The sequence below is a fragment of the Micromys minutus genome (genome assembly GCF_963924665.1).
Source record: "Micromys minutus genome assembly, chromosome: 13".
In the NCBI taxonomy this organism is placed as follows: domain Eukaryota; kingdom Metazoa; phylum Chordata; class Mammalia; order Rodentia; family Muridae; genus Micromys; species Micromys minutus.
This window is the reverse complement of record NC_137982.1, coordinates 38,162,777-38,234,865: the sequence shown is the minus strand read 5'-3', so window position 1 is coordinate 38,234,865 and position 72,089 is coordinate 38,162,777.

Here is a 72,089-nt window from a genome sequence, read left to right as displayed (position 1 = left end):
CACATTACAGCTTCCACGATGATTGATGTATTCTATGCTTTGTTTATTTTAACTTTTTTTCCCCCGACGGGTGGAGAATAGATACCAGGGAATTGGGAAATGAAGAATGTTTAAAAAAAAAGAAAGAAAAAAGAAAAGTTATAATGGAAGCAACAAGAATAATTATTATTTTTATAATTTTCCAACTTTCAGACTTTGTTGAAGATTTGGAACTAGCTAGGCAAATATGAGAGAGAGAGAGAAACAAAGTAATAATGTATATGGTCAAGAGTATCATCTTAGCCTATTAAAGAGTTGATAGGTTATTAAACATAATCTTGGTGACAACAATAAATACTGAGGTATTGGAATGACTTGTAGATTATGCTTTGAAAATTATTTTTTATAGAAAGTATAGTAATCCTCTGTAAAGAATATTTGGTTGAAGAATACATTAAAACCCATATTCAGTCATACACAGTGGCCATAGTCAACTCAGAAAACAAAAGTTTTTTTTTAATGTCCTGAAAATTACACTTTCTTGTTTTTCTAGATACTTATACTAAATGCAGGGAGGAGATGCCTATTTCGAAGAGCAAGTCTAGCATCTTTTAGTGTCCAATTCATTAGCTTTAGCAGACATTGTCCTTTTCAGAGTAGGAAAGACAGGGGCATTACATACACATCCCATGGTACTCTGGAAGTAAAATAGTCACATCTGGTCTGTTAGTTTCTCAAGGTAAGATGATCAGTAGTCCTTGGAGAAAGACAGTTTTACATAGCACCTTTGATTTTGCAGTTTTGAACTGCTCATCTGTAAAGCACTTTTGTTGACTGAAGGATCTCTGAGTCAGAGGGAACAAAGACATATTCACATTATAACAGAGACATGGACACACACTTCAGTCTAAGTGTCAAAGCTCAGTGGATATTTTTATAAAAGGACTATCTCACTTGCCAAGAGTGACACTTAAAAAATAGCTTCACTTAGCATCTCGGGTCTCATGAAGAATACACAGCAGTCCAAATGCTTCAAAGGCATAACACGGAATAAACAAGAACCTTAACCACTTAGTAACTTCACCTTGTTTTCCTTCTGAATGATGGAATGCATTCAAATTCCATATGGCATCAGCTAGGCATCTATTAATTAACCTGCATTTTGTTTGCAAAAAGAGTAATTGGCATCTGTGTCTATCAATCTATTTTTACTGATAACTGCTGTATGAGACTTCCTATATATCTAATAGAGAGGAAATGATGAAGTAGAGCCAAATCATCCAAGAGATTTTGTCAAGTATTTCTTATGCTTTAGAGGACCTTCTGAATTTATGCTTGCTGAAAGAATGGTTAGCAACCCCTCAGAAACAACTTGTAATTGCAATGTCTGCCCAAGTCTTTCCTTAGCTAGTTACTTTCTGTTTTTGTTTCCAGAGTAAAATGAAGCTGGATCTCACCTTCTGAAGCTTGATTTTGACCCCTGCTTGATGCTTGTCTCAAGAAATAAGTATCACAGCATATTTGAAGTTCCTCGGTTAGGAAAAGGCTGGAGATGGACTGGAATTGTGCTGAGTCCCTCAGTGTGTAGTGCATATTTATGAGGGATCAAGGTATAGTACAAGACCAGAAAGGTCTAGAAACCAAATCTTAAACACCCCAGATCTTAACAATTCCTTAGGCTTTCTCATCATCCTCTGAAGTGTTACATCTGCTTTGTACAGACTTAGACATCTACACAGTTTGTGAACGCTTACTTGCTTCTCCTTTAAATACCTGAACAAGTCACATGACCTGATAAGCAAGACTCAGGGAGAGAGGAAGAAATAGCATATTGCTCCCCCTCCCCCCCGTAGCTGCTTGTCTCTACTGATCACGTTATATCTCCGTGGGTCTGTCTCTGTTTCTTAGAGAAAATAACAGTGGTCAAGCACTTTTATTGTTACTTCTATATCACAAACATTTCTAAATGATACACACACACACACAAACACACACACACACACAAACACACACACACAAACACACACACACACACACACACACACACACACACACACACACAAGTTTAGAAATCAAAACGGCCTATGAATTGATTGAGCTAAATTGGATCTAAACTTTTTCCTAGTCCCAGTGGAAGACCAGCTGAGAGCCGCTAGCCTGGAACTTGGCTCGGCTTAACCTTCTCCACTTCCCCACAGTGACCAGTTCTGCTTCTTACAGTGTTGAAAGCCGATGAGGGAAGAGCGGTAAAGGGTGGCAAAGACTGGCTACGAATGGAACCCAGATACTTTGGTATCACTTTCATCTAAGAGAGTAGACTCTTTAAAATGGAGCCCTTTGCTTCTGGTTTTGTTGTATTCAAAGGTTCCTCAGTGCAGCCTTCAGCTCTGGAGAACCGACCTGTTTCATCGCTCTACTTTAGTTAAATATGCCCCTATAGTCCCTGCTTCCTTCTAATTCTTTCTATGTGACCTCTCTCCTTCTCTCTCTGTCTCCTTCCCTTGCACATCCCCAGTGCTGCACTTGGAAAAGGTACATTTCAATTGAGGTCTGACTGTCCCTAGTCTTCAGTGCTCATGCGCTAGTTGGGAAGCAGCAAGCTAACCATGTATTGCAGATATACCTGCAGAACTATCATGCCATGACCTCTTGCTTCAGAGAAGTCATCTACTCAGGAGTGTCTCTATAGGGAGTGTGTTCATTGGTGGTCTAGAAACATAAGCTAGGTTCCCTGAAAACAAAGCAAATGACAAGGACAACAACAACGCAACCCCCCAAGGTTCTTGAAAACATTTGACTAAACCCAAGAAAAAGCAGAAACCCTTTTCTTCCAAAAACTTTCTTCCAGAGTTCAGCTTTATTTTCCCACATGTTTACCATTGTTTCAAACCAGAAATAGGAATTCAGTGGATGGTGACCATTGCAATCTAGAACCAGTTTCTTCATAGCTCCTGCTTCACAATCTCCCCTTCACGGTGAGAGGGAGCTATGAATGGCATCTTCTGAGGGTCCTCGACCAGAATTGAGAAAAACAATGCTCTCTTTCATCATCTTATTACATTGAAAAGCAAGATCTAATTCTATTCCTACCAGGATTTAACAGCTTTCTGCACTCAATTTTCTAGATGTAAGATAATTTTCCATAGCTGCAAGAGCATACTTACCCACTGTTCTTTAAGGATTTTCCATGATAGGCTGCTCCTAACCCTGCTGTGTTGTTCAACTCAGTTGACAGATCATCCTGTCTCTATAGACCTCAGCTGAGCCTTTTCAATAAAGGTATACATATGTGTAAATATTTTCTGAACTCTTTTGATATTGCTGCTCTGGCGTATGAGAGGAAGGAAATATATGACTCAACCCTTTTCCTCTGTTGTAAAGAAAGACTATGCAGGTTTGAATACTTCTTCATATGTTTGAGTACTATGTCTGTTTCCCATGACTCTGGTCAGATCCAGCTATTCGAAGCAGAAGCTGAGAAGAAATGTGTGAGTTGGAAATATGGGCATTATCTTTTTCTTAGCACTGTCAAGATTATAATATGTACAATAAACAGTTCTGTAAGTGGTGAGGATTTATTACATTCTAGGTCCAGTTTCTATTAACATTATTAAATTAAGTGTCATGTTGTTCTTCACATTAGCATCCTGAGATGGAAGCATTCTCTAGACTCCCATTGGTAAAAGTATGCTGGGATGGTTGACTGAATGAAGGCTTCTTTAGCAGTGCCTTGCTATCTCAGGACAACCTTCCTGAAAACAGATTTTATGCAAATCCTTCTAGACTTTGCTTTGTGGAGGTGTCATTTGTCTTTCTTATTCATTGTTGTGTGTCCATGTCTGACATATGTTCTTCCATGCTCTAAATGTATTAAATGTAAATATTTTGAATTAATAGGAGGCATGTTTAGACATCTCTTCTTTAAATCAGTAACAGACATTTGGCAGAGAAGAGCAAGTTAACTGGAGAATCATCATTGTTGATTCCCTGTTGCTATGTTTCAAAACTTGTGAAACAGTCAAATTTACTTAAAAATTAAAATGCTAAATTAAAAACTTATTTGAATAAAACTCCTGGTGATAAGCTTCCCAAATTCTTTTCCTTGTTTTCAGGAAATCAATATGTAAAATTAATTATCTCTCATAAGTTCATGTATTCATACACATTAATAAATGATGTTGTCTCTCTTATGTTTTCAAATATGTAGATGTTGTAATGTGAATGGCTGGTATTCTTTTCTAACTTGCTTATTTGGAGCCACATTACAATTTTTAATTTTCATCAAAAGGATTCATGTGTATATAGTCATTCATTTGAACAATCATAGAATTCATTATGTGAGTAAAAGAAAGAACACTTATCAATTTTCTAGCTAATGCATATCTAAGTAATTTGCAAATTTACTTTCATCGGTGGTGCTGCAACAAATATGCCTTAAATAGTCACTTGTATAAGGAGACAGTTTCTCTCTGGTGTGGGACAACAGGTGTAACAGCTGAATCAGCAATGGGGCTAGACGCTGTCAGGGGGTCTCAGAACTGCCTGTGTCAGCATACTCCCTAGTAGTGGATAAGCAATCTCAGTTTCTCAAGCCTCATCAGCACATGATGCCTTTTGACTTAAACTGTTTGCCTCTGAACCTGGGCTTTTGCTGTAGTACTGTGGTTTTCCGAGGTTGCTCTTTCCATGAATTCATGTGTACATTTCCATTCGAAAGCGAGACTTAGTATGTTAATTGACCATCCAATGACCTGTTTTCTAAATAGACTTTAAGGATGTTTTTTTGTGTGCTTGCTTTTACAACGTTTAGTAATTTCTCTTATAGATTTGATTTTTATCATCCCCAATCCCTGAATAGTTTTCTTCTTTCATATCTACTATCCAATTAAAGTTTCCTAATCATCTCCATGTTTTTATTTCTTTTAAAAATACTACATAAATTCAAAGTAAAGAAAGTAGACATCTTTAATCTAAGCACTCATGAAATAGAAGTAGGTGGATCTCTATGAGTTCAAAGCCAACCTGGTCTACACAAGATTTATGCTAGACAATGTAGTGAGAATTTTGCTTATTTTTTTAAAATATTTTTATGTGAATATGTTTTTGTTTTAATCCCTGGTATGGGGTATGAGGCTGCTTCAGATTGTCCACAGCAGCTAACTATGATTTGTCTTGTGCTCTGGCAGGGGCATGATCCTGCCAGCTGAAGAGAGTTTATATATGGAATTCTGGGGACTCTTGAAAGGGTATTAAAATGCCAGAGCCCCAAGAGAAGCAGCAGTTGTTGCTCCCCCTGTTGCTGTTCCTGCTGTTGTTTCTGTTCTTGCTGCTCTTGCTGTTTGCCGGATTGATGGGTGGAGATACCCTGACAATTGAGATCAGGTTTACCCCAAGGAATTTGACACCACTAATTAGCAGGAAGTAATCTAATGAGATTGATGCCCCCTTTGCCCTCTTAACCTTTCTCTCCTACCTACTTTTAGGTGATGGAAGGGTTGGGGTGGAGAAGTGTAGTAGGTAGAAGAATCCAATAAAGCAGCCAAAAAGTACAATTACAAGATGGGACCACACAAGGTGATCTTGTCTCAGAACAAACACACAAACAAACAACCAAAAACAAACTAGCCCAAAACAAAAACCACACATACATTAAACCTAACAAACATGCAAAACCAAGACAAAGAAAAAAAAAAAAACCACATAAGCCACAGACAACAAACAAACAAAAACGGTACTACATGCAATCCTTTTATTTTTGCATTTTCACATATACATTAACATTTTTCAAGAATTTTAAACTATCAATAATTTCAAACTCTGTAATAGAGTTTAGAGTTCAACATACTTCATCAATTACATATCTAAGAGTCCAATCTCTTATTTCAGAATTTGATTCTATCTTTAATAGATCCTCATAGTGAGTATTTACAGGAACCTATATACCCTGGGTTTTATGCTCAACCCTTCACATATCTTCTGATTTCTTTTTGGTTGTATTTTCAATAATTTTCTTCTTTAACCTTTTAGCCTTCTGTTTTAGTAAACATTTCACTGAGATTACATGAGTGGTAAGCACATTGTGTTTGTGAAATTAAATTTTGTACTCATTACTTACATTTTTATTACTTACTTTTTTAATGCATGCGAGTGATATATTATACACACACACATATATATGTATACATATATATGTATATATGCTCTATGTATATGTACTGAATTTAGCGACCTGAAAAGGGAGTCAGAACACTAGAGGTAGAGTTACAGGTGGTTGTCAATTGTTTTGTGTGTGCCAGAAACTGCATCCCATGCAAGAGCCACTTAATAATGATTGCACTATTGCTGCAACATGCACACATGCAATTTTATGAGGAGATAATTGTGAGCCATTATGAATCTGGTACATCAGAGAAAAGGAGCTAGCTAGCCTTGTTGGAGAAGCTAGGTTTTATGTGGGTTTTGTTATTATTGTTGTTGTTGCTTTGTTTTTTCTTTCTTTTCTTTTCTTTCCTTTTCTTTTCTTTTCTTTCTTTTTTTCTTTCTTTTTCTAATTTGTTTTCTTTGTGTGGAAGGCCCAAGCCCTGTTTTCCTGTGAAGTTGGCAGATACACTTAAGAGTGAGGAAGAAATCTTAAAACTCAGACTAGAAAATTGGCATGGGCAATCTGTCATTTCTCCCTCTGTGGTACAAGGCAAGACACACACTGTGTCCAGAATCAAAGGTAAAGGATCAATACTCAACTGCCTCACCGAGTCAGATGGCAAAGTCATATGTTATATATAACATAGTTACAGAAATAGAACTGGAAATAAAAATCTACCCTCTCCAATAAGTATCAGCGGTTACCAGTTAGGTTATCAGTTACCATGAGAGCTGAGTCTGCTGTCCTCTGGGTCCAAGATGCAGAGGCAGGTGATTGTTCCTATTTACATGTACACCTTTTACCTTGGAAGTTTTTAAGATTGTGTCTTTAAGACTAATAATCTGAAAATCAAATGTAGTGTTTCTGGGGATGTAGCGACGGCTGCTCTGAGTACTTGCTGCTCTTGTAGAGAACTTGAGTTAGATTTCTGAGACGCACATAGTGACTCATAGGTAGGTAATACATGTACATACTGCCATGTAAAACAACCATGCTGACATAATAAACATTAAAAATAAAATGGTGAGTAACTCTTTTTTTCTTATTGTGGCTGAATGTAAATTGGGTATTTAATATCTCTTCTTTATAGCTCAACTTTTGAAATAAAAGCTTAAAAATAAACTTTACTCTTTATGAAAAAAAACACTTTGAAAACAATTTTTCTTTTTTCTTCCCTTCTTTTTCTCCCCATTCTGCACAAATACATTATAGCAAAAATTTTACTTTGCTGGCTTTCATCTCCCATAGCTAAACCCAGTGCATATGAGCTGTTGGTGGTTTGTAGCAATAATAACTGTTTATGTTTAAATCTTCTTTTCATATACAACATACCATAGAACAATTCTGCCCTTTTTGTGCCTTTTCCTTTCTTGTTTGCTTTATTTATTATTTATTTATTATGTAGGTGCTATGAATTGAATCCAGGGACATCATATGTTAAACACACATTGTGCTGCTGAGGCTAATGCTGCAATCACATTTGCTCTTTAAAATGAGTTTCCTTCGTGATCTCTCAACCTGAAGCAGATTTCTGTCGAAGTGTTTGCAGTAGAGTTTTCCTAAAAGTGTTGTAAAACTTGTCTCCTGATATTCATATTAAACTGTGGGTGAAAGTTTAGTAGGCCTGAACATAAGGCTTGCAGTCTGTACATCTCACAAGCTCCATGTCAGTGCTGAGGTTTTAGGTCTAAGGGTCCCAGACTGAAAATATTATGAAATGATTAGTCTTTTAAAATGGCTTTTCCTTGCTTGGCTTGTTTGATGTCAGACTCATTTTGAGTGGAAATCATTTGGTTAACTTTGTTTTCATTCTCAACATTTTTTCTTTATCTCCCATACCCACCTTCCTTACTAATGACTTTTGGTAGTTGACCCCACATAATTCCCAAGCCTCCTGGTCTTAAACCATGTTTTTCCCTCACCTTGACATATTCCTTTGCTGGCACTTTGAGGAGACATTGGATCCATTCAAAGTCCAAATGGTTTGCTCATTCCTGATAGTGTGTTCCTTTCTCGACCTCTTCCTATAAGAAGTCAGTATTTTGAAAGAAAGAAGGAAGAAAAGATAAAAGAAGGAAAAAAATTTAGCTGTATTTTATAAGTGGAATTCTAGTTCTTTCAGAATGGCTAGTCTAAAATAGTGAATTTAGTTTCTTCTCCTGTTTTATCATCTGAGATGACATTTAATTCACACATTTACCAGTAATTAAACTCCTGGGTTCAGTAAACTTTTGTTTTTGATTATACAGAAAAATCTGTACATATAAACTGTAGTGTCCACAGATATATAGATCTTCCTCACAAGGACACATGTGTGAGAACATATATTTTCTCTCCTCTGTCTAAATTCCAACATTTATCATTATGTATTTTCAAAGTGAAGAGTGAATCAGAGTGTAAACCCAAAGATACCACAATCACTCTCTCCTGTCTTTTCATGAAGCAAAGACAAGAATCTCTATTCTTGAAATATAATGGAAGATCTGACAATAAATTACAATTTTAAACACTTATAGTTACATTGTTGTTTTTGTCATTTTGTTTACCATTTATAATATTTCTACAAGTTTGTTTTTTAAATGAATATTTGTCAAAATGAAGTTATAGAACTATATTCATATGTAAAGATAAGTTTTAAATTCATACAAGACTTTAGGAAGAAATACCACATATACAATGGCATCTCTGCAGCACAAGAAAAGATCTAAAATATTAAGAGTTATTTGGTTGGTAATGATTCTCTGTAAACACTCAGCAAATAACTGAGTACCACTTAATATATTGGGCGGTTACCCTCGTACAGATAACCTGGGTTTCCATAGCTTCTCTCTGATGCTAAAGGCATACATACCATCCCTGTTCTGCAGACTAGTAACCTGTTTCAGTAGAACTATTTAGCTCGTGTTTATTGAAACAAATGTGATAAGAGGCACCTTTGAATTTTTCCTGTAACCTATTCTGAGGATTTTACAAGGCTAGTGATTTGAGAAGAGGATAACAGTGTGCTATAGCCTGACAAGAATCTCCGACGGCTCTAATTCTGTAGCTAACAACAGGCAAGACTTTAAGGTAACTTATTTTGACTCTGTGAGCCTCGGTTTCATGTGTAGAAACACAAGGAGACCTTTGCTTCACGTAACAAATTATCATGAGGCCAAAATATGGTAACAGATACAAGGGATTTTGTTCTTTTTCTTACTTATAAGAAAGATAATGGATTCAAATTAGGTAATGTTCTTCAACACAGTACTATCGAGGATGATAGTTATCTCTTTCAGAAATGACAAAGGCAGAACAAATAAATGAAGAGTGTCCCTTTGTTGGTGACATCACACTGCGTAGCCAATTGGCACAAGTAAGATCCATTCGTTTCATACCATACTGCGACTTTCCCAGAAGCCACTAGTGAAACACTTCTTTCTCTATATTGCTCCTTCGTCTTTGAACTTCTTTTTGTTTTGACTCTTTCATTTTATCACATCCTTCTTGCCTTTTGGTTAGTAGGTCATAGCTCTGAATGAGTACGGGAGCAAAACTACATTTCAGCAATTAGCACTCTGGAAACTCAAGCTGCTTTTTGGCAATATTCTAAAGAGATGATTTCAGCACCTTTCATCCCAGCTTGTCTGATAACTTGTATTCCCGTGTCTTTGGACTTGGCAGACTCTTTGGTACTGGAGGCACATTCTTAGGCTGCTAAGGAGACAGAGAGCGACTTAAAGATGCTAAATAGGGACATTAGCTGCATCTGAACTAGATAGACTGAGTTAGTGGGGTTTTGTTCCTGTCCTGCTCTATTTTTAAATGTGATTGTACTCAGAACTATTCTGAACACTTTAGTTAACTCCCTGCAGTCCACCTACCTATCTTATTATTAGCCACCCTCTTCAGAAATATTTTTTTAAAGAAGTTAAAAAAACGACATGAAACAAAATGTCTTCCAAACTGCCCCTGGCTTCAGAGGAAAACGCAGACTCCGGGTAGCTTTTATTCCTCCTCTCTGGGAGACAGGAATGAACACATGCTAGGAAATTTGCCCTAACATAGAAAGTGCTTTATATTTTAAGGAATATTCCATACTCAGACTGAGGTATGACTTATCCACACTGAGGAATAGATGTCTAGTTCCCTATTAGCTCAAAAAAATTGGCCTTATAAACATTATCATAATTTTAATTAGATATTTTTGAAAGGGTAAGTAATCATTTCCTCTCTACTTCCTCATTCCATCAGTGCTCAGGAACTCATTAAGCTCATGTCTTATCTCTTTCTGATTTGGGTTTATATAAAGGCTCAGGAATGAGGGAAAGATAGCAGAAGCCTATGGGAAACCCGTGTTGTTTCAATGCCGTGAACTAGATCATTCTATGTGTGTTGCTCAATTGTTTCTTTCTATCATTTTTAAATATTAAAATGCATTTATTTATGTGTGTTTGGATGTACATCTGGGGAGTGTATTACCACAGCATGTGTATGGAAGCCAGAGGCCAACTGTGGGAATTGCCTTTTCTATCCTTGGGAATTAGGACTGTTATCAGTTTTGGCTGCAGGGGATCCTGCCCATCCCTTATCTTCATTTTTATCACACTTACTCCAATAACTGATGTCATAGTTATCAAGACTCTCAAGTCTTGATAGTTAAAAGATTCTCAAGGAAATTACAATGTGGATATTTGGGCCAAAGCGATAAAACCTATACAATCAGAAGGATAAGTCTCTGGCCTTAACTTGGCTGCTTCCAATGTTCCTGAAAGACAAGGATCTCAGTTTTGAGAGTGTGAAAGGGACAGACTTTCCTAGTAATCACTATTTACACTGAGAGATGAAATGAGTCTTTGAGAGCAAAGCTCAGCTGTGTAGTCTTAAATTGTGATGGGCTTTCTGTGCAGAGTACCCTTGTCTGAGGTTAAGGTTGTGTCACGACTCAAGCAAATTGTTGCACAGAAGATGAGGACACCACTGCCATGGTTGCCATGGAATTTTAAAGACATGTGGGTAGCTTAGCTGATGCAGGGAATTCTGATAGGTGCTCATGAAATATCAACTAGTTGAAAACCTCTGATATTGAATATCGAATTGTATATCAGAAGACAATGCCACCTATGGTAAGGAGATTTCCTGAGCCAACAAATATTCATCTCTCATGTTTCAAGCCATGTCACTGAGTTCAATCACTCTTCCTGGACATGCTTAGTGGACATTTTATTTCCCACAGTTTTCCTTCAGCACTTTGCTTCTATTAAACAGAGGGCAATTATATTAAGGGGCATTACACACTGCTTCACTGCAACTCTGCCTATCTATGTGGCAGTTCTGCTGAATAATCATTTCACAATTTAGAATGATTTCCTCAGGCTGACTCCTCCCTATTCTGGTGCTAAGAACCTTTCTTCTCCTCAGAGTAATCTTTCTTAGGCTCTCAGTTAGAGAGACTCCTCCACCACAGTGATATTACCTACTGTCTTGGATCATCATAATTATCAACTATACCCCAAATAACAAAGTCTATCTATTATTTATTTGCTTGCATACTTATTATTCAGGTAATAGAACTTGTCATTTTCATAGTGAAAATACCTTCCTACAGAGTTAAATTATAATAAATGTTTCTCAGACTAATAGCTGAAACTGTAATTTTTTTATTTCATCATTTACTAAGTATAAACATTCTAAATATTAGGAAACAGCCATAAAATATTTGACAAATATTACTTGGTATATAAACTTAGGCCTTTCAGGAATAGAAACAATAAAGAACACAGTAAGAATGTGTCATATGTTCAGTGTATTAGGGACATGAAAGGCAAATGTTTATAGTATATGTTCTATTGCTATTAGGAAGCCACTGTTTGTTCCTGGTGTCACTTCATAGAGAACTTCCTCCAGGTTCAGAAAGTCTGGATTTTAATCATTTTACAAATGACTGAAAGTCAAGGTCCACAGGGGACTCTTTGGATCATGTGTTCATGTGAATGTGGGTCAAGTTAAGCCTATACAAGGCAGCCAACTCTAAGAGAAAAGCTGTAAACACCCTGTCCCTGCAGATGTCCTTTGATTATTGTTTTTGAATGTTTTCTCCTGTCGAAGTATACTTAATTTCCAAATGACAACTCAATCTTAGTTCTGTATTTCCACTGGCAGAAATGATCTGAATATCCTGTCCTGAGTGATTTCGCAGTCAAGCAAACTTATAGAAACATGATAACTGTGCACTCATGAGGACACTACCCTGAAAGAGTGAGGATCCAGAAGGAACCCACATCAGGCATACATACCCTATCTGGTCAACTATAGCTGCATAGATCCTTCTAAGGGGGCTGGCAGAATCTGTATAGATATGCGTCTAATGATATAGGAAACCATGAGGGAGAAGTAGGGTATTTTCTACGTGAATTTATGCTCTTGGTAAAAGAAATGTTATGACTATCCACTAAGAATTTTAAAAAAGTCACTAAAATTATGGTGGCTGCTATAGTGAAGTAATTATTTACACGTTCTTCATCCTTCCAAATTATCATTATTTGGACAAAGTAAAGCATATGATCAGCCCCACATAAAAGCCTATGCCAATATGTTTTAGGCATATATCTAACTATCATGCTTCTAGAAGTTTTTCCATTCACATGAAGGGATTCAAGAAAAGTTTCTCTTCCATGCAGGCTCAGAAGGGGTGTATAATTCTATTATTCACTTGGCTAGAGAGCTTTATGTCAACTAGACACAAGCTAGAATTATTTTGGAAAAGGCAACCTCAATTAAGAAAATGATGCCAATAGACTGGCCTGTTGACAAACCTGGGGTACATTCTCTTGATTGATTTGGGAGGATGCAGGTCACTATGGGTTGTGCCATCATTGTGAGGATAATCCTGGATGCTGTAAGGAACCAGGCTGAGCTTGAATGATGAGCAAGCCAAGCTACAGTCAATTCCTGAACTATTTGCATTTATTACCATAAATAATGAATACCACAGCATAGACCAGCGAAGAGGCAGACATTACATGATGATTAAAAGAGGAATTCTCTAAAGTAACAGCTATCCTAAGTATTTGTGCACCTGACAGCAAAGCTTCATAATATACAAGCAAAATAACAAACAGAACTCAAGAGAAAAACAGAAACCATATAGACTGGGGAAGGTAGCTTATAGGTAGCATGCTTTCCTAGTGTCCATGTAAATCTGAGATCAAGCCCCAGTCCTCCAATAGAACACAAAGGCACAGTTCAGTTTGAGATTGCGTAATCGACAGAAGTATGCCCAATAGAGCAAGGATGATGGACAACTCAGGCCAACAACAGCCATCTATGAAGAACTGTCAGTGACTGACCTCATCTAAGAATTATACTACATACAACCCTTCCACTACACATGGAGAAAGTTCACCAAAATAGAAGTCAGCCTGGGATGTAAATGAAATTTAATTGGAGACAAAATATTACTGATATTGCTAAGCTGTCTGGTCATGACAGAATGAAACAGAAATGAGTAATGAAGGGTTAATAGTGACCTACTAGTTATGGAAAAATTAAGTAATTATTTGTAACTAAAGATTAAGTCTCAAGGGAAGTTGGTCTCTCTCTCTCTCTCTCTCTCTCTCTCTCTCTCTCTCTGTGTGTGTGTGTGTGTGTGTGTGTGTGTGTGCGCACACACACGTATGCATATATGAAGGTTTTTATGTACTGAAAATATATTTCTATTACATAATGCATTGCGATTACAATTTTTCCATCTTAACTCTGCCCAGATCTACCTCATTTCTCAATCCACTTCCATCCACATCCTTTGTTTTACTCTCCCATTAGAAAACTAATATCATCTAAAAATAATAAGTAAGTAAAATTAAATAAGTCAAGATAAAGACAAACAAACTAGGAAAAAGATAAAGAGGCAAATAAAAACCACAAGAAACACACACAGATGCAGAAACACATACATTCACACAGATAGAATACCCATAAAAATTGGAAACCAAATGCATAAGCTAAAAGTCTATAAGGTAAAAAAGAAAATGAAAAAGAACAGTGTGAGATAATATCCCCTAATGTTTTTGTGTTGGCCGTTTACTTCTGAAAATCTATTGGGGAAAATAAGTTTTTCCTTTGTAGGTAGTTATCAACTGGCAGTAACTTCTCGGTTAGGGCTTGTGTTCATTTTCCCTCTCAGCAATGGGACCCTATCTGGCTTATACCTGTGAAGAACTTGTGAAACTGCCATGGTCTTTGTGAAGTTATGCATGATTTAGTCTGGCTGTGCTGAGAAGGCCTTGTTTTCTATGTTTCTTCCATCCTTACTGGTTCTAAGAATCTTTCTGCCTCCTCTTCCTCAGAGAACCCTGAGATCCCAGGGGAAGGATTTTATGGAAACATCCCATTTAGTACTGAGTGCTCCAATATGTTTTCATACACTGTACACTGTTCTTTTGTGGGTTTCTATATCAATTCTCATCTTCTGCAGAAGGAAACTTTTCTGGCGATTGCTGGACAAGACACTGGTCTGTGGGTATAGTAGGGTATTATTAGGAATCATTTTGTTGCTATGATTTTAAGCAGAACAATAGTGTTTGGCTTTCACATGTGGCTTTGCCTTATCTTGTCTCAGGCTCTTAGCCACTTGTGCAGTGTTAAAGATGAGTTCCAGTTCATGGAGTTGATCTTAATTCCGATCAGGTGGTTGTTGCTTACTCTGAGAACATTGTATTACTATTGTACCAGTGTATCTACAGGCAGGAAATCAGGAGTTGTTTTTAACTTAATAGGAATGAAATCATATCTCAATGTAAAGAATATGTGGAGGATAACTTTTAGTAATAAATACTTATCTATCTTTTAAAGTATTCAATTACTGAACTCTAATTTTGAATGTAGTAAAATATGAATAATAAAATAATGTACATATGTATGATGGAACAATACTCAGCCATAAAGAATGTCATCTGAGAAAACATGTATTAAAGATCCATATGTAAAGTAAATATATCAGGCTCAGGAACACTACAGGATCACACTTGTATGTAGAGTATAAGCATGTTGGAACCATGGAAATAGGAAGTAGAATTCTGGCTATGGAAAGTATTAGGTATGGAAGGGTGGGCAGTGGGGGAAGGGGTTGATAAGTTGGTCCTAAGTTACAGTTAGGTTGGAGAAGAAGTTCTTCTGTGCTACTGAAGACAGTATAGATAATTGTGCAATACACACATATATAAATATACATATATACACAGATCATATATATATATATATATATGTATATATATATATATATATATATATATATATAGGGAGAGAGAGAGAGGGGGGGGTGGGGAGGGAGTGAGCAGTACAAATGAAACCATGTTGTAAACCATTATTGTGAGTAATTAGGGAGATGGCTCTGTGAGTAAGCATGTCTGCTCTAAAATCATGCAGAACAGAAATGAAATCTCCAGCACTCCTCTGAGTAGCTGGGCATGGCTGCAAGTGCTGGAAACCCCAGTACTAGGACGTGGAAACCAGTAGATCCTGAGGGCCCTCAGGCCAGCCAACCTAACTGAAATGGGAACTACTGGTTCAGTGAAAGACCCTGTTTCAAAGAAATGAGGCAGAAAGAAACAGAATACACTACACATCCTACACTGGCCTCCAAATATATATACAAGGGCTATTCACTTTCACAATCATGTGCACGCACTGTGTACATTAATAACAGACATACAAAATATACACCCATGATGATGATGATAAAAATGATAACCCCCAACAACCACAGTCAAAACTGTTAAGATAAAACATGGTGATTTTTCAGAATGTTATAAATTTATCTATGTCAGGATTAAGCTATACAACTCCTGAGCATGTGCATAAAGGACCCGTAATTCTACCACAAGGACACTTGCCCAACCATGTTAATTGCAGACTTATTTATAATAGCCAGACATTGCAAAGAACCTAGATGTCCTTCAACATAGGAATGTATAAGGAAAATTTGGTACATTTACACAAGGAATATCACACCATGAAATTTGCAATGGCTGGAACAAAAACAGCAAAAATTTGGTATCTTTTGGGTACCTGAACGGGGTAACCCAAACTTAGATATAATGGTATGGATTGTCTTATTAGTGAACACTACCCATTAAGTAAATAATAACCAAACTACAATCCATAGACCCAGAGTAGTTAGGTAAAAAGGAAGGGTCTCCTCTTCTCTTCTCTTCTCTCCTCTCCTCTCCTCTCCTCTCCTCTCCTCTCCTCTCCTCTCCTCTCCTCTCCTCTCCTCTCCTCTCCTCTCCTCTCCTCTCCTCTCCTCTCCTCTCCTCTCCTCTCCTCTCCTCTTCTCCTCTCTCTCTCTCTCTTTCTCTCTCTCTCTCTCTCTCTCTCTCTCTCTCTCTCTCTCTCTCTCTCTCTCTCTCTCTCTCTGTGTGTGTGTATGTGTGTTTGGGGTGGTACATGGTTCTCCCTGGGGAGAAGAAATAGAATAAATTTTATGTCTGGAATGGGGAATAGATAAGGATAGAAGCATGGAGCTCAAGTGTGGGGAAAGATAGGGATGAAAGAGAGAATGTGGAGAGACCGTTTGAATTGGGTACCTTTGGGGAGGTAGTGTAAAATCATATGTGAATGGAAACTTTCTAGGATGCATAAAGGTGATACAAGTGAGGAGTTCTAGTAATGGACAGAGCAGAAAATCTCACCTGGCCAAACATTGTCACCAGACAAGTCTTCCCGTGGTGTGACTGGGTTCTATTCAACTAGAATGTTGGCTAAGGTGGTCTCATGGAAATCCACAAATATCCCAGGCTGATGCTAAAATGAAGAGTTGCCCAAAAGCTGAGAGTGGGGCCCCACTGCTGAGGACAACACCCACAGAGCTCACTAACATGGAGAAGTTGCACTAGTGTCTGCATGGAACCTCACCCTTATGTTCTGGTCTCTTTGCTTTAGGAAGGCATTCTGTATGCTATCAAAAGAGAAACATGGACAGCACTCCAGCTACAAAATCTTTCACCTACAGTCTGTTCTGCATGGATGCTAGGGCATTGGTGGAACAGAATTTGTGGGAGCAGTTAATCAATATCTGATTTAACCTAAGGTCCACCCCATGAAAAGGAACCCACGCCAGAAACGTTTTGGGTAACCAAGAACCAGAGACTAGACAGCCCACAGACCCAGAATAGAACCAAACAAAACTCATGGTCAAAGAATTCCCAATGATTTTCTGCTTTACCTGGCTATTGTCAGAGTAATTTCTTCTAACAGCAAATGGGAACAGATTCAGAGACCCACAGTCAGACATTATGTGGAGAGGATCTAAATGTGAGTTTTCTGTCAAATCTACCTCATCAGAGCTCATGGATCCCAGCACAGATTGTAAGACCCATAGAGAATGGAGGACACCAGGAGAACATGGCAATGAGTCAACTATGCAAGGCACATATGACTTCACAAGACTGACACAGCAAGCACAGGACATAAGTGGGTCTACAGTAGATCCTCTGCATACTGCATATATATGTAAAATACTGATATGAGAACAATAATGATTCAAAAACATATGTAAATACTAATGTTTTTCAATAACAAATGATAGCCAAAAACATTTTCAGAGAAAAATGCCCTACTGCCAAGTTTGGTTTATTTAGGACTTTTAAGGCTAATATACGCTTTAAAGATCAGTCAATTAATCAGTGAATTAATCAATTAACGCAACATCCTATATTAACAATAGGTTTAGGGAGAAAAGCCACATAGTTATGTAGTATAATACAACAAATACATACCAAATGTCATTTTATGTCTTTAAAAAAGGAAAACTCTTAACCAACTATGAAAAAAATAAATATAGCTACAACATGATAAAATTTATTTGTCAAAACTAAACTGTAGGACTAACTCAAGCAGTTAAGAATGGGAAGATCCCAGTTCAGCTTTCACTTCCCATGTCCAAACACCTCCTGATCCAGAAATCTGATGATGTCATCTGGACTCTGAATAGGACCTGCTCTCATACATGTATACTGGCACACACAGATAGAAAAATTGTACCAGAATGAATCTTTAAAACTTTTTAAAATATGTAAGTCAGTATGATCTTTAATGTTGAGAGTTTTAATGCAATCTCTAAACTATAGGAATATTTAAGGATATCATTCTTATATTTCTACTCAGAATCCCACTGAACATTATGAACAGCAATATTCAAAATTACTGTGGGAATAATAATATATATATATATTATGGATGGATATATTATATATATATAATTATATATATATGGATGGATGGATAGATAGATAACATGACTGAAAACTCTCTTAAGGAAAGTCAAAAACAAATTCATAAATAAATAAGTAATGTAACAAAGTCTTAGGAAAGATGTCACCACACGGCAATCAGTCACATCACTATATGACAGTGATGACAAATTCAGATGCTCATATTTATAGTACCCATCTGTAGTGGTCCAAAGGTTGAACAGAAGTTCCTGACTTGCAAGACCTGGGTTTCTGTAAACTTGATCACTATTTTTATGAGAAAATTATAAAATTCTGGTGAAGGAAAATCTGAGGAAGAGAAATGCATGGACATATATAAGAAAGATTCAATGTAGTGAAGGTGTAAGTAGTCTCTGAATCTGACCAACAGAGAGCTGGCTATTTCCTATTAACCCTGTTCTACATGTAAGCTTGTTTTAAAATTCACATGGGAAGTACAAAAAAAAAAAAAAAAAAAAAGAAAGAAAGAAAGAAAAACCCAAAAGAGATTAAGCTTTTATTTATTTATTTGCTTACTTTCTTACTTACTTACTTATGTTTTTTCAAGACAAAGTTTCTTCTTTGGTATCTTTCAACTTACTCTGTAGACCAGGTTCAAAGTTCCATCTGTCTCTGCCTCCCTAATGCTGATACTAAAGAGTGCATCATCACTGACCAGCAATATTTAAGGATACTTTTTATTCTATCTATGTATCTACGCAACTATACATCTACACATGTGTGTGTGTGTGTATATCATCTATCTCTCAACTACTGATTATTTTTTTGAGACAGAATTTTTCCATATAGATTTGACTTTTCTTCTGACTGCGGGTCAGAAGTCCCAGCTGGCCTTGAACTCGGCGATTCATCTGCCTCTTCCTCCTCAGTGCTGGGATTAAAGTTGTGTACCACCATGCCTGGCTGAGATAAAATTTATTTTAAAGATTATCATATAATCTGAAAAAAAATATCAAACCACATACTTTTAAGGCTTACTCTAGAACTATACCCATCCAGACAGTGAAGTATTGATAAAATTAGAGATGTAGGTAAAAGGAAGAGAATAGAGTTTAGAGAACATCTGTGCAAAAATTGTATAATGGCTGTTGACTAAAATGTAAATTTATCTAAGTAAGTATTGTTTTTCAAAAAAGAACTGTACATTCATAAGCAAAGCAGTCAAAGATAACATACTTGACTAAATGTATGAGTGTCACACAGAAATACAAATATAAAACTAGTAAGTTATTAGAAGAAAACATAAACAAATCCCATAATCCAATATTAGTCAAAATATGATTTTATAACAGTCCACAGAGCCATGCAGAAAAACAGAAAACTGATATTCTTCTTTTCTGAAATTTAAACTTTTATTTTGTTAAGACTATTGGTAAGTATTTGAAAGGACAATTACAACTCAGAGAAAATATTTGTAAGTCAAATATTGATAAAAAGAACTTTACTGTCAAATAATGAAAAATAACTGTATATATGTTCAACATGCCAAAAAATGCAAATGACTCAGATGGTGGCTCAGTGGCTTGCTGTGGAAGCATCCACAACTCAATTTTGAGCCTCAACACTTGCATATGAGGCAGGTGCAGTGGTCAGTAACCTCAGCAGTGAGTGCTGAGCAATTACAGGCTCTGTGGCCAGCCAGAATAGATAAAATGTGAAGTTCCAGAGTCAGTGGAGCTGAATTCTGAAATCTGGGTCAAAACATACTTGAACATACTTGAAATTGACCTCTGACCTCTGGAGATGCTCACAAAGGAGAGCAAACTGCATACACACTTGAATGATTTACCACAGGCATATGGAAAGAACAAATAAAGATTCCAGTTCTATCCTGGGTTATTAATGCAAGTGGGGAAATGTACAGGAAAGCCAAGATAAGATATCATGTTCCATTAATGAGAAAGCCTCAAATGAAACATGGTGGTGGTGACTCAGACTCTGGATGGAATATAGAGAATCAGGAGATGTCATTCATTGTTGCTGGATATAGAAATTACTAAGGACATCATAGAAGGGGAGCCATTTCTTTTAAAGTTAAACATGAATCACAGTAATCCTACTGTGTACCTGTAATCCTACTGTGTACCTGTAATCCTACGGTGTACCTGTAATCTTACTGTGTAGCAGTCAACCCACTGTGTCATAATAATCCCCCTGTTTTTCAGAAATCCCTCTCAACTTACCTAAGAAACCATAAAAGATCCTTAGATAAAACCTGTTCACAGATACTTTAGCATCTTTATTTACAATAGGAACACTTACAAACAATCCGGATGTCCTTTAATGGATTAATGGAGAACTGAACTGTGTTATGTTTTCATAGAAGAATACTAGTAGTAAAAAATAAATATAAATGATTGACACCTACAACAAGGTAGATTGATTTCTAAGGCATGGTTTTTAGTAGCCAGCATCAAATGATTAAAACCTGTTTGGTACTACTGACATGGTCCTCTCAAATCAAAAATGGCAGCAATAAAGAAAGAATCACTGCTTGCTATGAGGTCAGAAGAAGCTGCTGTGATCCAAGCAGAATTATGAAGGAGTTTTAAGGGATCATGCAATTGTTCTATATTGTGGGTGTGTTGGCTAAACAATATGTGTGCATATGTTAAAGATGTCACAATGTTATTTGTATAACATTATGCATCTGTGAGAATGCTTAAAATTTAAAATCACTGATTTGACATGCTGCAAAGGATTTGGAAGTACAGAAATTTCATGTGTTTCTAGTGGGTGTAAGATGGTGTAGATGCATCGGAGGACAATCTGTTAGTTTTTTACAAAGCTAAATGTAATCTACCTCTAACGCCAGACATTTTATTTTAGATGCCCAAATGAGTTGGAAATATACCCATGAAGGATCCTGCTCACAAGGCTTTGAAGAAGCCCCATTCATGATTTGCAAAAAATTCAAGGGAATCATGATATACTTCATTGTGTGAATTTATACACAGTTACTGGACACAATTCATTGATAGAAAGCCATCAGAACTCGTAATAAATCAAGGGCAGTGCTGTGCACCTGTAACCACAGAAACTTTGAAGAAGAGGCAGGAGGAAACTCAAGGCCATCTGCAGCTCTGTAGGGAGTTTGACATCACCCTGGCAAGCCTAAGACTCTTTCTGTAATTAAACAAATAAATTTTGAAATGTTGTTCAGGAGGCCCAATGAATAAACATTTTCCAGGGAAAGAAACCACCCTACAAGGGCTAAATATTATGTGTTCAATGTACATAACTTCATGAAAAAGGCAAAACTAGATGTCATAAAGGCTACGAGGGGACTAGGTTAATGACAGGCGAGATAAAGTGGTGGAATACAGGGGATCTTGAAGGCAGTGACATTTTCGAGTATAAAATACCCATGGCAGACTCATGACATTAACTATTTGGCAAAATGTATAGAATACTACAAGTGGAGAACTGCAATGTGCACTGCAGACTACAGCTAATAACCGTGCGTCACCGTCGCCTCGATTGCGCCACACTAATGAAAAGCAATAATAGGGAAGCAGTCTGTGTATGTGTGTCTGAAGAGGCCAAGGGGCAAGGGGGAATAAATGAGAATTCTCCAAACTTCTCACCCAATTTTTCTACCATAGCAAACACTGCTGCAAGGAAAATAATCTATTAATGGAATAAGTCAAATTCACCATGTTTTAATCTCAAAAATATAAGAAAATAAAGAGATACAGAAACTGTAATGGTTCTTGGCATTAAAAATTAGAACTGGCAAGGCAACCTTGTGAGAAAAGACACAGAAAGTACAGCCTTTAAGCTTTATATCTGAGAGGCATGGATTTAATTGATTTTTTTTTTTACTCCAATGGGCAGTAAGAGTGAATTTTATTTTATGTACAAAGAAAATGAAAGTGCTTTTTAGTATTTGTTAATAGTTCAAGTAGGCATAATGGTAGGTATTTACGCAACAGGCTGAACCATAGTGCCATCCTTCTTCCCCGGGAACTTCTTTAAGATGGTGTATACTATTTGTAAATTGCTGCTGCCCTTCGATGGTGGTTGGGGCATGTTGAGATAGTCCTCGACAACTTTTGTGATCTTCCACATCTTCCTTGGTAACATTTCACTGGTATGACAATATATCTACACTAATATATAATAAACACCTTTAAAGCCCTGCCCAGTCATTTCTTTGATTTGGCTTGGCTACACTATTATGATAAATTACTTTAAACAAGTTCAACCCGGTAACTGTGGAAAAGGTTACATTTTCTTCAATTATGCTTTTCATCAATCTCCCAGGATAATCATTCTGCCTAAAAATATGTTTCTCGATACTAATTTCATTACCCAGGTGATTCTCATCACCAGTCATTAAAGTATAATTCTCCAGATTCTTAACAACTCTTACTTGAACTTAAATGGGTGATTAGATTCAATATGCAGGATATTACCTGCATGGTGGTCTTGATAATATATTCTCTATTGGAACTATCTTTTCTCCATCAGACTAATGGATGTTAAAAAGGAACAAAGCTCTCTATTAAACTCTCCTCAGTAAATCACATACATAAATGAAGATCGTGTTGGAAAAAGAGATAATAAAAGACACTTTTGTCTTCATGCCAAGAAAACCCAGTTGATACTGAATGTTACTCCCCTTTTCAGAATCACAGACAGCATCTTCTCAAAACACTGGCAAGGCACCAGCTATCTCATGTGGCAGTTGCTGGGGAGGCTTGTATGCTTGTTTAAAGATGTAGCAATAGCATGCTTTATAGAAGCCAGAAGAGTGCTATGGTTTTCCTGGTTTTCTACTATTTATCACTAGGACTTATCAAACTTAGTCTTCAGTGATTTCTAGGTCAGAACATATACTGCCTACTGGTAACTGAATATAGATCTTTGTGAGGTACTGCTAAAATACACAAACCCTACAGACATGTTTTTTTAAAACCCCAATGTTTACATTGCAATGAGACCTAAAGTGTTAAGAGTCTGTTTCCCTCTCAAAAATAATGCTTTCTCGAACTTGTTTTGATGCCAAGTCTGTATTTAAAACCATCAGTAGACATTGCTTGAGTTTTGGGAGACTGTCATCTACTTGAGCTTATTGATACACAAATCTTAATTTATGTTAAACAGCAATTTCAGAACTAGTTCTCAGGATAAAAATTGAATCAAAACTGCATCTTGAAACTTTCATGTGTTCATTGACTAGGGTCCCAAATTTAATTGCCTGACTATTGTTGTCAGTATTATTGTTACTTATGTTCTAGATTTTTTCAATTGCACTAAAGTTTTTCTCAATAAGAAAACATTTTCAAAATTACTTGCATTTGTTTCTTTTTTTTTCTTTCCTAGTTTAACCTATATCAAATGATATATAAAATTTATGTGTGTTATAGACATTTATGGGGTATATGCGATATTTCTGTAGCACATACATTGTACAGTGTTAATATCGGGGTAAGCATGTGTATCTCCTCAAACAGCTGTCTTTTTAAAGCTTACAATGAAATTCAGTGTTTATGGGATTTAGCGCTCTGATTTTTGACAGTCTTGCACCCACCACTAAAACTGAAATTAAGTTCATTTTTTAAAAAAAAATCTTTTTGTTGGATATTTTATGTATTTACATTTCAAATGTTATCTCCTATCTACCTGCTTCCCTCTCCTTGCTTCCGTGAAGATGGTCCCACCCAAACCACCCACTCCCACCTCATCACTCTGGGACTAAAGGAGCTGAAAGGGTTTGAAACAGAGCTCTTCAGTCACCTACCAGGCTCTCTTTTTGCTGCTTCTTTGCAGTCAGCTCCATCCCCACCCACATCCTGTCTTAAAATTATTTTGAAAAAGTTTAAAATAGCAAGTGTTTGAGGAAACCACTATTTGATGAATTTCTTCACCAAAATGAATGTTTCCAGATATCACCCATCCTTACATTCAAAAAAATAGATAAATAAATGACTCCATGTGGTTGACACTATCACAAAATAAACATAGGGCATCTACAAATAGAAAGAGAAGAGAACAGAATGTGAAATATTGCTTCTCATTTTAATGTTATATTTGATTATCAGGAACCTCTCCTACATTTTCTGTTCCAACTGGAGGGTAAGCAGGTTATTATTTTGAGAGCCAGATCCTATCTAATTGTTAGTCAGTGATCATATCATGGTGGTAATAGCAAAGAAAAAAAAATCCCACCTCTCTTTGTCACAGTGACTTACGTGAGTTTTAGCAGTAGACTTCCTGAACCAAGACTTGTTACTTCAGGGTTATTTCCATGTGACCTGTGGAGAACAGTCGTGAATAGAAGGAAAAGGCATGTGGCTGTCTCTGCTGTAGGGCTGGGCTGAACTCTTCTGTGCCAGACTAGAAGGCAGTCAGAATGTTGTGAAGTAATCATGAAGTTACACGCTTGTCATTTCTTGTACACTCACTCAGAACTAATGCACATCACTTTTTCCAATTATAATCATTCCACCACTTAACAAGCACAAAAGGCCTTAGATTCCAATTTGCCACTGACGCCTCTCTCTCAACTTGCTTATCTCTTGGCATTTCAGTTGTGCGGGGGTTCTGTATGGCTCCAATGATAGAGTTTTCCCTTTTTCTAAAGCATACTTGTAAAAACCCATAAACAAATAAACAAAACTAGAACAAACAAATAAAAAGGTTACAGAGGGAGTCTACTCAAAATTGGTCTTATATTATAGGCCGTCTGTTTCCACTGCCCTGGTATGTTTTCATGTCTTGTGAGTCTTTTCTGCTGCAGTAAATGTCTGTGATATGTTTATTTGTGTGTAGCTGGTCATATCAAGCTTTTTCAGTCTTTGTTTTCTTATGATGAGTTTGCAGGCCAGTGTCAGCCTCTGCTAGTCTGGATACACAAACAAGCCATCAGTGGCTCCAGCACCATCATTGTCTTTCACACTTTGTTAGCCTGCTGCTTCCTTCAGTGGGTATTAATATGCTGGAACGAGCCATGAGACAGGCCGGCTTCGGATACGCAGCCTTGAACATGAGCTACATATGAGAGGAAATTGGTATTTTCATTTGCTGCACATGCTTTAATGACATTAAGCAATCTAATATGGTGCGTACGGTGGATTTCGGTAATGTTTCTCTTGAGAATTTCCGACAGTAATGGCAATTTGAAATGACAGTCTTACATTTATATAGCTCCTTTCATCTCTGAGCCTTTCCACTTTATAAAGTTAGATGAAGCAATCACTCGACCTACCCACCACAGAAATTCTACCACCTCCAGGGCAAACCTGAGCTTATTCTCAAAATTGACTCAACATTACATATAATTATGACAAGAGGCAAAAGCAGCACAATGAATGAAGAACTAATAAGGAACCCAGAAAGATAACATCATTTCCAAAGGATTTTTTTCCCATAAAGGCTAAGAATCAGTAAACAAACATTTCCCTGGGGCTACTTAATAAGCAGTAGTGCATAGGACTGTGAACTCTCAAGACAGCCACTAGAGAGCATTTTAGGGTTACAGATTTAAGGCTGACTCCCTGAAGGTTGAATTTAGATCACTGAAAGTAAAAATTCAGAAATCAGAATTTAACAAAACTAGGACAAGAGAAAATGCTCATAGGATAAGGATTATTCTCCTGAATAGAATATTCCTCTAGATATGTTCTTCTCCTGGATGAAACAAAAACCCAGATCTCTCTGCCTCTATCTCTGCCTATTCAGCCAGATAAAGTACACAGACATATTCAGGGAGAGGTAGGGGAAACATGCAAACCTTGTGAAAATCATTTTCAACACAAAGCAATTACAGGTATTCTTAAAGTTTCTGTGTGCAACTATAATCACTTTTCCTTGATCCATCACTTTTAGGAATTACATAGGAAGAGGAATAAATTAATAGTTAGGGATGGTTACCAGGATACACACTTTGCCTGCTCTAAAATTTCTTAACCCATGTCCTGCTGAGCATAAATCTTGGCTCTAAATAAACCTGGCTGCCAAAAGGAGTCAAAGAAGCTACCAAATTTAGAACTAAAGTGATCCAAATGACCGTGTCTGTTGTGTCTCTACTACCTTCTTCCACATGATGTTGTTTCTGTTGCTGTTATCTACAACTCCCCAAATCAATAAACCCGGCTAATTTCCACTGGCTGTTTGGTTAACTAAAACTACTGCATTTATGGATGTTGTAGAAATTAATCTCAACTGGTGGTTTCTACCCCACTTTTGATCAATCAGTTCCCAGATAAAAGACACAAAGCTTTTGATATTTATAATAAGTCTCATTCAGTAGTAGAGCAAGTCTCATTCAGTAGTAGAGCTGGACAGATATCTACTCTCTAAGCTATTGGTGTCTACTTTCTAACCATTGGCCCTGAGATATGACTTGCTATGTTCTGTTTGGCCCTCCCTTACTCTCACTGGCTAGCCCTTATGTCTGTGTTTCAAGATCCCTTACTGCATGATGTCTGCTCCTCTGTCCACTCTTTTTCCTTTCTCCTCTCCTCAGGGCTCTTGCCTAGATGCTGAGACTGGGAGCTGAAACTCCATGTACCTCTCTTTTGCCCAGTTACAGGATGTAAGCACTTTTATTGACAACTAAGGAATAACTTGGGGGGCAAGGTTACAGAGCATCAGGCAAGCAGGGACAAGAGTTACATATCAATACATAGCAACAAGTCAACCCTCAATATGGAGACTTCTTAAACTCTATCATAAGAGCCCCGAGTGTTGTAGAGAGATAATACTTTATATGCCTTTTTATCTCCTCACACCTACCTATCAATGTTCTAAACATTACTGAAAAACTCAGAGAGCTATGATTAAAAGTGAATTCCTCAAATGATTTCCTCAGTAAGTTTTAGCTGCTAAGTCTTAGGAATTCTCAAGAATCTAATTGTCCTTGAGACGTTTATAAATATAGAAATAACACAGAGGTGAAGAAATTCTTTTTAATAACTTTGCCCTATGGGAGTACTTTTAATTTAAATATAATTGCATTAATTTAAGAAACCACAAAAGCGATATATCTATTAAAATAAATCTACATTAAAAATGCTTGAATAAACTATAAGTACATCACAAAGTTTAAAGAGAAAAGCTGACTGAGTTGGAGTTCTGGCAACAGGAATCTCTCTTGCTCCAACAGAGGGAATCTAGACATTGTATCACAGTACACAGATGGCATTTGTGAAGATACACATCACAAACACTGACACTGCACGCAGCCTATTTGTCTCCTGTTCATTAAAGGCACCCATGTGGTATGCCCAAGAAGGGCTATCAAGACACCATTGTTCCTGAGTTAGTCACTGTAAGAAAACTATCCTATTATTACTTCATCTGTTTCTCAACAATTCCAGAAATATTTCTTGAGATTAATTCTCAATGTTAGTTTCCAAAGTCATACTAGAATCAACAGAACATAGAAGGGAAGTAAACAAGAGTTGATTGACGTTTTTATTAACATTAGTGCGGGAGTTGACTTTTTCCAATGGTACTGGTATGTTTGAATAGACTACCAGGTATTTATATCCACATAGCTTCTTATTTAGTTTTCGATTATTGATATGTAATGTACACTGTCAATCCAGGTAGTAAAACAATCAGACTGGTTATATTGTGCTACCCAGAGGTGTTTTCTACCTAGTGTTCCCATGGTAAGAAGAAGAGAATTCTTGCTCCTTTATTGTGTGGAAAAAAAAATGGATGAAGAAAATTCATGTTCTACACCCTTACATTATGTTAATTTTCAGCATGATAGGCAGACCCTTGGGTAAAAAGAAGTCTCTTTAAGTAGTTTGTATGACCTATTAAATTTATAATATGATTCATCCAACTTGAATAACATGCTGTAACTGTCTTGCTATAAAATGACTTGCTCACTTTTCTGTGAACACAAAACCTTATGAAAGTAACAGCAATAATAAAACATATTGATATAACATATTAAAATAACAGAGACATTTGAAACTACAGAGAAGCACCCAGCCTCTTTCACACTTCATAGACTAATGCCAATACTTAAGTGAATTATCCTGTGTAAAAATTTCTTTGGGATAAACTTTCTGAAATTGGTTAATTTTTATGATAAATTGCAATAGATCAATCTCAAGGGAGGCCACTTCAAATTTGAGACAAAGGGCTATGCTATTATCATTTTAATTTTTCCCCAATTCTAAAAGCAAAACATTTTTAATCAGTTCAAATCTGGCAAGATCCTTTAAGCAGACATTCAGTTTAGAAACCTGACTTTTTTTTGCATCTCCCATCAGTTGTCTGCAAAGATTTCTAGATTAGTTTCTTGCACAATAAAACAGTGCTATGGTTTGAACTTGAAATGTCACCCAAAAACTGAGGTACTTAAGACTTAGATTGGCAGTTGATGGGCTTCTTTGAAGGTGATTGGATCTTTCGAGCAAGGATCCCAACCACTGATGAATCTATTGATGAAGTCCTAATTTTATACCATTAATGGAAGCCAGGGGTGTATTAAGGAAGTAGAAAGCAATTAGAGAAGTAAGTCTCTGTATTTGAGAAGTAGGGGGATTGTGTTTGAAGGGTATTTTTTTCTTGTACTTTCCTTTCTCTCTCTGGACTCTACAGCTGACACAGCAGTCTTCCTGCTAGTGTATTCCACTGCCTCAGCACAGGCCAAAACCCATAGAACTAAGGAAACAGTCTGATGAACCCTCTGAGAACATAAGCAAAAATCCATTCTTATACTGTTTCTCCCTAGTTATTTGTTACAGCATAAACCACAGCCAGTCAATATCCATAGGAGGCATTTAGGTCTTCAATTCCTTTATATTTCCAAGCCAGTTTGGATATGAATACTAGAGTAAGAAGGACAGGGGAAAGCTCACAAGGAAGGGGAATTTAGAATAACTCACAACTTTGTTCTAAACCTGTGGAGGAAGGGTTGACAGAACTGGTCAGAAGTTGAAGGTGTGGCAGTGTAGATGGAGCATGCAAAGCTGCATGCAACTGATGAGCCCCAAAGGCAGCTCATCACTGCCCATCCACTTAGCTGGCAATGTGTAAGATTATGAATTCTCTAAATGAAACTGGTCAGGCTCCTAAAAGGCTGAATGGGCCTCAAACCTTTTAAATATCCTGTATTTGAATTCTATTTTTATTGTTGTCCCAGTCTCAGCTTTTATAGCATATAAGAATGGATACAGACTTACTCAAATTGTTTTTAAATTTCGAATTGATAAATCTGAATGACACTAATAAAAGAAAGTCTTGGAAATGAACTCCTAGGTGTCCAGTGCTATAAATAATGGGTAAGGGTGGGAAAGTTCACCTTGGACAAGGAAAACCAAAAACTTTGCACAAATGTGAACATGAAGACACCAAGAAGAATAAGAATAGAGAGACACTCCATAGAGGCACAGAATTGGCTTTTGTCTTCCATGCCTTTGTAGAGCTCCACCACATGACATCTCAATTTAGCCATTTGACTGTCTTTGGTAATCAAAAAAATCAGCCAATACATCTCATGCAACTAACTAAGAAGCATTTTGTACTGAATTCTCACATTCCAGTGATTTCTGAGAACATGACTCTGTGACCGAACCTTGCAGTTAGCACCTTTACTATTGTCCTCAAACCACATACTGAAAAGTTGCAGCCTGGCCTTGCACCATATTGAAGCTCCACTATATACTGAGCTCAATTATGTAGTGGCAAGTGGATGAAATATGTAAGACTGGACTTACAAGGTGGAAAATCTGTCACTGTAGAAAACGAGTGATTAGCCAAGAGGTAAGAAAAAAAAATGTAAGGAATATGCTTAGAGATTGCCTTCTATCATTAATTAAAAACTGATAATAGAAAACCAAAGGCATAGCATTAACAAAGTGTTGTAGTAAATATTAAAAAGTAAAACAAACAAACAAACAAAAAAAACACAGTTTATCTTTTTACCAGCGCTGAGGTCTCACTCTTCAGACCTGGAACCACACATGACTCTGGAGCCTGGTCTGAGCCAACACGGCCATACTTGTCCTAGCAACTCCCTTCCCTTGGTGGTTTACTAACTCCTGTTCTCTGCCTGTGTCCTGGGGTGTTTCTCTACTCTAAAATTCCAAAAAAACAACTCTACAGCCTGATAGCTTTTCATACAGGTTTATACATTCAATTCTCAATCCACAAACTCTTTACACAACATTGCATCAAATAGATAAAGATATAAATTTCCCTTCTATATGAAATATTAGATCTGTAAAATCCTTAATGTTCATAGCTTTTTAACACCAATCAATATCACCTGGGTATAGTTGGTTCTTGGAAAACTCCATGTTGCCATGACCTTTCCCCTCTGTCTTCTGAACTCCTCAGACCATATAGCCCTCTCTACCTCCCTCGCCCCACCCAGTCACTGTCTTTCCTTTATTTTACTAATAAAATGGGAAGGTTCAGTTGGAGTCATGTGACTAGGCAGTCCTTTTTGGGGAAGTGGAATTAACAGTAAAATACGAACAGCTTCAGGACAATCTATAACAAAGACCTGCATTTAATTAAGAAATGAGATCTGCCACACGGACCGCCAGCTCCTAAGGTTGAAAAACTGGTGAGTAGGAGATCTAGGCAGCCAGGGAGCAGAGAGATCTCTGCAGAGTGCTCATGCAAAGCACACCCCCCCGACCTGCCTGATCCAGGGACCAGTAACTGAACTTTGGAAAGTCTGTTTCCACCCAGCGGCAAATTCAGAGGGCAGAACAGAGCCCGGCCCATCTGCCACATGGACGGCCAGCCCCTAAAGGTTGAAAAACTGGTGAGTAAGATATCTAGGCAGCCAGGGAGCAGAGAGATTTCTGCGGAGGGCACACGCAAAGCTCACAATCCAACCTGCCTGACGCAGGGACCAGAAAGAGAACTTTGGAACTTCTGTTCTCACCCAGAAACTCTGAGGCATAGAACAGGGCTCGGCCCATCTGCCACCTGGACCAGTGGAGATCCAGGGACACAGACCAGATACAAGGGAAAGGCGAGATCATATCACTGACTACAAAACGGCAAGAGGAAAGGGAAAGAGTTACCCCAAGGAAACCAAGACAACCTGGCAACACCAGAACCCAGCTCTCCCATAACAGCAAACATCGGAATGCCAAACACTCCAGAAAGAAAAGACGCAGACCTGAAATCATACCTCAAGATGCTGATAGAGATACTTAAACAAGAACGGAAGGAAAAGCAAAAAAAGATTCAGAAGCTTTTAGAGGAAACAAAAAAAACACTCAAAGAACTAGAGGAAAACAGAACGAAAGAGATGAAGGAATGGAAGAGGAAATTTAAAACGGAAATTACCACAATAAAGAAAACACTAAAAGAGATAACCCTAGAGGTAGAACACCTAAAAAAAATATCAGAAGTCACAGAAGCAAGCATTTCCAATAGATTACAAGAGATGGAAGAGAGAATCTCGGGGGCAGAAGACAACATTGTAAACATAGACAAAACAGCCAGAGAAGATGCAAAAAACAAAAAGCTCCTAACTCAAAATGTCCAGGAAATCCAAGACACAATGAAAGACCGAACCTAAGGATAATAGGAATAAAAGAGGGAGAAGAGTATCAACTACAAGGCACAGTAAATATCTTCAACAAAATCGTAGAAGAAAACTTTCCTACCTTCAAGAATGAGATGACCATGAGCATAAAAGAAGCCTTCAGAACTCCAAATAGGTTGGACCAGAAAAGAACTACCTCTCAACACATAATAGTAAAAACACCAAGTGCCCAAAGCAAAGAAAGAATACTAAAAGCAGTAAGGGAAAAAGGGCAGGTAACATATAAATGCAGACCAATCAGAATCACACCCGATTTCACAACAGAGACTATGAAAGCTAGAGGAGCCTGGACAGACATCATGCACACCTTAAGAGAACACAAGTGCCAGCCCAAGCTGCTATACTCAGCAAAACTGTAAAATACCATAGATGGAGAGATGAAGATATTTCAATACAAATCAAAATTTACACAATATCTGATCACAAACCCAGCACTACAATGAATTATAGGTGGAAAACCCAATACAATGAGGGAAAATACAGCCTAGTAAAAACAAGAACACTCCTAAACAAGAAAACTAAAAGAAGAAAAAGACACAGACACAACTCAACCCACAAAAGCAATAATGGTAGGAAACAGAAACAACTATTCCTTGATATCTATTAACATAAATAGACTCAACTCTCAATAAAGAGACATAGGCTATCAGACTGGATACATAAACAAAATCCAGCCTTTTGCTGCATACAGGAAACTCATCTTAGAGACAAAGACAGACACTATCTCAGAATTAAAGGGTGGGAACAAAACTTCCAATTAAACAGCTTCAAGAAGCAAGCTGGAGTGGCGATTCTAATATCGAATAAAGTAAATTTCCAACCAAAAGTTATCAAAAAAGATAAGGAAGGAAGGACACTTTTTACTTATTACCAGGGAAATCTGTCAATAGGTACTCTCAATCCTTAACATACATGCTCCAAATAAAAAAGTACCCACATTCATAAAAGAAACCCTACTAAAGCTCAAAAAAATACATTTCACCGCACACAATAATAGTGGGAGACTTTAATACCCCTCTCTCACCAATGGACAGATCATGGAAACAGAAAATAAACAAGGACACTGCAAAACTAGCAGGGACTTTGAACCAACTAGAATTAATATATATCTACAGAACATATCATGCTAAAGTAAAAGAATACACCTTCTTCTCATCACCCCATGGCACCTTCTCGAAAAATGACCACATAATTGGACACAGAACGAGCCTCAATCGATATAAGAAGATTGAAATACTCCCATGCATCCTTTCAGATCACCATAGTCTACAGCTGGTCTTTAACAACAAAAAGACAAAAAAAAAGCACACATACACATGGAAACTAAACAATGCTCTGTTAAAAAATAGCAGGGTCAAAGAAGAAATATAGAAAAAAATTAAGGACTTTCTAGACTTCAACGAAAACAAAAACACAACATACCCAAACCTATGGGATGCAATGAACGCAGTACTGAGAGGAAAACTCATAGCCCTAAGTGCTTCCAAAAAGAAACAGGAGAGAGCGTACATCAGCAACCTGACAGCACAGCTAAAAGCTCTAGAACAAAAGGAAGCAGATATACCCAAGAAGAGTAGACGTCAAGAAATAATCAAAATAGGGCAGAAATAAACCAAATAGAAACAAAAAGAAGCACTGAAAGTATCAATAAAACCAAGAGTTGATTCTTTGAGAAAATCAACAAGATTGATAAACCCCTAGCCAGACTAACTAGAGGTCAAAGAGAGAGTATACAAATTAACAAAATCAGAAAGGAAAGTGGAGACATAACAACTGAAATTGAGGAAATTCAAGAAACCATCAGATCCTACTACAAAAACTTATACTCCACAAAATTGGAAAATCTGGAGGAAATGGACAAATTTCTAAACAGATACAAGATCCTAAAGTTAAACCAGGACCAAGTAAACCATCTAAATAATCCCATAACACCTAAAAAAATAGAAGTCATCAAAAGCCTCCCAACCAAAAAATGCCTAGGTCCAGACTGGTTCAGTGCAAAATTTTATCAGACATTAATTGGGGATATAACACCAATACTCTCCAAACTATTCCAAAAGATAGAATCAGATGGAATACTACATAACTCCTTTTTTGAGGCTACAATAACCCTCGTACCTAAACCACACAAAGACCCTACAAGGAAAGAGAACTTCAGACCAATCTCACTTATGAACATTGATGCAAAAATATTCAACAAAATCCTTGGAAACCGAATCCAAGAACACATCAAAAGGATCATTCATCATGACCAAGTAGGCTTCATCTCTGGGATGCAGGGATGGTTTAATATAAGGAAATCCATCAACGTAATCCACCATAGAAACAAACTCAAAGAACAAAATAACATGGTCATCTCACTAGATGCTGAGAAAGCATTTGACAAAATTCAACACCCCTTCATGTTAAAAGTCCTGGAAAGAACAGGAATCCAAGGTCCATACCTAAACATAATAAAAGCAATATACAGCAAACCAACAGCCAACATCGAACTTAATGGCAAGAAACTTGAAGCAATCCCACTAAAATCAGGGACTCAACAAGGTTGCCCACTCTCCCACTACCTATTCAACATAGTACTGGAAGTCCTGGCTGGAGCAATTAGACAGCAAAAGAGGATCAAGAAGATACAAATTGGAAAGGAAGAGATAAAAACATCACTCTTTGCCGATGACATTATAGTGTACTTAAGTGACCCCAAAATTCCACCAGAGAACTCCTACAGCTGATCAACAAGTTCAGCAAAGTGGCTGGATAAAAAATCAACTCAAACAAATCAGTAGCCTTCCTATACTCAAAGGACAAACATGTGGAGAAAGAAATTAGGGAAAATGTATCCTTCACATTCGTCAGAAAAACTATGAAATACCTTGGTGTAACTCTAACTAAGCAAGTGAAGGACCTGTATGACAAGAACTTCAAACCTCTAAAGAAGTAAATTGAGGAGGATCTCAGAAAATGGAAAGATCTCCCATGTTCATGGATTGGAAAGATCAACATTTTAAAAATGTCTATCCTACCAAAAGCAATCTACAGATTCAATGCAATTCCCATCAAAATTCCAACCCAGTTCTTCAAGGAATTGAAAAAAATCAATGTGCAATTTCATATGGAATAACAAAAGACCTAGAATACCTAAATCCATCCTCAAAAACAAAAAAACATCTGCGGGAATCACTATTCCTGACCTCAAGCTATATTACAAGGCAATTGTGTTGAAAACTATATGCTACTGGTACAGAAATAGGCATGTGGATCAATGGAATAGAATAGAAGATCCAGAAATGAGCCCTCATGTATATGGTAACCTGATTTTTGACAAAGCAGCCGTAAACATTCAATGGAAAAAGGACAGCCTATTCAACAAATGGTGCTGGTCCAACTGGCACTCACCATGCAAAAGAATGAAAATAGACCCTTTCTTATCTCCTTGTACAAAGCTCAAGTGTAAGTGGATCAAAGATCTCCACATTAAACCAGATACAATGAAAATATTAGATTTGAAAGTATGGAAAACTTTAGAACATATAGGCACAGGAGAAAATTTTCTAAACAAAACACCAATGGCTCAAATTCTAAGGTCAAAGATTAACAAATGGGACTTAATGCGATTGCAAAGTTTCTGTAAGGCTAAGGACATTGTCAAGAAAACAAAACGGCAGTCAACAGAATGCGAAAAGATCTTTACCAACTACACTTCAGATAAAGGCCTAATATCTAAGGTATACAAAGAACTTAAAAAGCTAGACACCAGAGAATCAAATAACCCTATTAAAAAATGGGGTACAGAGCTAAACAAAACTTCCTCATTTGAGGAATATCGAATGGCTGAGAAATATCTGAGGAAGTGCTCGAAATCCTTAGCCATCAGGGAAATGCAAATCAAAACAATCCTGAGATTCCACCTCACACCAGTTAGATTGGCCAAGATCCAAAACTCAGGTGACAACAGATGCTGGCAAGGTTGTGGAGAAAGAGGAACACTTCTCCACTGTTGGCGGGGTTGCAAACTAATACAACCACTCTGGAAATCAGTCTGGTGATACCTCAGAAAATTGGACATAATACTACCTGAAGACCCAGCTATTCCACTTCTGGGCATATACCCCAGAGACACTTTAATACACAACAAAGACATATGCACCACAATGTTTTGCAGCTCTATTTATAATAGCCAGAAGCTGGAAAGAACCCAGATGTCCTTCAGAAGATGAATGGATACAAAAATTGTGGTACATATACACAATGGAATACTACTCAACCACCAGAAACAATGACTTGACCAAATTCTTAAGAAAGTGGCTGCATCTAGAGAATATCATTCTGAGTTAGATAACCCAGTCACAAAAGAACAGACATAATATGCAGTCACTGATAGTGGGATGCTAACCCTAGAGGCTCGCACTGCCCCAGAAACAACTCACAGACTGTATGAAGTCCAAGAAATAAAAAAAAAAACAAAACAAAACAAACAAATCTTTACACAACAAGAAAATTTTGACTATTTCCATGTTACATTTCGTTTTACATGTACTTTATGCTCATTGTAACTATTAAGTTTTCAATGCATACTATCAAACCTTTAAAATATCAAGTACTGACTAAAATATATTCATATTGTTTTATATAAAAATTATTTTAAAATCTGAAAAAAAGTACTGACAAAAATGTATTGTGTAATTTTATGCAAAAAATGCTTAAAATCTGTACATTTATCTTTGTTTTGTAAAATAAAGTTGTTTAAAAAAATAAAAGTTTTATTCTCTTATATTAAAAAAAAGAAAGAAAGAAATGAGTAATAGAAACGTAAACAGCAAATCATAGTTTCAGGTATGAACCAGAAGTAGAATGTCACAGAAATTAAGGAAAGAGAGATGTATAAAGGGAAAGTACAGGAGTTTGTAAAGGATCAGAGTTGATAAGACAAGAAGCAACCAATTACCACCATAGCTGAAGACAGGCCTATTGTTGCTGAGGTCAGGGAAAGTGATAAAAAATAGGAACTAAAGAACAGTATTTATTAAATGATTGCTATCTTGAGAAATGGAAGAGTAACACAATATTATAAAACAAGATATTCACAAATAGTAAGAAAGTCCCAGTTAATATTTCAGCTCAGAGAGTGTAGGAGTCTGTGTAAGGCTCCAATCTCAGCTGAAGAACTACTGACAATTGATACCTACCTGGGAGAGATAGTTAATTTAATTTTTTGAGGATGTGGTCACTGAGAGGTTGACCGTGCTCCAGAAGATTATCTCATATCCATGAGTATATAGGCAGTATACATTTGACTCTGTGAGTTAGACAAATCAAACAGACACATGAAGTCAGGAGGAGGTAGGGTATTGAGATGGAGCATTAAGAGAAGTATAGGGGTAAATATGGTCAAAATATGGAGATATGAAATTCTCAAAATATAATTAAAATATTTTTAGAAGAAAACTATTAGACAGTAGGACTGGATAGAAATTAAGTCTGCTTGGGGAAGTCATAAAAGAAAAAATAAAAATCTCATTTCTCCTCTTCTATATTGGTGACAGTGCCCCAGGTCATCCTACTAGTTGACTGAGAAGCTTAAGCCCATATGAATTTAAGAAGACCAGAGCAAATAGCAGCACCAAAGGCTTCTTTGGAAAGCTGAGACTACTAATCACTTACTCTGCTTGGCTTCAGAAGCACTGGCCATTTTCATCATATCCCATCCCCTTTCTCTTCATCTAAAGGCAAAGATTAAAATTTCAGCTCGAGAACAAAAGATCCATGTTAAAAGAGAAGCCTCAGAGTTTGCATAACTTTATCTCTTCATTAAAAAGATACAAAACAACATATTTAAACCTGGCAACCCTCTGGACTTACGCATTATACTCAACCTTTCTGGCTTTCACTTACTTACCAAAAGATAACGACAGTTGCACTTGGATCTGGAAGCTGCTCCTGTTTTATTTCATTAGGGTTTACATTATATTGCATAGGTGGGCACTGAGGTTTTTAATTATCAAAAGTATTAGAAAAAAGGCAAAAAATACCTCCTAATAACTATAACATTAATCTTTACAGCTAGCATATATCACATATATTCTTGGATAATTAATTTGAAATATATTACTTAATAATTCCAATTGAGAACAGTAGAAGAATTTGAAATTATGGAACATGATATTTGAAGTCAGAATTACTGAATATGAAAACTGATAATTCATCAGTTGTAAGACCTTTGAAGAGTTATTTAACCTCTAGAAAAAAAGTTCTATAAAATGCAGATTGTTTCAAGAATAGAATAAAATGTGTATAATCTCCTGATCATAGCACCAGGAGATCAATTTTTTCCCTTTATCAAGGTGAGAAGTTTTCTACATGGTAGACTGTTTTAATTTTAAATATTTATAGAGTATTATTCCATGTGACCATTTTTTCCATATTTTTTAACAGTCAAAATAAAAAGTTAAACATTTATCTTCTGTCATCTGAAGGCTAAATCTTTCATTATATCCATATTAGAGGGCATTCTCTTAACTCTGGAAAGTTAAGGTGCTTTGTAAGCATAAAACAAAATTAGTTTTCAGTTTCTCAAGTGAGAGCTTGCTAGCCCAATGACTTGACAAAAAAAAAATATCAGCTACGTCCACCTGTGCCATATAATCTGCACACACTGCATTGAAATATCAATTTAGAAATGCCACTTTCCTGGAGCAGCAAGTAATTATCTGGAAGAAACATATTTTATCACTACCTGTAGCTCATATCAGGCAGCAAATCTTCAGTCTCTGGCACATGATCCCATGTTTCCTTACAAATTGTGCTGCTGAGCTGTGCTGCATTTTAACACTTTTAAATAAGATCTTGACACCTCTGTCATTGTACAGGGTAGGATCTAGACCACAGGAGCCCCCCCCTTTAATTTGAACACAGTATTGTCCAACTAATGACAAGAATACATTATGTTTTTCCATTCTAACCAAGGCTCTAAAGCTATTTCAATTTGACTCGAGCGTTTTCTGCCAAATGGCTACACAGAACACATCACCCACCAGAAAGCACCACGTTGATGAGTGCGCCCTGTCACCTATCCTGCACGTCGATATGGGGGTTATTTGATTTGAAATTGGATTCTAGCCTTCCCTGATCTGCTGTGTAAATGGAGAAGCATGGGTTGAAGAAATTCTCAAAGTTTATGAAGAATAAACTCCCGGAGTCTTCAACTTTGATTCTAGCAGAAGTTCTCATCTCAGTGATAAATATTCAAAGCTGAAAGTCGAAGAATATTTTTTTTCTAATGGAGAGAAAACGTAGGAAAATTATTCTATGCATGCATTTCTTCTGCGATACGAGTTGGGTGCCAGTTGCAGGCTTTTGTAGCGGGGTGGCTTCCTGACCCTTCTTTAAACATTTAAGACTTAGTTCAGAAGTTCACTGAATAGGATGAGATGTGATTCTTAAGTATGGAGCCTTCAAAAAATCTTCTAAATATATAATATTCTCAGGGAGGCATGTCAGTCATTGTCAAGATAAAAGTCGTTTAAATGCTAAGTTTCTGGTAAATTGTGCCTGCGTTGTTGGGCTCTGTTCACAAAGCAATACCTTAGCTGTATGTGTAGAGCATACAAAAAATAGGGTTTTATTATGGTATGTTCAGTATCACTGAATGCTGTGATGTGGGCTTGGGGAAAGGGAGTTTGCTATGCAAGTTACATGCTCAACACCAGTATGTGTACGGCCCTCAGGGCAGCATAGAGAACTTCAGAGAAAACATATTAAATGGGCACAGGGAAGCATCCTTTTTGACCCACATGAAAGGGCCTTTGTATAGATCTCATGAGCACAAGATTTTATTTTCAAGTGGATAAAGATGTGCGGTTTCTTTAGCATCAAAGGTAGATTGGTAACACTTTCTATAAATGGCAAGGTAATTATGAGCGTATTTGGTATTCAGTGTAAAACATTCATCACTTTGAATAGTTTTGGCATCAAGGCAGCTGTAATAGGCAATCCCACAAGAGTTCCTTTGTAATTTAGCATTAAATGATGTCCCCTTATTGTGATGGCAGTTGAGAAGTTAAAAGACAGAGAATGGAAGAAAGAAAACACAATTCTATGCTCCATCCAATGAAGCTCTGCCAGAGACTGGGTGAAAAATTCGCTTTACAGCGAAAACAAGAGCCGTGCTGATTTCCTGAGATAAAGAGCATTTACTGGTTTTGTGTTTGTGATAAATGTTAATGGGATCATACACTTCTGTGGACTAGCACCTACTTCACAAAAATAAACTGTCTCTAAAAACTTATAAAACCGCTTTCCTTTTACAAGGAATGTGTGCTAGGCTGATCAGAATGGTCCCGAATTCAACATTGCTTTCTGCATCCACGTCCTTTGTTTGAGGGTGCATTTCAGCTACTCCAAGAGGTTAACTCCATTTCCCATCTCTTAAATCTGGATTGGCCATAGGACTTGCTTTGTCCTATGTGACAGAAGTGACAGCTTGCCAGGGTAGAGTCAGGGCTTCTTAATGGCTCTCCTGAATGCTGGTCCAGCTGTCATGGGAATGGTCCAGAATTCCAGGATTAGCCTGCTGGAGGACGAGAGACATGGTGAATAATGATGAATTATCCCAGTTGGAGCTGTTCTAGTCTCACCAGCCTCTAGTTGACCTGTGGCTGATGGCAAATTGCTGAGTGATCCCAGCAGCATTGCTGAACATTGGCCCAAAGCAAAAGGATCAGTCCCCATAGCCAAGGCCATATTGCTTGCACCCATAACAGTGAGTTGAAAATTGGTTATTATTACAACCTGTTTAGTTTTGTGTTGGTTTGTCATATAGCTCTTTTGATGCAGTAGATTGAGGAGCCAGATTAAGAAGCATAAGGCTCAAGATTTAGCAGCTATATTACTGAGTGAATGTGAAACCCCATTCTGGAAAGATTTATCTGTCTTTCTTATATATTATCTTTGCTTCCTTAGATTTCAGCTGGAAATATCTTTTCTAGTGACCCACACTGGACTTACTTTTCTCCAAATGTAGAGGACTCGCTTCTCCATGAAAGCTTTGATGATTTCTTTAATCTGCTGCTAAGTTTCTAGAATTATAGTACTATTTTCCCTTTCTGTTGTTTTATCTTCCTTTTATTTTATTTTTACACTCAAGATTTTATTCTCCTCCTGGTCTATCTTCCTACTGTTCCACATCCCATACCTCCCTGCCCTACACCCCCCTTGTCTCCGGGAGAATGTCCCCACCCCACCATCCCGCCAGAACTCTAAACTCCCTTGGGCCTCCAAAGGAGTCTCTTATTTTTAAGGCTAGTAATGTGTTGCCCTTTGAAAGGACAGAGACTACATTTTATCCATATTCATAACACTGAAATCAATTCTCCTTTTGTTTCTTTCTTTCCTTCTCCTCTCCATCCTCCCCCTCCTCATCTTCTTCCTCTTTCTTCTCTTTTTTCTTTCTTTCTATTTCTAAGAGAGAACCTGTCATGTATTTCTGACTAGCTTGCTATTCACTTATAGCCCCATCTGGCCTTAGACCTCTTATTCTTCTTTTGCTTAGCAACAGCTTAGATGACAGGAATGAGCCACCACTCCAAGTTATCTTTAATATCTTGACAAAACTAAAGAATATAAAAGCGTCAGATAAAATATGATAAATGAATAATTACTACTCCAGGTCCGAGATTTCTCTCTGTTTCTGGTGCTATCTTAGGATGTTGCCATGTAGCTTCTAGAACTCTCAGACAATCAAACTTTAACTTATTATCGCTGATTCTAGCACATATTTGCTACTCACATCTATTTGCCTGATTTTGCAAAGGTGAGAATTGAACCCAGGACTTCTACATGTTAGACAAGCATTCTAGTGTTGAGCTAAAACCCAGACAATTCTTTTAAAAAGTTTTCTTCCTTACTGTGGAGCATTAAAACATACAATCTCAGAGACAATGCAAAGCCATCCTGTGGTTCAAATATGAATGTCTACGAACAATTAACCAACGTGGACACAAACCAGCAGTACAGCTTTCTCCTCCAAGAGGTTTGCGAGTGAAAAGTCTCCCTGCAGAGACCTTTTATGGAGATGACTGAACTCCTTCCAACTGTGCTCCAAGTAGTAAAAGTGCTGAGGCGCTAGGTGGTTGCTGGTGCTCCTTCACTAGAGTGAGACCAACCCACCCGAATCCAGGTATATGTATCTGTTCTTGAATCCCTTGTCTGTTCTTCATTCCCTTGTCTCTGCAGTCATATTTTCAGGGCTAAGCCACACAGGACACAGAAAGTTATTTTCTTAGGGTAAGATTATATATGCAAATTGTGGTTTTGTATGTCTAACAGCCAACTGAGATAACTCCAATAATTTAACAGAAGTCCTCTCTCACTTATTTTAATTGAGAAACACTAGTATATGTCTTAGTAGATAAAATGTTTATTGAAAATGACTCACTCAGAAAGAAAACACATCAATTTATTCATTTGTTCCAATAGAAATGTACTACTGCCAATGAACCTACAGTTGTGACTAACGCTATTAATATAGTATTTACAATAGAGAATAGAAGTTTAAAAATAAACAAACCAATTAGTAGGCAAGTTGTTTGGACTGGTGCTGACTGTAAACAGTGCAGATATGCAGAAGGTAGCACTAAGTTTGGATGTTTAGTGAATTGCTTGTGTGTAACTCCAAGTTCACATTTCCTTTAAGTAACTTAAAGTTTGTAGGATTTCTATGATGCTTGATTTCTAATATTTAGATTTGCATGCACAACTATCTCACAATCTTTATAATTGTCTTGCTGGAATCTTTGTTTTCTTATATGAAATTTATTGCCATATCAACAATGATTTTTTAACATCAGGTGGAGATACTGAAAACTGTTACCAGTGGTTAGTTAAGTATGTGGAGTGCCCTAATTCTAACTTATTTTCATGCTCTTGTAAAACACTGAGGAGAAACAGGTGAAACTCTCTCTCTCTCTCTCTCTCTCTCTCTCTCTCTCTCTCTCTCTCTCTCTCTCTCACACACACACACACACACACACACACACACACACACACACGCACACACACATTGTGGTATATAGTCTACTGCAACAAAAATGAACTGAACTGAATGCATTGGGAACGGGTTGTCCATTATTAAGGGTCTGTAAGAAACCTTCTATGGACTTGATACAGAATGATGGGGACTCAGCATTATTTATTCTCTAGAGTTCAGCATTTCTGAGCTATCAAATTACAACTGAGATGATTCGAGGTATTTTTAAGATATGAAATTAAATACTGACAGCCTTTGCCGGGATGGCTAAACAGTCCAGAAGCCAACAGGAACTATCTGCAGGTGCATTTTCATATGACTTACATAATGGAAGGCACCAGTGTTCACCACCATTGTCCATTGTTACCATCTAGAACCACCTAACAGGAGTGCCATGGAACTTATGCATATTTGAAAAAGAAAGTGTTCAAGTTTTAATAAGTTACATTTTCCCTTTGAAAGGAAACAATGTGTGCTTTAGTCACATGCCAATTGTTGCTCATAAATTAAAATGCATGTGATTTTCTCAAGCAAAGTTGGTTCTAGAGAAAGGGTGAAAAGGGAAGGGCTCCCAAGCTCCCAAGTTGATTTTCCCATTGCTGCAAGTATGATTTGGGCTTATTTTCTGTTGTGTTGCATTTTCATATTTAACCCTTTTATTCTATGCCCTTGTAGTCAAATGGTAAGCATATCCAGCTAGAGAGAAAACTGATCTTCTTATAAGAGTTGTGTAGTAATGCTTAAGTTTGAATAGAGAAATTGCTCAATGGTCCCCATGTTGATGTACAGCTACATCTACAATGACAGTTTTGTTTACTGTATTTAGTTAATGTCATAGGGAAAGGTTAGAAAAAGAAATATAGGAGTCAGTTGTGAGCAAAAATATAGAAAGTCTAACATTTATTGAACAACAGATAATTCATTAGGACTTGGTATTTTTAATTCTTAACAGATATAGATTCCTTACATTTAAAGATAGAATAATTTAATATCCAAGGAAATTTATGTATTCCCCATCTGTTTATAACTTGTTAAGTTGCATCTCAATGTTATATTCTGGCTCTAAATATCATTTGAGTTTATTGCCAAAACTCCAAGCATTATATTACAGGTCAGCAATCTCTCATATTGTTCATAATTTGTTTTCATGAAGGATTAAAATTAAACTCAATTATTTAATATTATTCAAATGTTTTTATACTTTCTATGACTTCTTATTCTATTCTATTTTCAGTATAGCCAGGAGGAGTTTGCCATTTAGGCAAAAGGTGGTTATCCTTGGTGGCAGGTTGAGTGGAAGAAGATATTGAATGGCACTATCATGGACAGCACCCTCACTTTTTATTATTTTCAAGTTATTCATGCTAATTAGCCATTCTCATTCCTTTTGTAGTACCATTGTGAAATGTATGGGGAAAAAACTTCTGTTTCTATTTTTTAAAGTTAGATAGTAACATTTTGGCTCCTATCTGATGTTTTATTCTCTCTCTGTCTCTTTGTCTCTGTCACTCTCCCTCTCTCCCTCTCTCTCTCCCTCTCTCTTGCCTCCTTTCCCTTTTATTGTCATGTAAACCCCACATTTCTATTGTCTTTGTTGCATGCAGTTGTTATTACCCTTTAAACATCTCATTTATTCTAGGACATAGAAGAAACATTTAAGTTTTTCCTGTCACTTCAGTGTGCCCCACAGTCCATCCCCCACACAGCCCATCCCCCACACAGCCCATTTCTCCACACTCTTTTTCTGTGTTGTATATTCTACTTGCTGCTCTACTTGCTTTTTTTTTAACTTATTCAATTTCAGTCTTATGCTACAGATATTTTTAGATACTTAATCTGCATCTTTTTCTTCAGAATATTTTTGTGATAGAAAACAACATTGCCTTTTCCAACTCAGCTTACTAGTATTTGTGCAGTTATGTGATGCAAACATTTCCAGGGAGTTTTAACTTAGATTTTTCCAAAGCAGAATAATGATAGTAAAGCTACTTTTTCTACATACATAAAATGATAGTAGTGTGAGCTCAAGTCACTTAGGCTCCTGTTTTCATAACCTGAGACTACTAAGGAAGAACAATAAGATTCTGTTATACTTGAAAACCATGAATGATAATGTAATTTTATCCTATGTTCTTGTCTATGACATAAATCTCCTGAAGTTAGCATTGTGAAAGAGCAAATATGTGATTTCAAACTCATCAAAATTACTTTAAGCAGGAATTTTAGCCACCAAGCAAGCATCTTGAGTCACCCAACTATTCATTCCATATTGTAGCCATAAAGCCCTGTTCTAATGTCTTGCTGAAGCCAGCTGAGATTGTCTGCAGCTAATGCCAGCCTCTCACTCATCTCCTAGATCCACTCTTATCATCTTACCGTTTGTAAAGTTTTATTCATTTATTTTGTGTATGAGTACACTGTCACTGTATTCACACACACCAGGGAAGGGCTTTGGATCCTATTATAGATGGCTGTGAGCCACATGTGGTTGCTGGAAATTGAACTCAGGACCGGTGGAAAAGCAATCACTGCTCTTAACTACTGAGCCATCTCCCCAGCCCTATGATCCCCTTCTTGTAAACATGCAGTGTATATCTTCTTTACCTGTGGTTTAAGTTTTATAAGTCAATGACCTTGCCCTAATAATCCATGATGTTTTCAGCTGGAAAATCAAAGATAGTTAAAAATTACATAGATGTCTACTTCAATGTGTATTTGATTTTTTTCTTATGAAGGTGAAGATAAAATATACAAAGCAGTATAATGTTTAGGTACATAAACAAATGAACATGTTCATGATTAATGTGATGGTTACTCTGTAGATGTGTTGGGTATTATTTTATTTCATGTATGCCTTGAGTATTTTGTAATAAAACAGTGTTGTTATTGCCTTAGTGCACAACTCATGTTCAGAGAGTATTTGGCTCCAGGGAGCTATGAAGCCAGAGGACTGTAGCCAACCACCTCAGTCATGCTGTTTGTACATCTACTGCATTCGTTTACAACATGATCTTGCAGAAGAGAGTCTTTTTCTCAGATAATGGAAGCATCATAGTAACAAAAACCAGAGGCAGGACTTCAGACAAATTTATTATGCATGAATGGGTTCAGAGAGGATATTATGTCTTCTAACGCCTAGGCCGTGAAGACAGAAAAAAATGTCTTGCAAAATCATACCTTGATAAACTGGGATGATATAGGAAAACAAAGGAAGGCTATCAGTTGGGATACTATTGACATCCTTCTAGTCTTCTTGTGAAAGCTGTTGTGAATAACTGGGATGGCCAGCCAGACATGTGGTCACTGGATTCCCTCAGCTATAGGTGGTTTCCCTTAAGAATAGTGGGGACAAGAATAACTTGAGCTCACTTACCTCAATTTCCATCTCACTTTGCATCTGTGTTTCTGATCTTCAGTTATTGTGTAATTCAGATTGCACAGTTGCCTTGCAAGCTTGACAAACTCAACCCTAGTAAAATATCTGTCCTTTCATAGTTAAAAGTCAACATAACCTGTGATGTAAGTAAGGCTTAATCCACAGATGTTGTCTGATATCTGTGTGTTTTTGTTTTCCTCTCTCTTTTTTTTTTCTCATATTAGTCACTAATCTCTGGACTGAAATACTTTTGGTTTTCCAAAATACTGACCTGTTGTGTGGTACACAATAGAGTTACAGTCTCTTAACAAACTCTAGGGGAAGGTTTTTTGTTTGTTTGTTTCATTAACATGTGAACACTTTTAGTGTAGGTTAGAGGAAAGTGAGCAGTAGACAGGGACAATGGATAGTCTTGGTTGACATCAGAGATAGAGAAATTTCTAGAGGAAAATCTGCAGACAGAACAGACCTCCAAGAGCCAGCACCTCCACTAACCCAGGATGCTAAAAATAGCAGCAGCAGCAGCCACAGAAGCAATCAGCACACTTTTGAACCAAGAAAGTTCAATTTAGTGCATTGGGGGGATTTAAAAATGTAATCCCCAAGTAAAATGTTAAGTATCTCTCTCTCTCTCTCTCTCTCTCTCTCTCTCTCTCTCTCTCTCTCTTTCTCTCTCTCTCTCTCCTCTCTCTCTCTTTCTCTCTCTTTCTCTCTCTTTCTCTGTGTGTCTCTTTCTCTCTTTCTTGTGTGTGTGTTTGTGTGTGTATGTTAGGCTGCATCTCCACAGACATATGCATGACTAGACACATAACATCTGAGAAAATTATTCAGGTCCTCACATTATTAAATTCTCAGTGAAATCTCTTCTGAGATTCACCATTCAGTGTGTTTTCAGATAACTGAGGTGAAAGAGACAAAGCCCATTTTTGTTCTGAGCAGTTCAGTAAAGGTGTGAATGGTTATGTCTCTTTATTAGTGGAATGTTGATTGTGGCATTCAATGCTAATTCTCTCAGTTTATAATGTACCAAATGATGTATTCAAGCCCTTTAAGGACATTAACTCTTCAACATCTGCAATTGCATCTTGATTTCTGAGAGCACTGGCTGATAATTCCAAGCAAATGTCACCAATCTGACCCTGAAATCTGAACTAACTGTCCTGTCCACGTGATGAGCATATGTTTTCTTAAAGTGTGGAGGTTTTGTTTTTGTTTTTTTCTTTTATTTGTTTAACTGTTCTAACAGTTTAGGGAACAGGTTTAAAAGCTAGGACACTTCTTTGTAGCAACTGCAGTTTTAACAACAGATAAACTCTTTAGAGAAAATATCCATTGGGGTAGAACTAAAATATTGAAGTAATCAGAAACCACTGAGCATCAGAAATTCTTTAAAAAAAAATTAAACACAGCTGGAGCCTGCTAGTAGGAAAGATAGGATTCAGGTACCTAATCCCTTGGGGTGAGCCACCTGTATTCTTCCTTGTCTTGGATATGGAACTAAAAAACCCCAGGGTGTTGATGGTTGCAAAGAAACTGTGGCATCTGACACCCGCTGGGAGCAATAAATAAAGAAGTGTGCCTGTTCTTGTGGGTTTGTTTCTCCCTTGTCCACTCCTTGAGTCTGTCTACTCTTCTTTGCTTAGTTTTTAAGGAGAGATAGTTTTGCTTTGCCTTGTAAACAAATCTGATGTGTGTGTGTGTGTGTGTGTGTGTGTGTGTGTGTGTGTGTGTGTCACTGTAGTTCTATTATTTTTGAACCGTATTCTCAGCCTATAATATAACAGGTTTTGACTTCAGTGTATTATGTTGCAATTTCTCAGAAAGCAAAATCTATTGAAGGCAGTGTATTCTACAGTAGGCATGGTTCAGGGGTCTGTTTCCCACTGAATAGTAATGGCGGGCTTTACAGTGAACAAATGAAGACTGGTAGTTGTGATTTGTATAGATTAGCTACATAATGCTTTCTGTCCACCCATTTTGTCTACTTATTCTAAAGATTTCCAGTTATTTCTAAGGTAAATAAACCAAAGCAAATGCAATACACGAAGCTATGAATGTCCCTTTTATCTGTGGCGCTTCGTAAAACAATGAACTGCACCTGTTAAGAAGTCCTTCCAAATAGAACAGCATAAGTTGGTTTCATATCAGCAAAAATTGGGATTACCAAGGAGTCAAACTCATCTGGCTAAATCTTTTATTTGGCAAGCAGAAAGGGAAAAAATCAAATACCCTCTACCAGACAGCTCCTTAAAATTTATCATTCAAACACCAACCTAATTATTTGCTTATACCAATTAGTCTAAACTTGTCCAATTCAAAGCAGCCATTGATTTTTCCTTGTTAGAATTCACACTTTTCTCTATTTGGCAAGTAAAGGAGAGCACAATATTTTGCATTCTGTTCAAATGTTTTCCTCTGGGTAAAAAGAATAAAATGTGTTTCATACCATATGCCTGACATTTTCCTCTAGTCCTTGTTCATATATTCTTGACTCTCCAATATCTGGCACCTTGAGATACAAGTCCCAAGCTCTATTTGGATACTGGCTTGCTTGAAGAAAAAACAAAGAAATTGAGTAAAGGCTGTTGGATTTCAATTTTTAACAAGGTCAATAAGTTTTAAGAGATGTTTTCCACTTGATTTGCTTAGAAGCATGAGTCTTCTTTAATTTCTTAACAAAATATTATATATCTATTCAGAAATTTGAATCAAACTGGTTATCTTTATTGAAAGCCTATATTATTCTGTGTATTTCTATGTCTGCTTATCTCGCTGTCTTTCTCTGTCTCTTTCTGTATGTTTCTACCCCCCAGCTACCCCCAGCCTTCTTTCTTAGTATTGACTGTAAGGACTAAAGTACTATTGAATTCACTCCAAGAGAGAAGAGATCACAATGGTGGTGGGTACCCAAGGACCATTTCTTCTTCTTCTTCTTCTTCTTTTTTTTTTTTTTTTTTTTTTTTTTTTTTTTTTTTTTTTTTTTTTTTTACAATTGGGTGTTTTATTTACTTACATTTTAAAGGCTTTCCCACTTTCTCCTCTGCAATGCCCCTGTCTCATTGCCCCTGACCCTGCTTTTCTGATGGTGCTCCTCCACACCCACTCACTCCAGTTTCAGCACCCTGGCATTCCTCTACATTGGGCATCAAGCCTTAACAGGGCCAAGGGCCTCTCCTCCAATTGGTGTCATATAAGGCTTCTTCAGCTCAGTCAGTTATTCCCATAACTCCTTCCTTAGGGTCCCTGTGATCAGTCTGATGGTTGGCTTTGGACATTTGCCTCTATTTTGGTCAGGATTTGGCAGAGCGTCTCAGCAGACAGCTGTATCAGGCTCCTGTCAGCAAGCACTTCTTGGCATCAGCAACAGAGTCTGGGTTTGTTGTCTGCATATGGGATGGATCCACAAGTGGGGCAGTCTCTGGATGCCCTTTCCTTTTGTCTCTGCTTCACTCTTTGTCCCTGTATTCCTTTTAGAAAGGAGCAATTCTGTGTTAAAATTTTGGAAATGGGTAGGTGGCCCCATCCTTCAACTACAGGACCATTCCTAACCTCTAGATATGGTCTCTACAGATTCTTTTTGGTATTTCAGCTAATGTCATCCCCATAGGGTCCTGGGAGCCTCTTGCTTTCCTGTCATGTGGGACTTTCTGGTTACTACCTCAGTTCCTCATCCCCCATAGAAACATGCCTCTGTTTAATTGCCTGGCCCTCTGTGCATCTCCATCTCCTCCTTCTCCTCCCATCCCTGATTCTGCCTCTCTTTTTATTGTCTTCTCCTCTATTCCTATGAAGTTCCTCCCACCCTCTACTTTTCTTAAATATTTTGTTCACCCTTCTAAGTAGGACTGAAGCATGCACACTTTGCTCTTCCATCTTCTTGAGCTTCATGTGGTCTGTGAGTTGTACTGTAGGTATTCCAAGTTCTTAGTCTAACATCCACTTATCTGTGAGTACATACCATGAGTGTTCTTTTTTGACTAAGTTACCTCATCAGAATGATATTTTCTAGTTTCATTCATTTGCCTAAGAATTCTATAAAGTTATTGTTTTTAATAGCTGTGTAGTACTCCATTGTGTAAATGTATTATATTTTCTGTATCCATTCCTTTGTTGAAAGGCATCTGTGTTCTTTCCAGCTTCTGGCTATTATAAATAAGGCTGCCATGAACATAGTGGAGCATGTGTCCTTGTTATATGTTGGAGCATACTTTGGGTATATGCCCACGAGTTGTATAGCTTGATCCTCAGGTAGTATTATGTTCGATTTTCTGAGGAATAGCCAGAGTGATTTCCAGAGTGATTGTACCAGCTCGAAATCCTACCAACAATGGAGAAGTGTTCCTCATTCTCTATATCCTAGCTAGCTAACATCTACTGTCACCTGGATTTTTTTTATTTTGTCATTCTAACTGGTGTGAGCTGGAATCTGAGAGTTGCTTTGATTTGCATCTCCCTGATGACTAATGTTGTTGAGCATTTCCTTAGGTGCTTCTCTGACATTCAAGCTTCCTCAGTTGAGAATTCTATGTTTAACTCTGTACCCGATTTTTAATAGAATCATATGGTTCTCTGGAATCTAACTTCTTGAGTTTGTCGCATATTTGATCTTTGAATATTAGTGCTCTATTGGATGTAGAACTATTTCTAGGGAGGAGACTTAGTAGTTTCCCTGTAGCTTTCCTACCTCTTCAGACTAAACTTTGAACAATTGTCATCCTTAAAATCCTGTCCTGAATGAATGAATTAATAACAGTAGATGTCCAAGTCAACATAGTTCTCCTTAAATTCTTCTCTTTATTGAATTACTTAGAAAAGCCTTTGTCCAACAAGAAAAAAGAAAGCGCCTTCAGCTTTTAATGGTTTTATAACTAAAAGACAGGTTTGCTTTTGTTTGTTTTTTTTTATCATTTCTAAGATTTTTTTAAACAATTTTTTTGTAGATTGTGTATGTAAAAGAACTTTACAGAAGTCTTAGAATGCACTTTCTTCTTTTAACATTGTTCCAGAAATGGATGTGTACATATCTGCCAGAATTTTTCCTCTTTCTGCTAGCACTCAACCATGTGTTAAGTGCCTGCCATCTATTCATGATCGACAGCCAAGAGGTTCCTAGACATAGCTCCTCACTAAAATGGGCATACAATATTGCTATGATTTTGGCAATACTTGTATTTTTACTAAACATCACTCTTATCTTAAGTATTTTATTGTTTGCTTCAATATTTTTATAAAATAAAGAACATTTTGAACCATTTTTGAAAAAAACCAAACTTGTTTTTATTCTTAATTAAATAGATTCCTTATAATATTCTAAGATTCTTGTTACATGATAAGACAGGAAGAGGATTTCTTATACAAATTTAAATTACTTCCTTATGATTAAAATTCAAAAGGATGCTGCACCTTCTTTTCTTAAACAAGAAGTTTATGCCTGGCATCATTGATAAGGAAGATATGACATCTGTCATTTAGAACGGTTTGAAGACCATGTATGACACTGAAATAAATGGCTGATTCTTACAAGTTTCTCAGACTTCATAGTTCAAACACATAAATCAATGAGAAATAAAGAAGTTTTCTGGTATTAAGTGTTAATATTGACTTTCACAGAAGATACTGAAAATAAGCAAATGTTCCTAATTATTATGATATCAAAAACTGGAAAGGAAACACATCCTTTATAGAGAAAGTTTAAATTTTGTATTCACCACTTCATTGACCGTAGGAAAGAGAATAGCATATAGTATATTACCTATACTATATGTGTCATTCCCACATGCTGCTCTCCCAGATTATGCAAGTCCCTGTGCTTAACCTCTTTCCATTCCATACTAACAGAGAACAACACCTCTGTGCATACTTTGATGCATACTTTGTATATTTTGGTTCTTGTAATTTTAATAGTTTCTAAACAGGATTTATTATTGAATATAATTTTAAAGATACAATTCATAGTTATTTTAAACATATTAATTATTGTGGAGCTTCTCAGGTACTATATTACCGAAATGTAGTGCTGCATGAAAAATGAGCTCATGGTTTATTAAAATAATGCATATATTCAGAATAGCTTACAGGCTACATACTATCTCTTTACCACTGAATAACATGTGCCCCCATTACAGTTAGAATACTTTCAAAACATGAGATAATTCACTTTTATGTGATAATATTCTTCTCTGGATCGCAAAAAAGAGAAAAATTTAATTCATTGCCTTGTTTTTTATCAGGCATTCATTTCATCTTATGTATGTATATTATTAGACAGCTAAAATATTGTATTAATACACTAGTGTGTTTCTGGAAAGTTCTGGCACATGGCGATTCTGTGTCTAGTGTCTGCTTCCAATTTTACTGCTGAAGTTCAGTGATGAATAGTCAGCCACAAATTTTCTTGGCCTAAATTTCAATGACTGTGAGATACAAATATTGTACCACATTATCTTCAAGATTCCTTTGTGTGTAAAATATAATTCCGTTTACATTTTCAATACAAAGACACTTGATCATCGTGCAGTGAATCATGAGATACTGTTTTATCATATATGAGGAGCCAACCAAGAGCAAATACTTTTAATGGCACCTTGCTATATAATAGTTATAAACTATTGACTGATAGAATGGGTTAAGCTACAGGAATCAAAACAGCAGAGGTTTAACAATTCTCATTATGTCTTTAACATAGACATAGAACAAATCTATGTTAAGGTTAGTTTTGCCTCTGAAAGACATTTGGAAATGTGTGAAGGTATTTTGAATGATGAAAACTTGAACATAGAAGATGGAGAACAGTTGGTATTGAGCATTGTCTAAATCCCAGGAGAGCCCTGCCTCACCTCTCGGCAAGAATATCTTGGCCCACAGCATCAGTGATGGCTTGATTGAGAATCACTGATAAGGAACAAGACTAGCATTTAGGTAAAGGTACACATCTTGAGAGAATAAATTTGTGCAAAAATAATCAAGGAGAATAAAAATCTCTTAGCAACTTCATCTTCTGAGTGCCAGTAAGGCAATTATCTTCAAATTCAAAATGTCCAAATGCATTAAGAGCAGCAGAGGTTGAGTGGAGAGGGAACAGGGAATTCAGAGAGTATGGTGGCAGAAAAGAGAAAAAAGAAAGATTACAAAGAAAAATTATAAATGTCAAAAGAGAAAGATGAACTCTAAATGAAGTCAGTCTATTCATTGCAACCATGAAGCAAGAACAGAGACTTCAAAACTAGCAGAAAGAGCCAAAATGAATAATGGTGAAGCATCAGAAAGACAAACAAATAAACAAACAAACAAACCCAAACAAACCAACTCCATCCATATTGGATGGTCCATGCTGTCTGTGTCGCAGCAGTGAGGATGACATCATGTTGTAAAGCTGCCACCAGCACTTCGGTTTTGTTATATGAATGAGGTTTTGAAATCTATCATATCTGATTTTATGCACTTACAGAATGTATGCCTATTGGTGTTTTAGAAAAAACAAACACATTGGTGGAAAGTAGAAGATGGGGTAGCTTAGCAGCAATGGGCATAGAATGATAGCTTTGTTAGGGAGGGCACAAAAAAGGCAAATAGCAAAATATAAGGGTTAACAAAGAAGGTAAAACCATGAACAAACATCCTTTTTTTTATTGAAGAACTTTATTTTTTTAAAAAAAACAAAGATAAATTTTAAGCATTTTTGCATAAAAGTATACGAATACATTTTTGTCATTGCTTGGCTTTATTTTTAAGGTTTGATAGTGTGCATTAAGATCTTACTAGTTACAATGAACATAAAGTACATGTAAAACAGGATGTAACCTGGAATTAATCAAAGTTTTCTTGATGTGTAAGGAGTAAATATAATGGTTTTTTCTTTTCTTTTCTTTTCTTTTCTTTTTTTCTTGAACTTTACACTGTCTGTGAGTTGTTTCTGGGGTGTTCAGAGCTTTCTGGGGTTAGTAACCCATTATCAGTGACTGCATATTATGTCTGTTCTTTTGTGACTGGGTTATCTCACTCAGGATGATATTCTCTAGATGCATCCATTTTATTAAGAATTTCATAAAGTCATTGTTTCTGATGGCTGAGTAATACTCCATTGTGTAAATGTACCACAATTTTTGTATCCATTCATCTACTGAAGGACATCTGGGTTCTTTCCAGCTTCTGGCTATTATAAATAGGGCTGCTATGAACATTGTGGTGCATGTGTCTTTGTTGTATGTTAGAGTGTCTTTCTTTACTTCAAATAGATACAATTAAAGAAGAGAGACCAAGAGAGAAACATAACTTAGGAAAGAGATGTGATTAGGATAAGGGAAGGTAAACTTTTAGTGGCAAAACTTTGGAAATACCTGGCAACAAAACTTACCTGTCATGTCTCTGTGAATGTCGTCAAAACTTATTACCATCCAAGATGCTCAAGGAAGCAGCTGCACAATGGACTCATGACTTTGATTTCCCAGGGAAAGCACTCATGGAAGCTAGAGAAAAAGAGGACACAAGAGGCAGGAGCAATCTCTGGGCCATGATTCAAGGTAGACACTCAAGAAAGGAAATAGGCTTGGCTAGCAAGTGCCACGCACTGCAATGTGTCTCCGAGTTTAGCCAGGACTTCAAAAAATCTCAGTGAAGATCACTGGTTAGAGAGACGTTTCCTGAGCACACTGACCTGGCTTGTCGGTTGACGAGAAATAGACAGTCAGAGACAACTGGTTACCACTGTCATGGGCGACCTGAATAATATGGTCCATGGATGCTACACTAATCACTAGTCTTCTCAGATCCCCTCTCCAAGCAAGACTACATATACACAAAATTGCAGCAAGAGCTGGAGACGCTGAAAATGAGCTGATAGACAACACCATTCGAGGGGAAGACAAGACAAGATGGCGAAGTCGTGGTGTTTGCTTAGGAAGTCATTCAAGTCGCTAAGCTGTGAGTAAAGTAAGAGGATAGTACAGGTGTGTGAGTCAGGGATTCCATGCTATAAATATAATAAAGAGGAAATTTTGTGTTACCTTAAGGTTTTTTTAAGCATTTATAAAACTTTAGCACCTGACATTAGAAAAGGAGCACAAACCGCAAAGCACAGACTCACTAAATATAAAAGTGGAAACTCAGCATCAAGAATGGACTAATCCTAAGAAAACTGAGCTCAAAATAAGTGTACCACCAGCTAATACAGTCAAAACTGGACAGGTTATAAAAGGCTAACAATAAGGAAAAAGTGGTAAAGCACTGGAAAGTAACCGCAAAATGGGGAGATGATTACCCAACTAAACTCTATGTAAAAAAATAAATAAATAAAAGGTGAATAAAGACTTGCTTACAAAATATATAAATTCCAAAAATAAACTTTAAGCTAAATACAAATTTTAAAGAAACAAAGAAATTCTGCCAGAAGTTTGGAATGAATGTGATGGAATACAGAGTTGATTCAAAGCATAGAGAAACATTTAATTCCAGTTGACAAGATTATGGCTGCTAAGAAATAACAGCTTTCTCCAAACAAAATGGGTTCTTTGACGAAAAGTATAGCTTTTAATATGCCACCAATCTATAGATACAATCACTATTTTTTTATGATTTGACATGATGGAAATAGTAATTATTAAATCAATGGTATGTTTTGCTACTGTTGTCAACAGGTAGTAGCTGTAAGCATGCAGTTTGGAAATATTTCTCTGATATTATAATAAGAAGAAAAATGTGCCAGCATACAGATATCTTTTACTTAATGAGATGTGTTATTTTAAAATAATGATACTGTTATAACAAGAGACTCACAATGTCTATAAAGAAATCAACAAAACATATAAACTCATAAAATTGTTTATCTCATTTTAACAGTGCCTGTATTAGCAGGGTTCTCTAGAGGAACAGAAATTACAGAAGGAATCTATATCTATCTCTATGTAAAGGGGCTGTATTAGGTAGCTCTCCACCTTTCTCATCATGTGATGCTTTAATACAATTCTTCATGGTATATCTTTGCTACTTTATAACTGTATTTATGCTATTATCATTAATTGTAATATGAATATCTGATACTCAAGATATTTGATATGCAACTCCAAGGAGATCCTGACACACAGGTGGAGAACCCTTGGCTTACAATCCTGTGATCATGTTTGTCCATCAGTGGCTGTCTACTGATGGAATGTCTAGGAATCCAGTAGTTATTTAGTTCATGAGGCTGGACATCTCAGCTGGTTTGCAGTATTGCAGAAAGCAAATGAAAAATCTAATGCAGTGAAGGAATGAACGTGCCAGTGAGAGTGAGGTGGAACAGGTTTCCTTCTTACATACCTTTATATAAACCGAGAGCAGAAGGTATAGCCCAGATTAAAGGTGGGTATTTTTACCCCAAAGATCTGGTTTAATAGTATAGCTTCCTTCCTCGAAAGATCAGGATTAAAAATGGGTCTTCATCCTTTCAAATAATTTAACAATTTTTTTCTCATGGTGTACCAGTTACTAGTTCATTTCATATAGAGTCAAACTGATAACCAAGAATAGCCACCACCGTGGTGTTTCTTAAACATGAGAAAATAATAAAATAGTAATCTTTGTGTGTGCACAGGTGTATGTCTCTGCTTCTTTATGTGTTTCTTGAGCTTTTTCTTTAGATTATTTCCTTCTGTTTTGTATCATTCTGGTTTGTTAGTTTTTATTTTATTCATCATCATCATCATTTAGATGGCTGTTTGTACTCTAATAAAAGGAAAAAAGAAAGAGTGTAGAGTTTGATAGATGGGGAATTGGAATCTTGGAGTTGGGGGAGAGAAAAATATAATTAGAATAAATTGTATTAAGAAATCTCTTTTAAATTTTAAAAAACACACACAAAATCTAGAATTATTTCTATTATTATATGAGCTGTGTTTAAAATATTAATTAACTTGATTAAGCAAGAAGAAAAAATCAGAGGGTTCAGCATTAGAAAAGAACAAGTAAGATTATCATGTCACTATATATTTTAATATATATGGCTTTACTGGGATCTTTATCATGCCTTCCCTATAGCTCATTAAAAAATAAAAATAAAAATTGTCAGTATGAATTTAAATAGCAAGCTTATAATATTAGTTGTATAAAAATTATATAAATGGCTGCCTAAAATGTGTCCCAGTGGCTAAAGCTGTCATAACTTGAGCAGTGTAATACATTATTCACAGTACTATACTGTCATAAATCAATCAGCATTCAATACTCTATGTGAACACAAAGGAGTGACTAAAAGTACAAAGGAGAAAAAAGAAATCTTCCAATTAGAAAACAGGGAAGAGATGAAGAGTAATGGTTCCATTTGACTATCATAGCAACAAACTTCAGTTTAGAGAAAACTAGTTATGTAGTGAATATTCTCTGAAGGGGGGATCTTAATTCTCCAACTTCTGTCTTTGTCTTTTACTGCTGTGAACAGACACTATGGCCAAGGTAACTCTTTTAAGAACAACATTCAATTGTGGCTGGCCTACAGGTTCAGAGGTTCAGTTTACTATCATTAAGGTGGGAGCATAGAAGCATCTAAGTTGGCATGATGCATCTGAAGGAACCTGGGATCTTCCACTGCAACTAGACTCCATTAATAGCCTCTCAGAGGCTTTCTTCATGGCCTCAAACCCTTTGTGCGATTCTGTCAGTCCTGGGTCATCAACTGCAACCAAGCCTGCACCTTTATCAATGATCTTCCATGGCCTATCATAGTTTTAAGCCTCATCTTCTTCTCATAACACCTTCCAGCCTTCTAAACCAGTACACCTGGGTGACTTTTACACATTACCAAGTACAGCTACAGCACGAAGTACAGCCTTGGCTATCTCTGAACACAGCTTCTTTGTGCTCTCAGAAGACACTTCCCAGAAGATTTCATCTCAGTGATGCTGGTCTCTTCTTAATCACTACAGATTTCTTAGCTCCATCTAACCAGCATCAATTGTCCCAGTGGTCTTCTTCTCCTCTTGATTATAAAGCCAGAGACACATGGCTAAAGTTGCTGAGTTCTTCTTGCAGGAGCTGGAAAATCACCCCCTTGTTCTATTACATTATCACTAGCTTCCTTTTTTCCAAGTCTTTCACTATTTAAGGTTGTCTGTTTTAGATTTTGCTTTGTAGATTGACCTTGAACTTGGAGATCTACATGCCTGTCTCCTGGGATTAAAGGTGTATACCACCAGGCCTGGATTTAAGCTTATTTTCACCTATAACTTGCTCTCTCTCAGGCTGGCCTCAAACTGAGAGATCTGCTTAGCCTCATTTCCTGTCATTAAAGGTGTTCACCATCATGCTTGTATCTAAATTTATCTGTGGAGGATCTTGCCCCAAAGTCTCACTCCCTTAATTCAATTTAATCCCTTGAATATAGGATTCAGTTCCATCGCACATCCTAGTTAAATGTGTGACTCAGTTTTAACTAATGAATATGAAAATGAAAAACTATAATAAAAAACACTCCAAATGCACCACTGACTAGCTCTGGGCTAGATCTCCAAGCCAAAAGAGACTTGTGGAACCCCAAGAGTGTCCTGCACCCTAATGGAAACATTCCAGTGCCCCAAAATTGAAAATCCTGGAACCCTATCTGACCAATCTCCTCTAGTTGGATTTATCTGCCATTCCAGTTACTCAACCTGGTCACAGACAACAGAAGTGAACTTTACTTAGTCCTCTAAACCTGATTGTCTAACTCTAGGCTTGCTCTTCAATCCAGAGTACACTTGAGGACACCAAGAGCATGTGTGGCATGGTGGGCTATATTTTGAGTATATGCCCAAGAATGGTTTAGCTGGGTCTTCAGGTAGTTTTTTTTTTTTTTTAATTTCCTTGTTTCTTCCTGACCCAGTGATCACCAAATAGAGAGTTTTTCAGTTTCCATGCATATGTAGGGTGTCTGTTGTTGCCATTCTTATTGAAATCCAGCTTTAATCCATGGGGATCTGATAAAATGCATTAAGTTATTTCAATCTTCTTATTTTTGTTGAGGCTTACTTTGTAACTGATTATATGATTGACTTTGGAGAAGGTTCTATGAGGTTTTGAGAAGAAGGCATGTGTTCCACTATGTTCCTAGTGACCTTGTTGGTGATAGCCAGAATGGAAACAACCCAGATGTCCCGCAACAGGTAAATGGATACAGAAAATGTAGTTCATTTACACAAAGGAATATTATTCAGCTATTAAAAATGAGGAAATCATAAGTTTGCAGGCAAATAGATGGAACTAGAAAGGAACATCCTAAATGAGGTAACTCAGACCCAAAGGACATGCATGCTACGTACTCACTAATAAGTGGACATTAGCCACAAAAGTACAGAATATCCAGGACACACTTCACAGAACTCTAGAAGGTTAGCAATCTGAATGCCCAAGTAAGGATACTTCAATCTCACTTGTGGAGAAGAAAGCAATTACAGGAAGGGGGTGAAGGGTGGAAGGACATATGTGGGAGAGGAGACAGAGAGGGAAAGGGGGAAACATGATCAGCTGGGGGGTGGGGCAGAAGCAGAAGTGAGGACTCATGGACCCAAACACTAACAAACTTGGAACTAAGCTCCACCAATCCCATCCCACTCAGATCTGCCAAACATCCCAGTTGTGTCCAAGTGGAATATAGCCTGCAGAATGGAGTCTGACAGAGGCACAGCCAGCAGAATTGGGAATGCTGAGTTCAATTGTCTGACCTGTGTCATGAATTTAGACACCAACAATCCAAATAACCTAATTTAAGAAATGGTGTACAGAAATAAACAGAATCTTCAACAGGAGAATCTGAAATCAAAAAGACATACCTTAAAAATGTGTAACCGTATTTTCAAATGCAAATCAAAATGATTCTGAGAATCTACATTATACCCTTCAGTATGGTTAAGATAAAAAAATATCCAAAGGATAGCACATGCTGGATCGGTTGTGAAGCAAGGGGAACACTCCTCCACATTTGGTCAGAGTCCAAACTTGTACAACCATTCTGGTAATCAATTTGGTGGGAATCACCACCATCCCTGACTTCGAGCTATATTACAAGGCAGTTGTGTTAAAAACTGCATGGTACTGGTACAGAGATAGGCACATGGATCAATGGAATAGAATAGAAGATCCAGAAATGAGCCCTCACATATATGGTCACTTGATTTTTGACAAAGGAGTTGTAAACATTCAATAGAAAAAAGGACAGCCTCTTCAACAAATGGTGTTGGTCCAACTGGCAGTCAGCATGCAGAAGAATGAAAATAGACCCTTTCTTATCTCCTTGTACAAAGTTCAAGTGCAAGTGGATCAAAGATCTCCACATTAAACCAGATACACTGAAACTGCTAGAAGAGAAAAAAGGGAAAACCTTAGAAAACATAGGCACAGAAGAAAATTTCCTGAACAGAACACCAATAGCTCATGCTCTAAGGTCAAATATCTACAAATGGGACTTAATGAGATTGCAAAGGCCAAGGACACTGTCAAGAAAACAAAACAGCAGCCAAAAGATTGGGAAAAAATCTTTACCAACCCCACATCAGCTAGAGGTCTAATATTCAAGGTATACAAAGAACGTAGGAAGTTAGACACCAGAGAATCAAACAACACTATTAAAAAATGGGATACAGAGCTAAACAAAAAGTTCTCAATTGAGGAATATTGAATGGCTGAGAAGCATCTGAGGAAGTACTGGGCATCCTTGGACATCAGGGAAATACAAATAAAAACAACCCTGAGATTCCACCTCACACCAGTCAGAATGGCTAGGATCAAAAATTAAATGATAGCAGATGCCGGTGAAGATGCGGAGAAAGAGGAACACTTCTTCACTCTTGGTGAGGTTGTAAACTGGTACAACCACTCTGGAAATCAGTCTGGCAGTTCCTCAGAAATTTGGACATAGTACTACCTGAAGACCTGGTTATTCCACTTCTGGGCATATACCCTAGAGAATCTCCAACATATAACAAAGACACATGCACCACAATGTTCATAGCAGCCCTATTTATAATAGCCAGAAGCTGGAAAGAACCCAGAACTTCAGTAGATAAATGAATACAAAAATTGTGGTACACAATGGAGTACTACTCAGCTATCAGAAACAATGACTTTATGAAATTCTCAAGAAAATAAATGCATCTAGAGAATATTATCCTGAGTGAGATAACCCAGTCACAAAAGAACAGACATAATATGTAATCACTGATAATTTGATACTAACCCCAGAAAGTTCTGAACACCCCAGAAACAACTTACAGACTATATAAAGTTCAAGAAAAACAAAGGCCAATAAATAAATAAATAAATAAATAAATAAATAAATAAATAAATAAATAAATAAATCATTATGCTTAATCTTTACACACCAAGAAAACTTTGACTATTTCCAGGTTACGTCTTGTTTTACATGTGCTTTATGCTCATTGTAACTAGTAGGATTTTAAGGCATACTATCTAACCTTTAAAAAAATCAAGTACTGACAAAAATGTATTTGTATACTGTTATGCAAAAATGTTTTTAAAATTTGTACTTTTATCTTTGTTTTTTAAAATAAAGTTGCTGAATTAAAAAAAGAAGTCAGGAGAAGACAGTAGGTCAGAAAAAAAAATAGTCTCTGTGATTTATTGTGTTCTCACTTCCTGGTACTTGAGTTAGAGGCTTCCCCAATTCAGGGTTCTTTCAGTATGTGCTTACTAGTAAATGGAAATTAGTCATAAAGTTCAAGATAACCAGGATATAATTAACAGGACAAAATAAGCAAATAACAACAAGGGCCCAAGAGAAGATGGTTGATCTTTCTCAGAAAGGGATACAAAAGAGTTATTGCAGATCGATGGAAGGAGGGAACTAGGTAGAAGAGGGGATGAAAAGCAAAGCTGGGCAGGGTTGGGGGAACTATATGTAGAGAGAGAAGGAGAGATGGGAGATCCGCAGTGGGAGTGGCAATCTCTAGGAAATTCCAGAAACTGGGAAGCAGGAAGGCACGGGAAGGCGTGATTCTGAGACTCCTAGCAGTGGGGAATATGGATCCTGAAGTGACCGATTCCTGGACCAACTCATGACTCCTAGTAGAGGGATAAGGGCAATTACCCACCCACAAAAGCCTCCACCCAAAATATGTCCTGCCATCAAGATGTGCAGGGACAAAAAATGGAGCAGACAATGAGGAAATGGCCAACAAATGGACTGTCCCAAATTGAGAGCCATCCTATTGGCAAGAACCAATCCATCACAGTATTAATGATACTCTGTTATGCTTGCAGACAGGAAAGCAGCATGACTGTCCTCTGAGAGCCTTCACCCAGCAACCTATGGAAAGTGATGTATAGACTCACACTCAGACATTAGATGGAGCTCAGGGAATTTTACAGAAGTGTTGGGAAAAGGATTGATGGACTTGAAAAGCAGAGGGACCATCCCGGAAGGCCAACAGAGTTAACTAAGCTGGACCCATGGAGGTTCCTAGAGACTGAATCACGAATCAAGAAACAAGCATGGGATGTATTAGATGAATAGCTAGGTCTTCATACAGGTCCCCAAACAACTGTATCAGAAGTTGTCCCTGAGCCTGTTGCCTGCTTGCCTGTGGATCCCGTATCCTTAAATGGACAGCCTTGTGTGATGTCAGTCAGAGAGATTGTGCCTCGTCTTGCAGGAACTTGATGTTCAGAGGTGCAAGGGGGTGCTAGTGTGGGGGAAGACATGCAGAATGTAGCTCCCTTCTCAAAAGAGGAGAAAGTGGATTGATGATAGGACTTAGATGACAGCATGCTGGGAGGAGAGAAAAGACTGATATTGGGCTGTAAAGTGAATGAATGAATAGGCGAATGAATGAATGAATGAATGAATGAATGAATGAATGAATGAATGAATAACACCCCAAACATACTATCCCTTCACATAAAGACAATCAAAGTTAGCCTCAGAGGCTAGACTGAGGATCTGCAACCTTTTGTATAATGTAATGAACGCATATTCCATCTTTGTGATATCAACCCTATTCATGATCTTGGTTTCCACATGAACGGAAAATTCCTAGAAAAACATTGATAACCACAGGAAAACATCACTAGCTAGACCTCTTGACAATGTTGACAATTGTAAAATGGTTCCAAATTGAAGGAATGCACAGAGATTGACAAGGAAGTGCAGTGTGACACCTTAAGTTATATTCTGGATAAGAATAATATTAAAAGTGGAGAGAGTAGTTAAGTGTGAAAAACTGATGAGCTTAAGTCTAGAGTTAAGAGAATTATTCCAATATTTACATATCTGTATACCACAGGTATTTATGAAGACAAGCCCATATATTATCAGGGTCCCTTTTTGCCTTTAAACCTAATACTAGAGGTTTCAAAATTTTAATGTGCCCAATTATAAAAAATGTACAAGGTAGAAAAGGTAGATTAAGCTCTCCTGTTCATATCCATCTTTTTTAGAATTAGCAGCATATTCAGATTTTTATTTCAACTAAAATCCTTGTTTGTCTGCTTCTATGTTATCTTTAGTATGTGTTTTAAGTAATTATACAATTATTTCTTGTTCACTACTTTAGTTTAAAGAGACCTCATTTGATTGGTCCAGAACTCTCTACTGAGTGCTGGATTTATTCAACTACCCTAAATATTTGCTGAGAATCCAGGAGATATGTTTTTACTCAAGTGCCACAGTTGACTCATTGCTGTGGAAAACATCCTGATGATTGGCATAAAGGTGTTGGTATTGTGAGAGATTCAGCATGGCTGTCTCAGGCAGCAGATAACGGCCACGTTTTGTAACCCTCACTTTAGAACTCAGGCACTTTGTAAATGCTAAGGTTATGAAGGCAAAGGTAGGGCTTGCTTAAGGTTACAGTATTTCTTTTCATTTTGTTATATTAAACAGGTTCTTGTTTGTAAAAAGTCAGAGAACACTGTGTTCATGCTAATCTATTTCAGGCCAGACAGTATATGTTTTTGTAATAGTTCTAGAAACATTTGCTTAAAACATATCATATATGTGCATATGTACTTCTAAGCCCTATTATTTTTCAATGTATTTAGCTCATTTACAAATGCATATTGGATAAGTTATTTTGCCAATTTTTATAGATTAACTACTTTGTCTGAATTTGACATTTGACAACAAGGATAAAAGTCATTTCCTCCATCCCTATTAGCATGACCTGAAGGTCCACTTTATTTCCCTCTGTGAAACAGCTCTAATCTGGGTACACGCCGCCAGCCAGAGTAAGAAAACCAACTCTTCAAAGTGTGGCCTAGATCTGTATGTTTACAACAATTTAAACATTGATTATACTTATGTTTATGAAATTGATCCAAATAAATTATAGTATATGAATTTGAGTGTGATGATGATTATATTGTATTATTTACATTTCAGTGGCTGAGACCATTTTCTCCAATGTGGTATTTGCTTAAAGTAATTATCCTGACTGAGAACAGTGGCAGATTGAAATTAAATGTTTGGATTAAATATTTTGTCAGCAAACATGGAGCAACTGCTTCACTGCTGCCGTCGCTCTTCTGTGCATACTGATTAAAAATGATTACCAAATGATTAGCTTTTATTTTGGCACAGTTTTAAAATACTCAGATAAATGATGCTTGATATCCAGTCTTCTATTTCTTTAGATCACTGGGATTATGGAAGAAAATGGCCCAAGCAAATTCATGACAGTGTTTAACGTCTATCACAGACCTCAGTCAAGAAAAAAAAAAAAAAAAAAAAACTGGCCAAGTCTAGAAATAATCTGTGTTTCATAAGGTCTGAACTTGGGCTAAATATAAACTCTTTCAGGTGTGCTTCATCCTGGCAGGTATTGAGAAAAACTATCCCTCTATACTGAAAGAAGAAATATATAAAGCTATTTTTTTAAAGAGAGACTCTGTGGTTTCTTGTGTATTGATCCCCTCTTGCAAAGCAGCTGCTTAATGTGTTAAATTAGAGAAAATAATAACACATGGCTTGAATCTACTCTGAAATATGAATGTATTTTTAATAACAGGCATAGAAGGTGCTTGACAAGACGTTTTAGACTTTACATTTTATAATCAAACCATTAGGAATGATTTTTAAATAAAGCAAGAATATGATACATCTAGCAATTCTCCAGTGTGCACTTGCTTGGATTTTGTCCAAGGACTGGAAAGTGTACAGCTGTATTTAAAATAACTCAAGGGACTGAATATAGGCCAAGATAACAACAGAAAAATAATTCAGTTATTTTTCCTTCAATGAATAATATCACAAAGAATGACAAAATCACTTGACAGGAAACACTATAAAGGTTCTAAAGTAATATCAATTTCCCAAAAATTATTAAATGTTGTACTTACCCATGTTTGAGCTAACTTAAATTGATAATGCTATTCCAATTTCAGACTAAATTTTGCTCTCACTGACAATGAATCAGAAGAGGAATTGGGTAGTTCTTCTAATGTGTTGCAGTGTAAGTATGAAAGTTATCCCTGACCCCACCTTTGCTACCTTGGGTTCATTTGTTTGAACACTTGATCTTCAGCTAGTGATGATTTTGCTTCATTTTTGTTTGTCTGTTTGTTTGTATAGCATGCAGAATCTTTGTACGTGTATCCTCACTTGAGGAAGCAGGTCACCAGTGATTGGCTTGAGGTCTGACCTGCAATCACTTTTCTTATCTACTCCCTGATTTATGGCTGCAGACACACTGAAACCAGCTGCTTCACCTTTCTGCTATGAAGCCATTACTACCAAGCTGGACTGTATTCTTCAAACTGTAAGCCAAAGCAAAACCTTATTCTTTCAAATTGTTTCTTGTCAGTTATTTTTGTCACAGCATTCAGAAAGGGTGATTAATATGCTATGTCATTTTAGCATATACCATTCTTCTATGATAATACAAATCATAAAAATATCCAACTCTTAGATGTCTCCAGGGAATGATTTTTTTCACCAGAGCATGGCTTACATATGACAAATTTGAAGATGTGAGATAGGCATATATTGAGTACATACACATGATATCCACATACATGATCCAACTGAAACAAGAATATTCATTACAGTGTGTTATTTGCTGTAATTCTTTTACAAACTATTATAACATAAATACATCATTAACAAGCAAGACTTTTCTCAAAGGCTTGATTTGATACATACTTATGGAATAGAAAAGGAATAGAAAGAGAAAAGTGAATCTTATTGGAAAAGAAAGTAGGATAAAAGATGCTTTTCTACTATAATCCAATTTTAGCTAACTTTCTAGCATATTTGTACTGCCTCTTGGTTGATTTCTGGGTCCTAGGTATATTGCTGTTAAGGTTGTGGTTAGATTCAAAGTTACTACTAATTATTTTAGGCAAATAATGAAATAAGAAAATATGATATTTGAAAATGAAAGACTCATGTGTTTGAATGGTTGGCCCATAGGAAGTTGCACTATTAAGAGGTATAGCTTTGTTGGAAGGAAATACGTTATGGAGGAGGGGCACTTTGAGATCTCATATGCTCAACATATGCCCAGTGTGGCATAGCTCAAAGTCTCTTTTGCTGGACTGTCTCCACCTGCCAGCTGCCCAAGCAATGACATAGAGACCTTTTATTGTCTATGAATGGTTAGGATTTATAGCTTAGACTTATTAGCTCATATAACCTAATCTATGTTGTGCCTCATGGCTTGTTACCTTTCCTCTTCTACCAAGCTATTGGCAGTTCAACTCTTTAGTAAGCAAGCAAAAGGTGCCTTAGACAGGTGAGGAAGGACAGAGGCACACCATGCAGTGTACAAAAGGGGTTTCATTCTTCTGTCTGCAAATGAACATGTAGAGCCTGACTTCAGTTTCCTTGGACAGAAGAAACGAGTCACTTCTTTCCTTAATCTGACTTAAAAAAAAAAAGAATAAACTGTGGTTTGTTTGTTTTATCAAATAAAATGACTTTATGTGATACAGATCTCTGTTCCCAGGGTAAAATACTAAGAGAAACAAAAGTGAAAATATTTAGCATCCAGAACTGGCCACAAAATGGCAAAGAACCTGATAGGGAAGGTTATACCTAGAAGATGATTCTCATGAGTCTTTACCCATTAATCAATTTTTCCCATGCCCCTTGTCACCCCACCTCACTTCTACCTGTGTCTCTCTCTGGGAGGCACTATTCAACATGGTTGCTCTCTGAAGAAATTTGTGTGGGCTTTCTACTTGGCTTTTTCTTTGGTGCATACTCCATGTCCTTTCGTGGTTTCGAGCCTAGTCACTGCATTCATTCCTCTATCAATTGTTGGGATGCTGGGTGTGCATGAGAGATGTATTTGTTCTAATTAAGTCATCCAACTGACTTGTTAGGAGTTCTTAGAAATTTAGTTCTCAGTAAAAATAATGACAGCAAGAGGTTTTATGTGCAGCAAGAGGTAAGGTTTTCCTAATGCTTATAGGCATAATCCTAGCAAGAAATTTAAATCATCTCATATTCTTGGCATTTGCCTTAACACTTTGTGAGGGACCACTGATGGCTCAACGGTGTTGCCTTTGATTTTTCCCTCTGTTGCTATGATAAGATACCCTGACCAAAGAAGCTTAATGGAGAAAGATTTACTCTTGTTTACAATTTAAGCAATAGTCTATTAATGTCAAGGAAGTCAAGGCATGAGGGATGGAATTAGCTGGTCATATTACATTCACAATCTAAAGGGTGTGGTGAATGCATGGATGTCAGTGCTCTACTTCTGTGGGCCTGGATTGAGATTCAGGGCTTTGGGAATGTTACCTCCCTAAGATTGTTCCACTTAATTAATGTGATCAAGATGATCACCCATAGCCATACACATTTCTAATGTCCTAAGAACCACATAGTTGTTTAGTACAGACACGGTCACATTACTTGGCATCTATTCTAAGCTTAATTTTATTTTCTATTGCTGAGATAAAAATCTCTGGTTACACAATTGAACAATTGAACAGATAAATGGTTTATTTTGGTTTAGTTTCTGGCTATGGTCTCACACATTACAAAGCCATAGTGACCAAAGATTGAGGTAACTATTCCCACTGAATCCTCAACCAAGAAGCAGAATGCAATGAGTATGTGTGTTCATGTGTATGGGGGTGTATGTACAAGCATGTATGTATTTGTATGCATGTGAATGACAGAGCATACATAGTCTTATGTGTCAGTTATATGTAGTTCACTTATTCTAGTTAGCCCAAGACACTATATAGTGTCCCAATTCCAGATCATGTCTCCAATAAAAATAGGTCTTATCACATCTAGGAAAATAAGTAAGACAACCGCTTTCAGTTATAGAGTGTTGTCTTACAAGCAATTCTAGAGTCTGTCTTATTGACAATTAGCACCAATTATCCTGAAGAAACTACAATAACAGGACAAAAAAAATCTTTAGAGAAATGGTGCATAATAATTCTTGTGTAAGAATTCAAGCCCTAAGTCAAGTAGTGTAAATAATATGGCTTGTGCTCACTAGGATTACAACTGTCAGTGACAGAGGCCATCACTGATTTCTGAGTGAGGCTATCAGCACAGTATAACACACCACTTGCAACTCATACAAGCTGGTTAAAGTGCCATATACTGGCATATCTTTCCTGAAGGCTGTCAGACTATTTTAGCATACAAGAAAAAGCAATACACACTTTCAAGTTCCACGTTATGTTGTCATTTTTCTGGGAAATAACATTTTGGGAAGATTTGATGGTGGGCACTAACATCACTCATACTAATTGATTCTTTAAAATCACAGAAAAAGGAGACGGGGAGATGTCACTATTGGCAAAGTGCTTGCATTACAAGCAGGAGAACCCAAATACAGATAGGATTTCAGACTCCATTAACTGAATAAAAAGTGCTAGGGCAACAGGTGGCCAGGTGCTTAGTGCCCTGGCACTGCTTAAGAAGAGACAAGCAAATCCAAAGGGCATTCTGGTTTCCCATCTGAACATACTTGGGAAGATCTGGATCAGTGAAAGACTCTTAATATATAAAAAATGTTGATGTTTACTGAGGAATAACCCCTGAGACTGTGCTCTGCCATCTACATTCATGCACATATATGTTCAAATAACCACATGTGTGCATCTACAAAACATATGAGCACTAATACAAACACACAGAAAAACAGTCTCATTCAGCTGCATCATATATATATATATACCTATATTCCTATGAAAGTTATACTGTTCACTAAAGAAATAAAAGAAATTATGGCCCAGAAATACTGCCAGAGGTACTCTGTGCATCTAACTGCTTGCATCTTTGTGTTGAAGGAGGCAGTCAGTCAGCTCTAACCTGACCAATGCTACCCAAAAACTTAGAAGGAAGCGAGGGAAGTTAATTAAAGGGCATGTGATTATAATGGCAGGTAACCTTTGGACAATAATACAGTCTCTCTAAAGCAATTGTTTTGGTTTTCTGCCCCCTCCCCTCTCTCTCAAAGCCTGAGAAAAGTAAAATATGTACTTTCATTATAGAATTTTGCCACATCTTTTCCTTAATTACAGTCATCTTGCTTTGAAGCTGCTGTTAGACCAAACTTAAAAACAGTCATCCATGCTGCGTGAGAGCTACCCGTCGCTATTAATGCAAACAAACGAATTTGACATATTTGGGCTGCATGTCACCTATTGAATTTGAAAAGACCTTAGTAGAACAAAATTTTGAGGTTGTGCCAATGATTGAAAGGACATTTTGAAAACTATTTTGTTTTGATGTTTAGCTAGAAGAATGTGTTTCTTAACTGATGGAAAGGTACTGAGGGATTATGGGGTTATTTTTACCTCTTGTGTTATGTGGTAGTTTCTTCTTTATTCTCCAAATCCAACTCGGTGACTGACAGGATTCTGAATGGACTTTGGATGCTGTATACTGTCTAGAACTTAGACATGTGGGGTAAAGAAAAAATGTGCCCTGGGCTCTGAAATGTATAGGGATTCCTGAAGTTTGTGAAGTTAAGTTTCATCATTGGGGAAGCTGAGGCTGAATTTCTCAAGCCTCCTAGTAAGATCTGGGTATAAAAGCTGCTGGAGACATGGGCTATCAGAATGCTCAAGGGGCCTTAAATATCTCTACCTACATTTTATGTTCTGTGTAACACCTAGTAAGACCATAAAGATAGCGTTACGTGGTTAGTAATTTAAGGAAAACATTTCTGATAGTTATAGAATGAGTCTAAGCCAGCTTCCAAGACAATGAGTATCTTGCTCACTTATCATTCTTTTAAGGATTTCTTTGTTCGGAAATAAAGAGAGCCCCAGATGGGAAGTCAAGCTACTATGCTCCAAAGAGCTTTCCCATTTTATTCTTTGTCCTACTGTGGGCAGATCGCTGACCCTAAGATCTAATATCAAGTGTATCTTAATCATATTGCTTCCCTCTTCCATTGAAAGTGGCAATCCATGTAAAACATCCAACATACTATGCCTCATTGAGCATAAAACTTCAGCATCTTGCTAAAACTCAAGTCCTGATATTATCCATTAAAATAGAGTTTACACGTCAGGCAAACTCCTGAATGAGGCCAATATTGTTATTCTGTGAGATGCTGCTTAGCAGAAAGTTTCTATAACACATTGGCAATTTTATCTACACTAATTTGCTTTCATTACACTAATTATTACTATCATTAACTGCTTTTCTTACTAAATGAAATATCTCTATAGAATAAACATGCTATTTGTTTAATGCCCTCACTAATTTTGTTTCAATTCTATACAATATTGGACAAAATAACTAAGAGCACTGTTCTCTTCATTTATCAGTGACAGCCTTTCACAATTCTCACTTATGTCGCTGATTTCCTCATAGGGGAATATAGATCTTATAGATCTTTACTGGTGCTTTTGGGATTTTTTTTTTTTTTTTTTTTTTTTTTTTTGGCTTTAGTTGGGTTGTTGTGTCACTGTTCTGACCTTTTATGATCTGTCACTTCCTTCTATCAAATGATCATCACAGCATCATCATAGGTTTTGTGGTGCTAAGGAGTAAAGTTATTTTTTTTTAAAAATTGAGATCTTAGGTATGGAGAGATGGATCATCAGTTAACAATCCAGCTGCTTTCCTATTGGACCTTTGATTTTTACCACTTACATGGAAGCTCACAACCATCTGTAATTCCAGTGTCAGGGTATCTGATGTCACTTTTCTTTCTCTGTGGGTCCCAGGCACACACACATTTCACAAACATGCATACAGAAAAAAAAAAAACACGCAAATACATAAATAAAGACATGCATGCAGAAAGAAACATATAAATATATAAAATAGAACGATAAGTTAAAAAAAATGAAAATCTTGCCTGACACTATTCAAGGTGTGGTTGTATTAGGACATAAAGGTAAAACCTTCTCAAGCCTACCACATTTTTCCCAGACCATGGCCTTGGTTCAGGCCAACAGGGTCTCTGAATATTTTTCTGGGTAAAAGAGGCCAGAGAGGAGAGTGACATGAACTCTTCTCTGTGGCCTATGGAGCCACATTCCCAGTGAGAAACAGCTGAGGCAAGAGCTTCTAGATTGTGCTTCTGGATTTAGTTTAGGGAGCCTAGGGAGAAACAGGCTTGGACTCGAATTTTTTTTTAGTAGTAAATGCCACATCACCAATTCCTTCTATATGCAAAAAACCAAGACAGGATTAGAAATTTATTTTCTGAAGTCCTTAATTAATAAGCTTGTTGAAACCATGTTCTGAAAAACAATTAAATCAAGAAAAAGTGTCAGCTAGGCCCTTTGAAATGTTTTATAAATTTTTTATTTCCAGTAGATATAAGTAACATTTTTTAGTTGATTTGTTAATGTTCTAGATTTTCTTATGGGCATCTTTCTTAGTGCTGGTT